This window comes from Chenopodium quinoa, unplaced genomic scaffold (genome assembly GCF_001683475.1).
Source record: "Chenopodium quinoa cultivar QQ74 unplaced genomic scaffold, ASM168347v1, whole genome shotgun sequence".
Taxonomy (NCBI): Eukaryota; Viridiplantae; Streptophyta; class Magnoliopsida; order Caryophyllales; family Amaranthaceae; genus Chenopodium; species Chenopodium quinoa.
Window position 1 is genome coordinate 903568 of NW_018742630.1, and position 72089 is coordinate 975656.

Below are 72089 nucleotides of genomic sequence, written 5' to 3' on the forward strand. Positions count from 1 at the left end.
CTGTTTTCCAAAGATTTGGTTGTTTGAATGACAATGATATGGCCAATATGGGTACTGAAGAAGTCGTGAATTTAGTTCAATTTATTGAACACTTTGTTGCCCCTCGTGACAATTTGACTAAACAACGTTTTAAAATTCGTGCTTTATGTTTTTGTCGTGTTGTCAATTGTTTACTTAGGACAGGTAAAGAATGTGGAGATTATTCCATGGTGTCCATAATGGAGCAAATAGAGGGGTGTCACTCACCGGCCTCTTTAGCTCTAGCGGAAACTGTTCTTTCCTTGAATCGCCTTAGAGGAGACACTAACGAGAACGGTTTCACGAGAAGTCCACTCCTATTACACGTACATTTTTTGTTTTTGTTTTTTTTCGTCGTGTTTTCAGCGCAAGTAATGAAGTTGCGTTGGTCATGCCAGCGCAAACTTCTGGGATGCGCGCGAGTGGCGCGCGCAACTTGCTTTTGTAATGTCGCAATAATTTTTTCTTCTTTTTTTCATATTTGGCTCATTGAGTGTTTGCGAATCATTGATCAACCACAAAATCTCAAGGCTAACGAAGTGAGAACATTCCTCGGACGTCGAATCCGTACCTAAGCCGGAGGTTGTGGCGTAGGAAGAGTGTTCGCTCTTTTCCTCAAGGGAACTCTGATCCCACAAGCATAAGAATGAAGAAGAATGAATGTCGTTTTTCTGTCATGGGGTTCTTAACATACGCTTTGTGATTCCTTGGTGGAACATAAGTAATATGATTGGGAATATTTTTAATTTTCCCTATATTAGGCTTTTAGGCCTTTCTAGCACTACTTACATCTTTCCTTGCAGGGTGATGAGACAATATGGGATGAAACAGATTATTCCCCAGAAGATTGTAATGCCCCTAAGGATGTGATCTTTAAACCCGAACAAATTCCTCGTTGGCTGTAATATTTTTAAAGTCTTCCTAGGTGGGTAATGAAAAATCCCACGGTGAGTATTTTATTATCCTCTTTTTACAAAGCTTGGATGAATGCGGCGGACAAGGGAGAACTAAATAAGGCTCGATCACAAAATCAAGCTGCTTTGTCCCACAATCAACCTAAGCCTTTCATGCATTCGACCATTCCTACTCTAACGGACAAAACAAAGGAGTGAGAAGAAAGTTAGACTTCTCCTCATCACCTAAGGCTCGTTCAAGGGAGCCTAAAAGAAAGGCTCCACCTAAACCCGCGCAAAAGGGTGTGAAGATTAAGGAACCTTCACCAAAACCTCGCAAAAAGGCTTCAACGAATGACAATGGAAAAGGGAAAAGAATTGAAAAATCCCCTATTCCAAGGTTGAAGAAGAACGTTTAGGTCAAGAAGAAGGGCGAAGGGGAAAGCTCTAAGGTTACCGAAAGTACTACAATGGAAACTACTCCTCCGTCCACTATGACAATTGAGGATATAGTAAAACCTTAGAGTGTTACACAATTCTAAATATTTTTAATTCAAATAAAGTGTAATCGTTACTATGTTTTTTTTAATTATTATCTAGTTCAATTATACCTTTTTTTTATATAGAGTTTTGAATAGAATAAAATGAGCTTTGTTTTGGGTGTTTTTGTCCCTCGGGAGAGTTACGGCTCGAAGACTGATTGCGTGCGACCTGTACTTGCAAAACAATGGAGACTTTAGGTGGTGGGAGCTCCGCCTCCGATGTCAAGTTAGTACTTGAACGAAAGTAGGAAAAAGGTGCCGAAATCTAAGTGAGATCTTCTCGGATTCCGAGATAAGGTGTTTTTCTGATGTAAGAGAATGTGGGGTATGCTGTAATAAATTGTAGATGCCCCAAAAATGGGGGGAATCTCCCTATTTATAGGGTCATTGGAAAATGTGCCCCTGATTAGGTCACTCTGACCTGAGCTGTGCCGAATTACGACTTTCTCGGGATTTGGGCCCTTGAAGGCTGCCTTTTTCTCCCAAGCTCTAGGAAGGAAACGTGTCAAATGGAGATTGGTCCTATTCAGACCAACCAGAGTATGACACATGTTAGGACATGATTGGCCCACGTGGCGTGGGTAAAATTACCTAAAACATTTGCCCCTCACAGATGTGACGTGGAGCACCACGTGGCTTCTGTGACACATGTCACTCAGCCATAGGAAATAGTAATAAAGTTTTTTTTACTGTGAAATTTTAACTTTTCACATTCCGGGGAAAATGAAAAAATTGCTCTCGTTTTTACCCCTCTATAAATACGTGATTTACCCTTCTCATTTTTAACATTTCCACAATATTCTAGAGAGAGAAAATCCCTAAATCTTAGAGGGAAATAGTGTGCCTTCTGTCTGAGTTTGAACACTGCTCATTTTTTGCCTGCCCCAGTCGGTGCACAATCGCTTGTGCCCTACGCAAGCAAGGTCAACTTCAGCAGCATCTTAGTCGGTCATCACCGTTTGCCCCCCTTTCAAAGACAAACGTAAGGTACCACCTTACCCCCTTCAGGTCATTTACATTTGTTTCAATTTATTCAATAAATGGACTCATCACCAACACACACGACACGACCTAGGTCAGTAGTAAGCCAGTCTCCTGGTATGGCTGAGTCTAGGACTGGGAGTGCCAGCTTTGGGTGCATGGATCAAATTTGTGAAAGGACTTGTATCCTTTGAAAAAGTGTATTATTCTGATAGTGGGTTTGGAATTATTAGAAAGCTAATATATTTAGTAAGGTCAAGTGATTGGAATTCTTGGGTGGAGGCCGCTTCCGATCAGTAATATTAATGCATAATTAATATTACATCTTAATCTTGACTGAACCTTTCGGATTACACCCAAGCAACTAACGAGCCGAAGCGACAGATTAATTTGGAAGGAATTAATGAGTTGATCGAGTAATTAATATTTAGACGTCGGAAATTTGAGTTTGGAGCGTCAAAACCGAGCGGCAGAGAATCTCAAATGTCGAGCCAAAATTTAGGAATTGCAAGACGGGAAAATGCTTCAAGTAACAAGTAAAAACCCTAGCCACGCAAAAACAAGGGAAGCACGCCAAATAGGAGCACACGTGGCAGCCCACTTGGCGGCCACCAAGTGGCAGCGCACCACGTTGGCAGCGTGCCATGGTGGCAGCGCATGTGGCAAGGGAGTCGTGGACCCGGGTGACGGGTCATGGACACGGGCCAAAAGAAAGTGGCCCAACCGAACCCAACTTAAGGCTCACAGTTGGGTGACACATGGTTAGCTCACAATGCATGTGAGTTGCCTTGGGGACCAAGTGAGGAAGTGGTCCTCACCTAACCATGTAACACTTGTTACTTGTTCCTTAGTTTATTTAACTAAGGGTTGAATTCATCAATCTTTCCATGTGGGATATTTTTGTGAAAAAGTTCCACATTGAAAGAGGAAGTTTTCCTTATAAATAGCCAAGGCATGGATTGGGATTACTTGCTTGAGTAAGAGTTGGAAAAGGGATCACTAGTAGTGAAAACCTTTGAACTCAAGATTTGGAAAAGGTATCACATTTTATGAAAGCCTTTGAACTCAATTACTCGGGTTTATCGGTCGGGTCTTGCTAACCCCAAGACATTGGACCTAGTCAGTGATTGTTGTTGCGAGTGGATCATCGTTGGAGGCTTCGTAATTTCGAAGCTAGCTTTCATGTAAGAGCCCAAGCGGTCGGGCGAAGAACGCTCCATAGGTAATCGTTTTATCTTAATCTTATTGTTAAGTTAATTATGTTTATGGTTTTATTTATTGCGAGTGCGGTCTTGTTTTTGGGTTTGTTTCCTCGGTGAGTCGGACTCACCAAACCCCAAGAGCGGTATCAGAGCCTCGCTTGTTTATTTTTAAAATTGTAATATTTTTCAAGGTGTTTTTATGGCTTTATTTATCTGGTTTTAAGTTGCTAATTAGATTAGTAGCTCGTTTTATCCATTTTAACCTCGTATTAGAACTGACTTCAGCTCCCGTACCTAGATTTTGACCCAAAAATAGTGAATTTTGGGTGGAAAAGGTGTTCTGGAAATGGTTTAAACTTTTTAGGACTCGGTTTTTAGCCAAAAACGACCAGAAATGCAATTTTCGAGGGGATTTTCGTTTTTACGAAAAAATTTAAGTCTTTCTAACCTTGAAAAATAATTGCATATTTATGGTGGTTATGTAATTGGTTCAATACATATTTTATATGCAATTTAAAACCTCTTTATGCATGATTACTTGGTGGTAATTTGTGTTTGAAAGCTTAGTGTTATTCAAAAAATTGCAAATTAATTGCATTAAGTGTGAAATTGTTGTTCTTTGAGGCTTCTAAGTACTAAAGATTCAATCTTTAATTATGTTAAATGATTAAAACTTTGAGTTACTAAATTCCATGAATTTTTGTTGAACTCTGTTGATTTAATCATTTTTTAGTTGATTGAAATCATAAAGTTTGAAACTTGTGATAGAAATTTGTTTATCTTTATATTGTAAGATACAAATTTTCAAGGATTCACAAGTATTAAAGTTGGAATATTTATTGAACTTATGTTCATTTTTCCAACTCCCTTTTATTTTGTCAAAATCTCAAGATTAATTTAAATTAATAATGAGTAATTGCCCTCATATTTTGTTGCACCAAGTTAAACCAATTTTACTAAAAAATGATTCTTGGAATAATTTTTGGTTTTATGCACTTGGATGAATTTATTTAAGTTGGACTTGTTATATTTTCATTTTTCCTCAAAATTAATTGATTCTAAAATTAATTTAGAATTGATTAAATATTTCACTGAAAATCGGGATTTTTCCCGAGGCATGAGCACCAAATCGAGGCCTAAGAGCCCCAAGCATGCTCTCGGCCAGCCGGGTTGCTCACGCAACCCACATGGGGCTTCCGAGGATGCTGGGCGCCTCGAAGTGGTGCGTGTGTGCAGGGGAGCTGCTATGCGGCACCATGGCGCACCATGGCAGCCGCCTTATGGCTGGCCGTGGGTAAGCCGTGCGTGGGGCTTGCATTGAGTGTGTATGTGTGCGTAGCTTGGTACAAAATTTAGGGTGATATGCGTAGACATTGCTTGTAAAGCAATGTGGTGCAATGAGATCGTGCGAGTTGTGAGCACACTAAGTCTTAGTGCTAGGCACTTGGATATTTTGGACTACGTAATTTTTTTCTTAATTTTTTGTTTTAATTATTTTAATTATTTTGTTTTATTTAATTAAAATTTTGGAGGCTAGGCCTCAGGTTTTTTGAGAAACATTTGCAAAAAATTTATTTTGGCAAATAATTGGGTTTTACCGGCTTAATTAATTGGATTACTTGAGTTGGATGTGGAATTTAGTGGGAGCTTTAAATATTAATTGCGCTTATTTACATAATAGGTTAAAACAATTTTGACTAGTTTTAATTAGGCGTGTTAATTGGATTAACCACCTAGATTAGTTACTAGTTATCGCGTGTTTATGCATTGTTACTTGTTTGTTATCGTTGTAAAATACATGGTCCATTCACAAATAGTTAATGGATGAACGGAATGTATATTCTCTCACAGGTTTTATAAAGTGGCAACTAGTGGGGCCCAATTAGGATTGAAAATACGGTATGCGATCCGTGATGTATTTTTGTAAATCTAAATACGGTCTGTGTATCGTTGAGTATTTTTGTACCTTATTATTTAGATTAGTCCTAATCGTAGATACTATTAGTTGCATAATTTTGGTCAAGTCTTGAAGACAGAGGTTCTTGGAAGACAAAGCCATGAAGTTGCAAAAGAAGACCTTTTGAAGACTTGAAGAATTCAAGGGGTCATGATAGTTGCCAATATGCATCAAAATGCTTATGCTTTACATATTTGTGATCATTTATATATGAATTATATGTTAGATGCATGTTTAGGATTTCGAATGTTGTGATGATTAATTAAGTTCACTTAAATCAACCAACATATATAGAAACCCTAGGTCCCTAAATATTGAGTAAAATTGCCATTCCAAACAACACTTATCGACCTATTGAGAGTAGTGATGGGCTACGCGAAAGCGAGGCATCACTACTAATCCCTAGACTCAAAAGGCATATCGGATATGCAAGTTGGTTTGGGTTGTACTCAACGATATGAGTGATGGAGTCCTTGCAGGGTGATGAAACCATATGAGTGACAGAGACCTCGATGCCATTTAAAAATGACTCGAACAATGATGAATCACATCCCTTCCTATAATGTTCTTGAGATTTGCACGAACGACTAATGTTACACTAAACAAAATGTCGAAGCTAAGAAAGGATGTCATATTCAGTTATGGATAGAATTAACTTCTAAATGTCTTTTCAAGTATATGTCTAAAACTCTTAGCTATAGTGCGAGTTCACTGGCTCAGTGGGAGCTAAGTGACTTAGTGGGATCTCACTGGCTTAGCAAGAGTTAGGTGGTTGAGTGGGAGCTTAATGGCTCATTAAAGGCTAAGATAGCTCACGTGGGAGCTAACTGTTTGTTTTACCACGAACTTTTACCCAAAGATAATATACATGTCTCTTTGTAAGCATTCAAGTGAGACCACGGGCATTACCTCCACAACCTAATTGAGAACATAGTGTTTGTTGCTCTAAGTGATGTCTTTCTAGAAAGTAAAACATTTCCAAAACGACAAGTGGGAGGAAAATGAACTCAATGACAATCGAGCTTAGCAACAAACTAGAACTGAGAATCTCGGAAGACCTTAAAAGGGCTTCGTAAGAATACTTGATCAAGAATACTCAAAAGGACTTTACAAGTGCCTTAAAAGAGAATTAATTTCTCACAAAACTTTTGAAAAGTTAGAGTAAGATCAAGATAATCAAAGGGCTTTGGAAGCGCCTTGAAACTCAGTGTTTGATGCAATAACCCCGTATAGGTATAAAATTCACCAAAGGCTTGGATTGAACCCTATAAATTTGTTATTAAGTTAGAAATAAACCTAAGACTTACAAGCACACTATTTACTATTAGATAGTAAGTGAATAATGCCTTGTAAGATAGCTACGACAAATCCAAATTCCGAATAATGGTTAGAGGCCATAAAAAAATCTGAAATAGACTCCATGTTTGAAAATCATGTTTTTAAAACTTGATTAATTTGCATGAAGGGTGAAAGACCCATCGATTGCAAATAAGTTTTCAAGGAAAAAACTAACAAATGTGGAAATGTATATGCATACATAGCTAGATTGGTTGAAAATGATACAATTAAATTCACGGAGTTGATTTTAATAAAAACCTACTCACCAATCGGAATGCTCAAGTCTTTTCGTGATTGTTCTAGCAAAATTGCACATATGAAATATGGCAAAATAGGTACCAAAACCGCCTTCCTAAAATAGGATTTTGGAAGTGACTATAAAATAGTCTAAGGGTTTTGAAAATCTAAATAATGCTAGATTTGGAAGCAAGCTCAAGGAAACCATATGGGATTTAAGGAAGCATTGCATATAGGAATTGGAACATGTTTTCTCATGAAGTTAATAAGAGGGTTGACTTATGGAGAAATATAGAAATTCTTATGAATAAGAAGTTTAGTGGGAGCAAAAGTAAATTATATAAAGGTCCAACAAAAAGTTTTCGAACTCTATTGTGAAATAACTGTCAAATACTAAATGCTTAGATTTGAAAGTATTTTCGACAATGGACCAAACAAAAGACGATACTTAGCACGTATTGGGTATTAAAATATATTGTATAGACTTAAAAAAAATGTTTGAACGTGTAAAGGAATTTAACGTGTTAAACATGAATTGAAGGACTTTGAAAGACTTTCGACCCGTATGTATAAAACTAAGTAAATGTTTGAACTGAGTATAAGCTAGGCTACATACTAAGTCGAACAAGAAAGACTCTAGTAAGAGACTTTCAACCGTATCACATAGCGAACAATTTAGCAAGACTCAGTGAAACTAAATGAGCTAAAATGTCACATGGATGGAATAAGCACTACTACAAAACCCATTGATTTTCGACCCTATGCCTTCGACGCTGTCAATTGGGCGTTAGTGGAAAATAGGAATCCCGTGTTTCATTGACGCTTTTCAGCGTCCTCACTTACTATTGACCCAAATAAGTGTCTTGAATGTTAATCACGTGCTAAGCACATGTTCTCTAGCTTGATAACAGAAAAAAATTGGGGGAAAAGCCGGAAAACATCAAAACTGTTCCTCTTTATTCTCCAAAAATTAAACCCTAGCCTTCATTAAAATTCTCTCGTCAATTCATTGCTCTCCAAATTTGCAAACCCAGCAACAAATTAAACTAGAAGATGCTCTTTGGTTTCATCATATTTGGTATACATTCTAATTGTTTTCGGTATTCTCTCCTTTCTGTTTAGATTTTATTTTTAAGGGTTTTAATTTTTATATTTTTTCTGAATTTTTTTCTTGATTAAGTGAAATGGGCTTTAAATTGTGTAAATTTCTTTACTTTGGTTGCCAATTTCTAGTAATCTTCTTAATAAATTTGTTCGTTGGTTTTTTTTTTTCTAATATATTATTCGAATTTCTGGACAAATAGGAAAAAAAAAATTGATGATTATTTCAATAATCTATCTTAATTTTTTCGACAGTCTAATTCAGGTATATTTTTCTCTCCCTTTAGAGTATTAATCTTTAAATTAGGGGCTTTTTTTGCATCTATTACATGTTCCGATTGATAATTAAGGGTTTCTCTTTGTTTAATTTCATTTTCAAATATGTATTTGTTGATAGGTTTTGTTTCGGGGTTTTCTGATGTCCTGCGGGAGAGTTACAATTCCGAGACTGGAACCGGACGCCTGTACCTGCAAAATAACGGAGACTCCTGAGAGCTCCGCCTCCAACGGTAAAGTTAGTACCTGATTAAGGAGTAATTAATGCGGAAATTAAAGTAATAAGGTCTCTCTAGGTGAGAGTGTTTAATGTTGGTAATCTGCTTTGTTAGCGAGATCAGCCGGTTATTAGTGTGTTCCGTAACGTTTCTGTTCTTTTTTTTTCCTTCTCTTAATGAGGATTAATTAAGTATTTATAGTCTTGAGAAGCGTGCCAATCTCTAGGTTTAGGGTAAACCTAGGGCTGACCGGGCCTCTAAACAGGATTGGGCCTTGTTGGCCGGTTTTCCCATTTGGCATGGGTGGACACGTGGCGTGTCTCAATTGGTCCGTAGAGGACGTATCTGTGATTGACACGTGGCAGGCTCCTATTGGCCTACGTGAAGGACACGTGGCGGAACCTGGTTGGTCCACTTGTCAGACGGTGATTGGTGGATAAAAATCCCCTAATCATTTGCCCCTCACAGGTGGCACGTGACTGGTCACGTGTCACCTGTGACAGGTGCCGCACGGTGACAGGCGACGGCCTGCTACAGGTGTCACCTTGCAAATGGCCGAGAGATTTTCCCGCCCAAATTTTGAATTTGGAAGCGACCCTTCGCCTTCTCACTTTGCCTATATAAGGAAGTGCTGACTTCGGTCATTTTCACATTTGAGAACTTTGCGAGAACATTCGGACCCTGAACTTGCTCTGACATTTCGGACCTTTTCTGCCTACCGCCTGTTCTGACAAGCCGACTGCACCGGATTTCCAGAACTTCATCAACCGTCACTCGTTCAGGTAACTCAGTTCTCATACTCTTAACTTTCTTTTTATTTTTTGAAATGGCACCACGGAAGCACACGACACGACCTAAGTTAGTGATCAGCCGGTCACCGGGGACGGCTGAATCTAGGACTAGGAGTGCCGCCTGCCCTTTTCTGGACCCATCTTTGCCCTTTATACAAAGTCCGACTGTATCTGTGTCTATGCAGAACGTGATGGCCAGAACAAAAAAGACTGCTATGATCTCAAACTCGGACGGCTCCTCCCAAAGGGTGCTCATTAGTGAAACATCTGACCAGGCGCCAGATGTAGAAGTGAAACGAGGCGGCTGCCAAGCCGACAGTTCTGAGGGAGGGGTCAAGGTGGTCCCTTCCCATTTCACCGTTGATATGTCTAATTTTCCTCCTGCTCCTTCTAAGGGAGAGGAGGCGGGCCCCTCTGGGAGAGGGGAGGAGTCGTCCTCCTCGGACTCGTCAGAGGACGAGTCCGAGTCCAGCTCTTCTGGCCACGCTTCTCCAGGCTCAGAAGAAAGAAACAGTCGCCTACAAGAGGCGAGGCTTTCTCATGCAGTTTAGAAGGGGGACAATTGGGCGGAGCCGTCCGCCTCTTACAGAGAGGAAAACACCCCCTACTACTGCACGGTACCCCGGGGCCGGATCGCAGCCATGCAAGACAAAGTGGAGAGCTTTATAGCTAACCACAGAATGGGCCCCGAATTTTTACTGTTCGTGCCGGATCCAGAAGACACTGTCGTCTGGCCGACTGGTACCAGCTATGATGATGGCTTCTTTGGCTGCTATGTGGCGGCCATCAAAGCTGGACTGCGCTTCCCATTACATCCGGCTGTTCAGCGGATTTTAGATGGGTATGATTTGGGGTTATGGCAGTTAGCCCCCAACTCTTGGGTAAACGTACTCGACTATGTGGCCGGGTGCGAAATGTACGGGGTGGAGCCAAGCTTTGAGGCTTTCGCCCACATGAACTATCTCAGCCGGACCCCTAAGTCGGGAGGTACCGGCTGGTATCAATTAACAAGCCATAGGGGCTACCTCATGACGAGAGGTAAGGCGAATAAATGGAAGGATTGGCGGAACACCTTCCTTATTATCGAGGGTTCAGACACGGAGCTGAACAAACGCTTTAACAAGTGGAATAGGGATCCGCCTCTTCTCGCAGGCGGCCGCAGCATGCCGCCTGTTCCCCCAAAGGCTAAAAAAGAGATCCTAGACAAAGGACTCTTCAAAGTAGAGACTAGGGTGAACTCTACTTCAGGGGTACGAGAGCAAGTACCCCTAAACTGCGTCCCGAGCTTCAAGTGGCTCTATGACGAGTACTTTTTGGCCTCAGCAGTCGGTGCTCTAGAGGTAGCCGGCCTGACAAATACTCTGTTTTTTCACGCCTTGTTTACTTGGGATTTTTACTAACTTTGCTGTTTATTTTTTGCAGCTGACGCCATGAGTAAAATAACAGCATCCAAGACTGCGGCGGCCATGTTGCGGGCCTCTCTCATGCAACAGTCTTGTACCGACTCCCCCAACAAGGGGGCACCCTTGGTAGGCTTCGAAACTCTTCCTCTTTTAGGAGTTGTCTTATGCATATACTAACTCTTTTTTTTTTTTTTTTTTTTTATTTTTTCAGTCGGGCACTCCAAGAGCTTCTTCCTCGCAAGAGCCGGACCCCAAGGCCCGGAGGACGACTGTTGCAAGCTCTCCTGGGTCTTCCAGGAAAACAGTGGCGGCTGAGAAGCAGCCGGCCACTTCTTCTAAAACTCCGGCGGGGCCGCCTAGAAGTATGGACAATTACTTGTAAAAACTTTTACACTTGCTTCCTTCTTGACTAAGTCTAACTTGCTTTTTTACGCTTGATGCAGCCGGCCCTCAGGGGCCTGACTTGGTAGAGGTAGCCAAGTCCATGATCAAAGTAGTTCCTCCATCTGATAGGGAGGCGGTCAGGGGTGTCGGCACCCTTGACCTTGATGGGATTGCAGGGGTCCTTGCTGAGGTATACTTTTTGAGTATTTGAATTCCACGACGCCTGTTATCTTTTTTGTTTGGAAACTGACGCCTATTTTTTTTTTTGTACTTAGGCCCTGCTCCGAGTTAACGGCCTTCGCAAGCCGCTTGATCGGAAGAACAAAGAGGTAAAGGCTGCAAAAGCTATGGCCGCCTCTGACTGTGATAAGGCAATGTTTCAAATTGCCCAAAATGAAGTACTGACCATTGATATTCTTTATTATCAGGCGCAGGCTACCGCCGCTGTTCGGGCTCAGTTAGAGGCGGCCCAGAAGAAGAATGACGAGCTGGAGGCGACCATCACAAATCTTAAGGCCGAGCTGAAACCTCTTCGCCAAAAAATGTACTCTTACGAAGCCATGGAGAAATCCTTGGCCAGCGTAAAAGAACGCCTGGTGAGCCAAGAGAAGAGTCTTACCCAAGAGCTCTCGGAAAAGGCCGAGCAAGAGAAGAAAGAGCTCGTCCGGGAGATGATGGAAGACTCCGCTCAAATCCAGCGCATGACTTGGGGCCGCCTCTTCCCCAATGCCGACTTTGCCTCTTGGGAAAGAACGTACCGCCAGTGTTCGGAAACATATAATCAAGAGATCCTGGCGGCTGCTGAAGAAGAGGCGTTGGGAGAAGCGGAGGAGGAGGAGCCGGTTGTGGCGCTTGTGCCACTTGGGGGTAAGGCATCAAAAGAGGATGCAGCTGAAGCCGAGTCCAGCAAGAAGAGTGCTGACCAGGCGGCAGCTGCTAATACTGAACTGCCCCCTTCTTAAGCTTAATGTACTTTTTCCACGGCCTGCGTGCCGTTTGCTTTGTATTTACCCGGCCAGGGGGCCGGGGCTTTGAATATTTTGCTGGTCTTTAATGACCGGCTTATTTTTAATGAATTTTTGTTTTGCTTCAAATTTTTCCAAGTATTCCATATCTAATATCACATTGTTCACTAGACCGACTGTTGTACATGGCCGAACGTTGCAGACAGGTACGGATAGTTAGTACGCCGCCTATGCCCCTGGACGACTGGTTGTCTGTTTCCAGGATAGACGATCAGTCGGCCATTTATTCAATCGGTATTCGAACTATTTTGTCTGGATCCTTTTTAGGCAGGCGTGCCTGTCTTTTTGTAATTTTAACCAAGTAGGAAAGTGGTCTGACCAAGTAAATAGAGTATTACCTAGTCGCCAAGGAATTGAGTGGTAGAGATAACAAGCGGCGGGTACCGGTTGTTTCCCTTTATTGCCAATGTTGTTGGCTTTTAACTCATAATTTGTTAACCTAGCAAGAGTAGTGGTTGAGAGCCCCTGTTTGTTAAAAACAGGCGGACGACTCATACCTTTTAGGCTCCATACTAAGTTTGAGTTACTATTAAGTTAACATAGGAGTTACTTAGTCTTCGTCACAATCTAGATTGAGTAGTAGAGGTATCAGGCGGCGGAGGCCGGCTGATCCTCTTGATTTGCCAATGTTTGTTGGCTATTAACTCAATAGGTTACCTAGTAGGAATATGGGTTTGAGTGCCCCTGTTTGTTAAAAACAGGCGGACGACTCAAACCTTTTAGGTTCTATACCAAATTTGAGGGAGTGACTATGAGTTAACGTTGGAGTTACTCAGTCGCCGTCACTTTTGTTTGAGAAGTAGAGGTACCAGGCGGCGTTGGCCGGCTAGACCCCTTGATTCGCCAATGTTTGTTGGCTATTAACTCAATAGGTACCCCCTACATTTATCCCAAGTAATACAGGCGGTCATCTGACTCAGATGTCAACTGCTACCACTGGTTTGGTTAGTGATAGAGTTATCCTTGTCTCAAAAACGGCTACGTGGTTGCCCTTGGGGACAGTCGTATAGGTGCCGTGTAATTAGTTTATAGAACAATGTTCCACCCAAAAGGGAGCTGCTCTCTGCGACGAATTTCATCCGGAGGGATGCCGTCGGACGCCTGCTATGATGTTGGGACAGGTCGTATTAGTTTTGTAGATTTGATCAGTTGGCTTGGCGCCTGGTCTGATCATTCGGCCTGTGGCCTTGGTAAGTTCTTGGTGAACGTAGGTGCTAAGTAAAAGAAGGGTAGCCGCCTGTTAGGCACAGGGTCGGCCAGGCCCTAATCTTTTTAGCTAAGTATTGTGAGTAAAATACTCAATGGAGAGTAGCCGACTGTAAAGGTACAGACGGCATGCCCCTCTGAAGATAGAGTGAAAAACTCAATGGAGAGTAGCCGACTGTAAAGGTACAGACGGCATGCCCCTCGTAATACAAAATTGAATAGTAAGTGCAAACTTTTATTAAGTAGCTCTTTACTTTACATCATTCAGAAGAAATATTTTTTAAGATTATCTACATTCAAAGTTCGAGGCAACGGTTGTCCGTCTGGTGTTTCCAGACGGTAAGTACCGTCCCTGACTTCCTCATAGATTCGGTAGGGTCCTTCCCAGTTGGGAGTTAGTTTGCCAGACTCATTAGCCCTACCAACTGCTTCCATTTTTCTAAGTACAAAGTCCCCTACTTTGAGTGGACGCCTGTGTATTTTTTTGTTGTATGATCTAGTCATTCTCAGGCGATAGATCTCATGGCGCAAGACAGCATTGCCCCTCTTTTCAGGAAGTGAGTCTAATGCCAGGCGCATGGCTTCCCAGTTTGCCTCTTCGTCATATAGCATTACTCGAAGAGTCGGCTCGTAGTGTTCTATTGGAAGAACAGCTTCCGCACCGTAAGTTAGGAGGAATGGAGTTTCTCCAGTCGCCCCTTTTTCAGTCGTCCTAATGGCCAAGAGAACATGTGGTAGTTCATCCGCCCATAGGCCGCCTGCTCGTTCAATCTTTTTCTTGAGACCGTCTGAGATGATTTTATTAAAGGCTTCTACCTGGCCGTTTGCTTGTGGACGGCCGACAGATGCAAAGTAGTTTGCAATTCCTTGGTCTCCCAACCAGCTTTTGAGAACAGGCGTCTCAAATTGGGGACCATTATCAAAAACCATAGACATGGGAACCCTGAACCGAGTGATGACATTTTTCCAAATGAATGAAATTACATCTTTCGTCTTGATTCCCTTTACAGCCTCCGCCTCTACCCATTTAGTGAAGTAGTCAACGGCAACAAGTATGTACCTTCTGCCGCCTGTAGCAGGCGTATATGGACCCAGAATGTCCATGCCCCACTTAGCAAACGGTAGTGGGCTGTGAATGGTAGTGAGGTCAGTAGCCGGACGGTGAATTAGTTTGCCAAACCTTTGGCACTTGTCACATTTTTTCACCATCTCCATTGCATCTGCTTCCAAAGTAGGCCAAAAGTAGCCCTGCCGCCTTGCCATTTGAGCAAGCATCCTACCACCTATATGAGAAGCACAGTAACCAGAGTGAAGATCATCTAGTATCTCTCGTCCCTTTTCTGGAGTAACACACTTTAAGAAGGGTTGAAGGTACCCCCTCTTGTGAAGTTCTCCCTTAATCATTTCAAAACAGGTGGCTCGTTTTTTCAGTGCTGCCGCCTGTTGAGGATCATCCGGCAGTGTACCGTTTGTCAGATATGCCCTGATTGAATCCATCCAGGTTGAGCTTCTGTCTAGGATTCCAATAGGGTTTTCCTCGATGCTTCTCTTCTCCATTACTTCCCAAAAAACAGTTCGAGGAGTATCAGAGGAGGCGGATGATGCTAATTTTGACAGTGCATCCGCCTGGTTGTTTTCTGATCTCGGCACTTGGATCAGATGGAAATCCTCAAGGGAGCCGACTGCTTGTCGGACCGCTTGTAAATACTTGATCATGGCCAGATGGGTTGCTTCATATTCGCCATTGTACTGACTCACTATCAATTGTGAATCGGAACAGGCGTCTATTTTTCTTGCCCCTGCCGCCTTGCACATGCGGATCCCGGCTAGTAAAGCTTCATATTCTGCCTCATTGTTTGAAGCCTGAAAACTGAAGCGTAGAGCATACTCGAACCTGTCGCCCTCTGGCGACTGACATATGACGCCTGCTCCACAACCATTTGAAGTAGAGCTTCCGTCCACATATACCTTCCATACTTGGTCTGGAACTTGAGAGTCAGGAGGACGAGTCATCTCTACAATAAAGTCAGCAAAGGCTTGCCCCTTCACTGCTTTTCTAGGCTCGAAAGTAACTTCGAGGCTCTGTATTTCTATGGCCCATTTAATCATTCGGCCTGACGACTCCATGATGGTCAGCGGTCGCTTGATAGGTTGGTCTGTATACACGACGGCTGTATGTGCCAAAAAGTAGGGCTTCAATTTTTTAACAGCCATGAAGAGTGCAAGACCAAATTTCTCCACTAAGGGATACCTCAACTCGGCATTTTTCAGTACGTGACTGACAAAGTAGACCGGGAGCTGACAGCCGTCCCTTTCAGCAAGGAGAACAGCGCTTAACGCATGATCAGAGACGGCCATGTACATGTAGAGAACCTCTTTGGGCAAAGGGCTGACCAGCCTCGGCAAGGAATGCAAGTGAACTTTTAATTTCTGGAAGGCGGCCTCAGCATCCGGCCCCCATTCAAACCTTGCCTTTTTCTTAATTGCCTGGAAAAAGTATAGGCATTTGTCGCCTGATCGGCTTAGAAATCTTCCCAAGGCCGCCAGACAACCTGTTAACTTCTGAACCTTTCGGATGGTACGAGGCGAATGCATGTCAATGACCGCCTGCACCTTCTCAGGGTTCGCTTCTATTCCTCTCTGATTGATAAGGAATCCGAGAAATTTCCCAAACTCAACTCCAAATACACATTTCTTGGGATTGAGCATGACATGGTGCCGCCTGAGTGTGGCGAAAGTTTCTCGGAGGTCCGACAGATGATCTTTCTGAAGTTTAGTCTTGACAATCATATCATCAATATATGCCTCGACGTTTCTCCCAATCTGATCAAAGAACACTGTGTTTATCATTCGTTGGAAGGTAGCCGGGGCATTCTTAAGACCAAACGGCATGACCGTGTAACAGTATAACCCCTGATCAGTGACGAAGGCCGTCTTCTCCTGATCTTTCTTCCATAAGGGAATTTGATGGAAACCAGAATAGGCGTCCATGAAACTCATCAAGGCATGGCCGGCTGTTGAGTCGACCAGGTTATCAATTTTAGGCAAAGGGTAACTGTCTTTGGGGCACGCCTTGTTTAAGTCTGTGTAGTCTACACACATTCGCCAGGTGCCATTCGGCTTTTTAACAAGCACCACATTTGCAACCCAGTCTGGGAAGTAACATTGCCGAATGAACCCTGCATCAAGTAATTTTTTAACTTCGGCGGCTGCCGCCTGAATTCTTTCTTCGCCATGGTTCTGCTTCTTTTGCCGTACCGGCTTCTTTTTCGGATCCACGGCGAGTTTATGTACCGCCAGATCAGGACTAATGCCTGGCATTTCATGGACTTCAAATGCAAAGATGTCCTTGTATTCTTTCAATAGGTTGTGAAAGTCGTCACCAAGGTTTCTCAGAGCAGTCGTCCCAACTTTGACTGTTCGGTCAGGACGTGAGTCGTCTAAGGTCAGGTCCGCATGCTCACCAGCCGGCTGAGGGCGGAACTCATCCGGCCGCTCCTCTGCCAATGATTGCTATTTTCTTGCTTTTCTTGCGGATTCTGTCTGGGACGCCTTTCTCTTTTTGCCGCCTGCTTCTTGAACAGGCGCACTCTCCTTGACATTGTCAAGGTCTGTTTTTTCTCCACTTGACCCAGTGGCCATAATAGTGGGCTTGACATCCGAGAGATAGCACTCTCGGGCCATCCTCTGATCTCCCCTTAGGGAGCCGACTGTTCCATTATCCCTCTCAAACTTGAGCAACATAAGAGACGGGATTATAACAGCCTTGGAATTATTCAGGGTTGGTCGACCCAGAATCATGTTGTAGGCCGAGAGTTCCTCTACTACTAGGAACCGGACTACCATGTGTCGTCCTTCCCCTTTTTCGCCCAGGCGAATGGGTAAATCTACTCGTCCCAGTGGGTGGACGACTCCTCCTCCAAACCCTACTAAAGGGTGGAGGCCGGATGTATGCAGTCAGTCTGATATTTCAGTTTCGACAGACATTTGCTGCTGATGAGATCTGAGGAGCTCCCGGTATCTATGAGGATTCGGCCAACTCTCTGGTTGGCCACTTTACATTCAATAACGAGAGGGTCGTCATGCGGCCCCCTTACCCCTCCTAGATCCTCTTCAGTGATGACAATCTCAGGAAATGTATATTTGGACGGCCGTCCTTGGTGAACGGAATTTACATCTAACCGCCTTATATTATCTTTGTTGCCCCTAATAGTGGGGCCGCCTCCTGAGAAGCCGCCTGCAATGGTGTAGACGACTGCATCATCTGTATCGGAGCTGTCGGCCTGTTGATTCTTTTTGGCCGACAACTTTTTTGAGGAAGTGTTCCCCGTAGATTTATTGACATAAGTGTCAAGATCACCTTGCTCAGCCAGGCGGTCTAGGTACCGCATGAGACTGGTGCAGTCATTGGTGTGATGACCAACGTCATCATGATAAGCACAGATTTTATCTTGGTTCCGGTTGTTTGCAGAACCCTTCATGGGGACCGGCTTCTCAATTGAGATCCGTCCCTTTATTTCTTTTAGGATAAACTGGTTATCCTTGTTAAACACATACTTTGGGGAGTATGGTTTGAATTCTTTTTTCTTTTTCTGGGCCGGCTGTTTAGAGGAATCAGCCGCCCAGACCTCTTTTCTTTTCTCATCTTTGTTTGACGACTGTTTCTGTCGTCCTTCTCTTTTGTCGAACCTTTTCCCGTCCGACTGTTTTATCGTACAAAGATCAGTCGCCTGTATATAGGCTTCTGCTTCAATCAAGGCCTCTTGAAGAGTCGCCACTCTTTTTCGAACCAAATCAAATTTGAAGGTAGACCCGTCTTTGAGACCTCTAAAAAAGTCGGTATAAGCTACCTCATCCGGTAACCCTTGAATCTGTATTCTCATCAGGTTGAACCGCCTGATGTAAGAGCGAAGCCCCTCCTTCTCGCCCTGCTGAATTGTTCCCAAATCAAGGGTCGTTTTCTTCGCAGGGATGTTCATGGAGAAGTTGGAGGCAAATAAGTAAGCAAGCGTCCTGAAGCTATTTACACAACCAGTCGGCAGGTTGCCGAACCATTGCTGTGCGATTCCTTTGAGAGTCGCTGGGAAACACTTGCACCAAGTGGGATCATCCAACCCTTGAAGGTACATCAGGTTGGTGAATGCCATCAGATGGTCTTCTGGGTTAGTAGTGCCGTCATAGGCGCCTACTAGTACATTTTTCACTTTGGCCGGCTGAGCGGCTTCAGTAATTTCCTTGGAGAAGGCCGACGGCTGTTCACCAAGTCTAAGCAACCGTAGCTGCCAGTCCATAGGTTGGACGTTTTTTGCTGTAGGTCCACCAAATGGAGGTGGCTGCATAAAATACTGTTGTTGCGGCACAAATGGTAAGTTTGGTACCGCCTGGGCACTATGAAAGCCGGACTGACGGGAGGTGCCGCCTGACTGACTCTCATGGTACGACTGAGTATGCCTCATCGAGGCATTTCGCAAACTGTCTTGAAAGTTTGAAGTAGAAGCCGACTCTGACAATCGGTCACTCTTCTTCTGCTCTAGCAGTAGCCGAGCATCTGTGAATGTTTGCTTTGACCCGTCCGCCTGAATATGACGAACCGGTTTCCTATTTCCTGTAGGATAACGGAATTTTGTGAAATCAAGGGCAGGTGGCTCCCGCTTCCTAGATTTAGGATGAGGAGTCGCCTCTCGCCCTTGAACTGGCTTCCTCTTCAGTGAAGTGGAAGGTTTCTTGGCCGACTGCTCCTTGACTGAAGCAGGCGGCTTCTTGTTGATCAACTCTTGAATCTCTCCCTTGAAGTCCCTCATGAAGGTCATGAGTTCGTTCCTTGTGATGGGAGCAGACCCATCAGTCGGCTGTTGCCGAGCAGGCGGTGCGCCTGCTGGCTCGCTTCCTGTTTGAAGATGCTCCCGTTCCCTCCTTTCGGTATGACGGGTACGTCGGGCCCTTAGGGTCCCGTCTGGAGTTGTATGAGTTTCAACTTCAAATTCACTTTCGGTGTCATGGTTCGACTGAACTTGAGGGTCGTTTAGGGGACGCCTCTCTTCAGGAGTCGGTACAGACTTGGATGCCATCTCTGAAGTACTCTCCCCACAGACGGCGCCAAATGTTTCGGGGTTTTCTGATGTCCTGCGGGAGAGTTACAATTCCGAGACTGGAACCGGACGCCTGTACCTGCAAAATAACGGAGACTCCTGAGAGCTCCGCCTCCAACGGTCAAATTAGTACCTGATTAAGGAGTAATTAATGCGGAAATTAAAGTAATAAGGTCTCTCTAGGTGAGAGTGTTTAATGTTGGTAATCTGCTTTGTTAGCGAGATCAGCCGGTTATTAGTGTGTTCCGTAACGTTTCTGTTTTTTTTTTTCCTTCTCTTAATGAGGATTAATTAAGTATTTATAGTCTTGAGAAGCGTGCCACTCTCTAGGTTTAGGGTAAACCTAGGGCTGACCGGGCCTCTAAACAGGATTGGGCCTTGTTGGCCGGTTTTCCCATTTGGCATGGGTGGACACGTGGCGTGTCTCAATTGGTCCGTAGAGGACGTATCTGTGATTGACACGTGGCAGGCTCCTATTTGCCTACGTGAAGGACACGTGGCGGAACCTGGTTGGTCCACTTGTCAGACGGTGATTGGTGGATAAAAATCCCCTAATCACGTTTCATATTTATTTTCATTCTTTTTAAGAATTTTGGGGATTTCATGACAAGGTATGTACATTTCTTTCTAGTTCATACGTTAATTAATATTTGCATATTTTTTGTTTTTTTTTTTTAAAATAAATGTGTACTTGTTTTTCTTTTAATAGGTCTATGATTTTCTTTTTTATGAGTTTGCAATACTTGAAAATCAATGGATCTTTGAGCAAGTGATATTTCTTATCAAATTATTTGTGGGAATTTTAAATTTCCGGATGATACTTACAGTAGTAAGATTTGCAAAGTATGTCTTAGCTAGTTTATCATTATTATCATCCTTTTGAATCATATAATTAACAAAAAGTTTGACACAAAAATTCCCCACTTAACATGTATTGTTGTAAAAGACTGAACCACTGTGTCAAAAATACTTGGGTTGTAACTAAGCATATATAATTTTTAATAGTTTTAGCAGGGCTATGAATCCATCTATATATTATACTAAAAGACAAGCGCCTCAATGTGAGGATGACAAATGTCACTCTCTCATTGGCTTATCTTAAGTATTAAATATATCTATATAATTACTGTTTACATATTCAAGCATAGTTATTTTTGTTAAACTTCAAACAATAAAAGCAAGTTTCTATACATGCATACGATTTTCATGATTTCCTAACATAAATATTGATTTAATTTTTTTATAATAAATATATACTTTCCAATACTTTCCAATACTACAAATAATTTATAAAGTCTTTCCAATCTTTATTTATAGTCAAGTTAAATAATCTATCTATCTATATTATACTAAAAGACAAGCACCTCGATGTGAGGATGACAAATGTCACTCTCTCATTGGCTTATCTTAAGTATTATATATATCTATATAATTACTGTTTACATATTCAAGCATAGTTATTTTTGTTAAAATTCAAATAATAAAAGCAAGTTTCTATACATGAATAAGATTTTCATGATTTTCTAACATAAATATTGATTTAATTTTTTTTATAATAAATATATACTTTCCAATATTACAAATAATCCAAAAAGTCTTTCCAATCTTTATTTATAGTCAAGTTAAAGAATAATAACTAATTTGAAGCAATATGATTAAAGTGGCATAATAAAGGAAACAAATATTTCGTATTTTGAAAGGCTAATATTTTTTTTATGAAAATTAAATAAATCGATAAGAATTTAGTTTGACGTCAATTATGAAATCAATACAAACATTTAAAAAAAAATCAGATGTACAATAAAATATTGTGCACCTATTATAAAAGCTACCCTGTAATGAATGAAAGTTATTTATGCTTTAATGATAAAAGTTACCCAAAATAGTCTACAAATTATCCTAAATTCAATTCAAGTAATCGCATGAATACAAAATTTTTTGATAAAGATACAAAATAGTGTAAAAATTACTTTTATCGTTTGTTTTGCTCCTTGACAAATACTGAATGCTGAGCCGAGAGGTTGTCTTGGAAAAAAATACATAATCTTGAACATAAATTTAATTTTAATCGGCCTTTCATTTTCTATACAATGTCTTTTACAATGACCTTTTGTTTTTCTTGCATTAAAAATAAAAATAAAAATAAACTGGACCAATAACCAATCAAAACAAGAAGAATAAAAGTTAAATTGAATTAGACATTTCACGGAAAAGGGATAGATATAAAATGTATTATAACCATTACTCGCGTTTTAAATTGTAATATTCGTATTAACAATGCTATTACTTATGAATTTTTTTTAGAAAAACTAACATTTTGATTTAAAAATCGTGCACTGCTCATGTACTATACTAGATATACAACAATCATGTGCAATAATTTATATTGTTTTATACATAATAATATTTTTAACTATAATAGTATGTGTATATAATATAATATTTTTTATAATATAAAAAAGTATATGTATATATAATATAATATTTTATAACACGTGTCCTCCATATAAAGTGTTTGGTTGTTGGTGTAGTGGTGATTGAGACTACACTTGGTAGGGAGGACTTGTGTTCGCTCCCCTGCAACAACAATCGGAAGGGGAGTGGAACCTAATAGCCTAGAACAGATCCTCAAATCTGGATTAGCCCAAAGGGTGAACCGGATAGAACACCCAAAACTCAATACATATATGACGGGAATTAACTTATCCTTTATCTATCTTATACAAAACTCCAAAGTCTAATATTTTTTTTAAAATATAATAATAACATTTATAAATTTTTGTTAATATGAAAAATATAAACCTATCAAAATGTATATATAGTTAAATTGTTTAATAACTTATATCGAATGCGTAGTTTTATTAAAATTATTTGCATGTAATCATTAAATGTGTTGAATGTTGCATGTGTAGCTATGCAATGTCCAAAACTTTAGTTGAGCGACTTTAATTTAGTGATTGTACGGTAAAAAGATATTGACTTCGATCTTGAAACCTAATAGTCTAATAAATTCTAAATAGAAAAATTAAAACAAAAGGAAATGAAAATAGTAAATGGCTTTAAATATTGAAATAAACATAACCTTTTAAATCAATTTAGCGAATTCAAGAGACAATTTTAAGGCTTTTAAAATTAAATGGGGGAAAATATATGTAAAAAGAACATTTTTAGATATATAAATGTCCATGCACTATTATAAGAGTTTTGTTAACCATTTTATAATTAAGGTAGGGATAAATCTTAGTAATATATACTCCGTATATTTTATTTATATAAAATTATCAGTATCCATACCTATATACGAAGTATTTGTGTTGTATACTATATTTAATCAGTTGTTGGTTATATATATGACTGTTATATAATATATAGTTTTTGGCACAATGCTTAACTTAGGAAAATATATGTTCTGGTAGGTCAAATATAAGGTTATTATTGTGTCTATAGATTTAACGAGTGCGACGGGTAAATAAAACATGTATATATTAGATTGATTGTAGCTACTGATGCGGATGGTATGATAAGAAAATTTTAGTTTTTTCTCAACAAGAGATATAAATAAATTAGTCCACTTCTTATATAGCTATGTGGAGTATTATTCTTTTATTTTTCAATTAATAAAATAACATTATAAAAAATTAAAAGAAATTCAAATAACATAAATTCTATTCAAATAACGTTCCTTTAATTTTTTTTTTTGACCATTAGTAACCAAGTCCTTTAATAGTAAATGAATTACCTTTGTTTTTATTTTTATTTTTTCCTACGGGTTTAATAGTTTGATTTATAAACCGTGCATCGCACGGGCACTATGCTAGTGTATTAATATTTGAATGTATTAGTGTTCTTGTTGTTGATTTTGTGGTATATATATATATAGAGGAGGGATCCGGTAAGAACCCATCCTTATATAAGAACCTTAGTTATATAAGAATCAATCTCATCCGTAGGATTAGATTAATTCGGACGGTTCAGATTAAAACACGTATCTTCCCTCTAAACCCTTACCCACCACCCAAAATTTTCTCTCTCCTCTAACTTTCTCTCTCTTCCTCACGTTTCTTTCCTCCTCTCTCTCTTAAAACCCCAAAAATCTCCCTAATATTGCAATTTGAAGGATTTTAATTTAAGGTATGTTTTTCTTTTCGATTTTGTTTAAATTTATATGAAATTAGCATGATGTTGAATGGTTTTGTTTATCTTTTTGATTTTTTTGAGTTTGATTTTCGAAAATTTTGGGCTCGAATTTTCGAACTGTTATTTCTTTTTTTCTTTTCGATTTTTGTTGAAAAATTTTATATAGTTCGATTTTTGTTTTTCTTTTCGAAATTTCGAACTGTTTTTCTTTTTTTTTTGTTCGATTTTATATTTTTTTTTGGTACGATTTTTTTTTGGTCTGATTTTCTTTTTTTTTAGTTCGATTTTGTTTATTTTTTTTGTTCGATTTTCTTTGTTTTTTTGTTCGATTTTCTTTGTTTTTTGTTCGATTTTCTTTTTTTTATTTGTTCGATTTTATATTTTTTTAGGTTCGACTTTTTTTTTGTTCTATTTTTCTTTTCTATTTTTGATTTTTGAAATATATAGTTCGATTTTTTTTTTCGATTTTAGTTCAATTTTTGCTAATATTTTGATTTTTGTTTAATTTTAGTTCGATTTTTGCTAATATTTTGATTTTTGTTCAATTTTAGTTCAATTTTGTTCGATTTTATCTATCTATTTGATTTTGTTTGAGTTATTTATTTTTTAGAAATAAACAATGTCATCAAGGGTTTACTTGCGTTTTCATCCTTATTTCGATCGTCTTGCAATTGTTGGTCTTCAAAATAGGGTTTCAATCAAATCACATAATTATACTGTTCAACCATAAACTCAAAAAATTATTATGGGAAATTGGGAGCTAGATATTATTTTATTTAATTGATTTTTAAGTATTACTGTATATTTTTTAGGATTCGGCGTGGGGGCGGTTGCTCGATATCCGATTTGATTTTTGTAGTTGGTTGTGTGTTTGATGTCAGTATGTCGGTAAAATCTTCGAAGTGAGATTTGCTGGGTTGACAGCATTAGGTTTGGTGTGTTAGATATTGTGCTTTGTTTTGCGCGGTGGTAATTGTTGCTGATGATTGTAATCAGGTTGATTATAGACATTTCTGAAAATTGAAGATGTTTGGACTAAAGATACTTGGTGTGGTAAATTACATATTGTGATGATTAAGGATTTTGTTCTTTAAGTGAATCTTCTTTGGTTTGTGAGAGTAATTGTGTATATTCGTAGTTTAGCAGACCTTGTAATATATTACTTATAGCTATTCCATTTTTCTGATTTTGGTTTGATATTTGTTATATGATAGATTTTGGGTTTAATTGACGTACAAATCATTGCGAAGAATGGATATAGAATTAGGGACTTGATGATAATCTCCATTATTTTTTGAATGATCTTGGGCTTGTCATGTAAAATTTTCTAGTTCTTCCTCTGTAGCTAATTTGCTATTTTCAGTATGTTCTAAACTATTTTCAGCATGTTCTAAACTATTCTTATGTTTAAAATATATTACTAATGTAGGAATGTTACTAATGTTTTTTATTTTATAAAATTTCAGCAAAATGCAAGGCCAAAATGAAGAAAAATCAGAAGAAGAAATTACTATTATACCGGATAAAGAAATTACTTATGGAAGAAAAAGGTAATTAAAGTTTTCCCTTATGTTCTAAAGTATTTTTCCCTTATATTCTAAAGTTTTCCCTTATGTTCTAAAGTGTTTTTATTATGTTCTAAGTTTTCCCTTATGTTCTACTTATGTTCTAAAGTTTTCCATTATGTTTTAAAGTATTTCTATTATGTTCTAAGTTTTCCCTTATGTTCTACTTATGTTCTAAAGTTTTCCATTATGTTTTAAAGTATTTCTATTATGTTCTAACATTTTCTATCCATATGTTCTAAAGTATTTCTATTATGTTCTAAAGTTTTCCCTTATGTTATAAAGTTTTCTATTATGTTCTAAAGTTTTCTTTATGTTCTAAATTTTTCTATTATGTTTTATTATATTTTTCCCTTATTTTCTAAAGTTTTCCCTTATGTTCTAAAGTATTTCTATTATGTTCTAACATTTTCTATCCATATGTTCTAAAGTTTTCCCTTATGTTCTAAAGTTATCCTTATGTTCTAAAGTTTTCTATTATGTTCTATTATATTTCCCCTTATTTTCTAAAGTTTTCTATTATGTTCTAAAGTTTTCCCTTATGTTCTATTATATTTTTCCCTTATTTTCTAAATTTTTCCCTTATGTTTTAAAGATTTTCTATTATGTTCTAAAGTATTTCTATTATTATCTAAAGTTTTCTATTATGTTTTAAAGTTTTCAATTATGTTCTGTTATATTTTTCTATTATTTTAGATTATATTTTTCCCTTATGTTCTAAAGTTTTCCCTTATGTTCTAAAGTATTTCTATTATGTTCTAAGAGTAACTATTATGTTCTAAAGTATTTATATTATTATATAAAGTTTTCTATTATGTTCTAAAGATTATCATATATGTTCTAAATCATTTATATTTGATTTTAAAGGGAAGTTGTTGAAAATGATGCGGAAGTAATTGACAAAGCTGAATTTGAGAAACATGTGCAAAGTCAAAAATGAAAAAAAAGTGCCAAGCTTTCATCAAGGATTCAACCAACTAGAAAAATGAAAAAGAAGGAAGAAGAAGAAGATGATGATGATGATGATGAAAATGATGATGAACATGATATTAATGATGAGATGGATGAACCAAAGTTGGAGGAGAAAGATGATAAAAGAGATTACGTGAATGATGATAGTAAAAAGGTTCTAAATTATATGCTCATGTCATAAATTGCATGTTTATATTCTACATTTATAATTAATATGTAACTTTATTAATTATAAACATATGTTCTAATACATTCATGCTTATGTTCTAAAGTAAATGATTTAATTAATAAGTAAATGATTTTTGTAAGTTAATTCTTACATTTCTAAGTTGATGTTTTAATTATATACTTATGTTCTAAACTTTATTTTTTATAACAATAATTTATATACTAATTCAAATTCTTTTCAATGTTTTAATTTTTTCAGGTGTTTTGAAAAAAAAATCAGAAAAATAAGAAAAGAAAGATTGAAAAAGAAAAGGATGATGAGGATGTCAAAATAATCAAAGTGGAAAAAAAATAAGAGATCGACTTATCAAAGAGTTACCGATAAGGAATTGATGAAACAAGTGTTGGTAGATCTTTCTGATAAGCATAAAGAAGCAATTAAAAAAATTGGATTTGGAGCTTTTTTGAACTTGGATGCACCGCATTATGTGGATTCTTGGTAAGCACTAGCGTTAACTTTTATTTTTTGTTTTTATTATTTAAATATCATCTATTATGTTCTAATTCTTATAAAATTCTAATTACTGTTCTAAAGTTTAATTATCATGTTAATTTTTATTTTTATTTAAATTCTAATCTATATGTATTTTGTATTCTAAACCTTTAATTTAAATCTAGGTTGACACAACAACTTCTTTCGAATTTTGATCGCAAGAGATGTTGCTTGATGCTACCGGGGAGAGAAAAAGAAATACTCTTTGATGAATTTGATGTTCACATACATATGGATTGCCAATGGGAGATATAGCAATTCTTGATACAATAGAAAACAAGAATGAATGTGCAAATTTTATGCAAAAATGAAGAAAAAACTTTAACCTTAAAGTGGTATGAATATTTTTATGTGTACTTGTATTCTAAACTTGTTATTTGGCTTATGTTCTAATTTATTTTAATAATGTTCTAAAGTATTTTTGATTATGTTTTAAGATTTTCTATTATGTTCTATTATATTTTTCCCTTATGTTCTAAAATTTTGCCTTATGTTCTAAACTATTTCTATTATGTTCTAAAGTTTTATATTTTGTTCTAAAGTTTTCTATTATGTTCTATTATATTTTTTCCTTATGTTCTAAAGTTTTCCCTTATGTTCTAAAGTATTTCTATTATGTTCTATGATTTTCTATTATGTTTGAAATTATTTATATTACATGTCAATCATTTAAAGTACTTTTGATTATTAAGTATTTTCTATTATGTTCTAAAGTATTTCTATTATGTTCTAAAGTTTTCTATTATGTTCAATCATATTTTTTCTTTATGTTCTAAAGTATTTTTGATTATGTTCCAAAGTATTTCTGCTTATGTTCTATAGTATTTTTGCTTATGTTCTAAAGTTATTCTGATTATGTTCTAAAGTATTTTTAATTATGTTCTAAAATATTTTTATTATCTTCTAAATTACCTATCCATGTTCTAAATTACTTACAGGGTGCTCCAACAAATGCACAATTGATTAGTAGGATCCAAAAGGTGAAGGAGGTAGATAAAGAACAAAAACAAGTTTCGGATGAATTCATTTGGAATTTTTTGGTTTGTGTGGTTAATAGTTGCATCCGTTCAACTAATAACAAGCAACTATACATTAAGTTTTTGTATAGTTGCAAGGATACAAAGAATATAGTTAAGTAGAATTGGTGCAAATTTGTTAAGGAGCACTTGATGGAAACTACTAAGAATTGGCTAGATGGAGAATCTTTCTTTACGGGTCCTTTAATCTTTCTTATGTCAAGTTCTAATGATGTTCTAAATTATATATCTATGTTCTACTTTACATATCAATGTTCTAAAGTATTTCTAATGATGTTCTTTTAGGTATCCTATTTTGATCGGGTACCAAGGAAGGGGTTAGAGATACCACGTCAAGTTCCATTAATATCATTGTGGAACCAAGAAAGGTTCCATATAAGATTGAAGTTTGAGAAAGACCTTGGATTTGGAAAAGGAAAAGTACTAGAAAGAATGAAATTGAATGTGGTATGATTTTTGTATATGCTTATTTTCTAAAGTTTATACTATATGTTCTAAACTTTGTAATATATGTTCTAAAGTTTATTATCGTTTTATATTTATCTATATAATATATTTATGCATGTATTCTAAAATTTATAATGTATATTTAAAAAGGGATTGGAAAAAAGGCAAGAGAATGACAAAGGCAAGAAGAAAGTAATAAAAAAGCAAGGGAAAGACAAAGGAAAAGAGAAAGTTGTGGAAAACCAACCAATGACATGTGATTCTATCACGTCTCTAAATGATATGATGGTATAATGTTTTAATATTTTTTTTATTAATTTATTTACTTATTTCTATAATATTTTAAATATTCATTATTTTATGTTCTAAATTATTAGGGTTTTTTAAGCAAATTTGGAGATTTGGCAAAAAGTCTTGCATCGAATGTAAAAGAGATGTATAGCATGTTGGAACAAACAAAGGATATCTTCGTTGAGGAAGAAACAACGGGGAAAATGCATCATCTTATAGACAACATTTGGTGCAAGTATACCACAAAGGTATAATAATCATGTTCTAAACTATTTTCAGCCTATGTTCTAAAGTGTAATTTTTATATTTATAATAGTTGAACATATATAAATGGCTTATTGGATTCTAACTTATGTATTCTTATATATAGCCATTGGTAATCAAGAAGAAGAAAAGCAACAGACAAAAAGTCCTTCCATACTTAGTCAAGATCAACATTTCTTCGATGAACCGGCATTCATAGAAGAATTGGATATGTTGATGAACATAGCATGGAAGAAATTTAATGTTGAAAAGTCACCAAAGTCATTGGGACATGGTAATTACATGTTTAATTTCTAAATTATACCTATGTTCTAAATTATGCTCTTAAATCAAGTGTTTATGTTCCAACTCAAATCTTTATGATATAGTTAAGTTCTAAAATTGTGTTTTGTAATTATTATGAAGATTTGCCATCAAATGAAGGAGAAAGAGAAAAGAACAACGATGAGAGAAATATCAATGAAAAGATAGATGATAGTATCTCTTCACCTATACTTGATAATTTCCAATTATTTTCAATTCTTTTAATTAATTGATTTTAAAAAGGACAAGTACTAAAAAAAATGAAATAGAATATTGATACAATTATATTCTATGTTGTGTTTTATAATTATGTTTTCAAGATAAAGAAGAGAAGCAAGACAAAGGACAAGAGGATAATAAAAAAGAAAGACAAGAGGCAAAGGAAGGAGAAAGCCAAAAGGAGAAGGAAGGAGAAAGAGAAGAGGAGCAAGAAGGAGATTTGGCAAAAGGTTATGATCTAAAGTATTTCTATTATATTCTAAACTAAAGTTTTCTATTATGCTCTATTATATTTTTCCCTTATGTTCTAAAGTTTTCCCTTATGTTCTAAAGTTTTCCCTTATGTTCTAAAGTATTTTAAAAAGGAAAAGTAGTAAAAAAAATGAAATAGAATATTTGTATATGCTTATTTTCTAAAGTTTACGCTATATGTTCTAAAGTTTAAGCTATATGTTCTAAAGTTTGCACTTTATGTTCTAAAGTTTATGTTAATGTTCCAACTCAAATTCTTATGATACAATTATAATCTAATATTGTGTTTTATAATTATGTTTTCTAGAACAAGAAGGGAAACACAAGACCAAGAACGAGAGGATAATAAAGAAGAAAGACAAGAGTCGAAGGAAGGAGAAAGCCAAAAGGAGAAGGAAGGAGAAAGAGAAGAGGAGCAAGAAGGAGATTTGGCAAAAGGTTATGATCTAAAGTATTTCTATTATATTCTAAACTAAAGTTTTCTATTATACTCTATTATATTTTCCCCTTATGTTCTAAAGTTTTCCCTTATGTTCTAAAGTATTTTAAAAAGGAAAAGTAGTAAAAAAAAATGAAATAGAATATTTGTATATGCTTATGTTCTAAAGTTTACGCTATATGTTCTAAAGTTTAAGCTATATGTTCTAAAGTTTATGTTAATGTTCCAACTCAAATTCTTATGATACAATTATAATCTAATATTATGCTTTATAATTATGTTTTCTAGAACAAGAAGAGAAGAAAGACCAAGAACGAGAGGATAATAAAGAAGAAAGACAAGAGTCGAAGGAAGGAGAAAGACAAGAGGAGAAAGAAGGAGAAAGACAAGAGGAGCAAGAAGGAGATTTGGCAAAAGGTTATGATCTAAAGTATTTCTATTATGTTCTAAACTAAAGTTTTCTATTATGCTCTATTATATTTTTCCCTTATGTTCTTAAGTTTTTCCTCATGTTCTAAAGTATTCCTATTATTTTCAAAAGTTTTCTATTATGATTTATTATATTTTTTCTTTATGTTCTAAATTTTTCCCTTATGTTCTAAAGTATTCCAATTATGACATAAAGTTCTCTATTATGTTCTAAAGATTATAATATATGTTTGAAATTATTTATAGAACATGTCAATCTTTTAAAGTACTTTTGATTATAAAGTATTTTTTATTATGTTCTAAATTATTTCTATTATGTTCTAAAGTTTTCTATTATGTTCAATTATATTTTTCCCTTATGTTCTAAAGTTTTCCTTTATATTTTCAAGAACAAAGCAAGAACAAAGACAAAAGGATAATCAAGAAAAAAGGCAAGAGGCGAAGGAAGGAGAAAGACAAGAGGAGCAAGAATGAGAAAGACAAGAGGAGAAGGAAGGAGAAAAAGAGGAAAAAAAGAAAGTTGAAGCAAAGAAAGGGTAATCAATGTAACTTAATAATAGGAATATTTAAGACATTGGTTTTGGTTTAGAACATATGTTGGACGATTTGGTAAAACTTTAATATAGGATTAATGGTTTGTGTTTTCTAGTTATATATATTGGTTTTGATTTGGGTTTGTTATTAGTATTTCAAATATGTTCTAAAGTATTTCTAATTATGTTCTAAATTACTTGCCCATGTTCTAAAAGTAATTTTGATTTTGTTTAGACAAAAGAATAAGCTTAAAATTTTCTTGCGTACAACAAAAAAGAAAACGAAAAGGAATGACGACACACCAAAGACACCAATTCCTCCAAAAAATATGCATAAAGATATTTCACCTCCAAGCTTCAATTTGTTGATGCCCTCACCAATAGTTGGTAAGTTTGACGTATTTTAACTTTATTTTTCTTATATGTATATTGGAAATTTATAATATTTATTATGTCAAAAGTTCTTTTAATGTTCTAAATTTTTTGAATCTAGATCATCCACCTACATTGAATGAAGAAGAAGAGGACAACAAAACCAAAAAAGAAAAGAAGAAGCATGTTGAAGAAAAGAACAACAAAGAAAATAAGCAACGATAATTAGATTTAGGCTATGGCGGTTGTTTGATTGTTATTTGATTTTAGTGGTTGATTGTTTATTTTTTTTTAATTCAATTGAATAGGAAGCAAGAAGAAGAAGAAGAAGAAACAAGGAAAAAAAGAGGAAAGGATAAGCTTCCAATGTACTTGTGTTCGCCTTTTATGGTTAATCATGAAAAACTCTTCAACAATGTAGATCATAAAATGATAGCTGAGTATGCTTTTGCTCAAGGAGATAACGTGTAAGATTTCATCCATCTATATTTATATGCTTATAATAAAAGTATGTGATTATGTCATAAAATATATATACTTATGTTCTAAACATTGTATTTATCTTCTAAGGTAGAAACTTATGTTATAAAATACATGTTTGAAATTCCCATCTTCGTTTTGTAATCAAATTCAATTTTGATGGTTATATTTTTCCTAAGTAAATGTTCTAAATGTTACAAGTTTATGTTCTAAAGTACTATGCTTATGTTCTAAAGTTGTATGTTTATGTTCAAAATTACGTGCTTATGTTCTAAACTATTATGCTAATGTTCAAAATTATGTTTTGATTAATATAGTTGATGTTCTAAAATATTTCTGGTCATGTTCTAAAATTTAGTTCTAAAGCACTATGCTTATGTTTAAAATTATGTGCTTATGTTTTAGTATTTTGCTTATGTTCAAAATGCTGTTTTGATTTGATGTAGTTTTGGGTTCTCATTTTAGGGAACTTTTGTATGCTGACAAAGCGGCAATGGTGATTAGGAGAGATGAGATGGATAGTCTTTCAGGATGTAGTCACATGTTCAACAACATTGGAGATGCTTATGCTTTCATATTAAATTGTGAAAACAAAAGGCGTGATGTAGACAAGAAGAGTAGATTTTTTTTTCTCTACTGAATGCTATGTATGTTCTAATTATCTTACCATATATAATATAAAAGACATATATGATTAGTTTTTTTTGTTTAATTTGGTAAAGAAGGTTTTGGTGTTAACAATTTGGTAAAAAAGGTTTTTTTTTTTTTTTTTTTTTTTTAATTTGGTAAAGTATTCCAAAAGATATTCTAAAGTAGTTCTGATTTAGTTCTAAATCACATGTCAATATTATAAAGTATTTCTAATTATGTTCTAAATTACATGTCTTTGTTTTAATTATATGTCAATGTTCTAATTACTTGAGTTTTATTTTATTTTTTCCAGCTCATTCTTTGCACTGAAAAATACATCAAAAATACTGAAAGTTGGGAAGATAGAAAAAAAGCTTTGTTTCAACAAATGAGAAATGAAATGACAAATGCCGAAGTAACAACATTTAACAACTTTCAATTGGTAAGTTTTTTTTTTCTTTATATAGTGTTCTATTTATTTTGATTGAGTTCTAAATTACATGTCAATGTTCTAAAGTATTTCTAATTATGTTCTAATTTATTATTATAATGTTTTAAAGTATATGATTATGTTCTAAACACATGTTTGTTTATGTTCTAAAGTCTCTGATTATGTTCTAAACGTAGGTTTTCTTTCTGGCTGTTTTACCGGATCACTATTATTTGTTGTACTTTAACTTTATGGAAGGTACTCTCGATGTCATTGATAACATGATTCTTTCACCAAATGTTTCAGTTAAAGACAAATATGGGTATGATTTTACAAAAATGGTAAGGCGTAAAGTTTTAACTTAGTTAATTATAATTTTTTTATTATGCAATAAAGAAATTTAGGAACATTGATATCATATGGAACATTAACCTTATTTGGAACATTAACATAATTTTAAGTTATTTTTATTATGTTCTAAAGTTTTCCCTTATGTTCTAAAGTTTTCTATTATGTTCTATTATATTTTTCCCTTATGATCTAAAGTTTTCCCTTATGTTCTAAAGTATTTTTATTATGTTCTAAAGTATTTCTATTATGTTCCATTATTTTTTTCCTTTATGTTCTATTATTTTTTTCCTTTATGTTCAAAAGTTTTCCCATATGTTCTAAAGTATTTCTATTATATTCTAAAGTTTTCTCTTATGTTTTAAAGTTTTCTATTATGTTCTATTATATTTTTTCCTTATGTTCTAAAGTTTTCCCTTATGTTCTAAAGTATTTCTATTATGTTCTAAAGTTTTCTCATATGTTCTAAAGTTTTCCATTATGTCATAAAGTATTTCTATTATGTTCGAAAGTTTTCCCTTATGTTCTAAAGTATTTATATTATGCTCTATGATTTTCTATTATGTTTGAAATTATTTATATTACATGTCAATCTTTTAAAGTACTTTAAATTATATATATATGTTATAATTTACATATCAATGTTCTAAATTATTTCTAATGATGTCCTAAATTTTATATCAATGTTTTAAAATAATTGTAATTGAGTTCTAAATTACATGTCAATGTTCTAAAGTATTTCTAATGATGTTCTAAATTCCATGAATAATTTCTAATTCTAATTATGTTCTAATTATATTATTAATTTTTTAGTTGGAAGCATTTGGTGAATTTTATGAAGATAAGAAGAGTGCAATTATTTTCACTTATGAAACAAGAAATGTTGAGATGAGATGGAAAAGCAACCAAAATAAACATGATTGTGGAGTATTTCTGATGAAGCACATGGAAACCTATGAAGGCCAATGTCAAAAACAATGGAATTCAGGACTAGAGAAGGATAATGTAAGTACAAAACATATATGATTAGGTTCTAATTACGTGTCAATGTTTTAAAGTAATTCTTATTATGTTCTAAATTACATGTATATGTTCTAAAGTTATTTTTTTTTTGCAGTTTGAGCAAATGAAAAGGTTACTGGTGGAGTATTGTGGAAAGATTATAACATCGGAAGTAAATGAAGAACGGAAAAGAATGTTGAAGATGGCTAGAAAGTGGTCAAAGATCAACAAATTTTGATATTTGATTGTGTAAATCTCAAGTATATATAATAGTACTTTTTTGTACAAATATATGATTATGGACATGACTTTTTTGAATATGTGTATATTTTGAAACATTAATATCATTTGGAACATTAATCTAATTTCAAGTTATTTTGATTGTGTTCTAATGTATATAAAGTAATTCTTAATATGTTCTAAGTTGCATGTGTATGTTCTAAAGTAATTCTTATTATGTTCTAATTTACATAAACTATTTCTAATGAATGTTTCGGAGTTTTCTGATGTCCTGGGGGAGAGTTACAATTCCGAGACTGGAACCGGACGCCTGTACCTGCAAAATAACGGAGACTCCTGTGAGCTCCGCCTCCAACGGTCAAGTTAGTACCTGATTAAGGAGTAATTAATGCTGAAATTAAAGTGATTTGGTCTCTCTAGGGGAGAGTGTTTAATGTAGGTAATCTGCTTTGTTAGCGAGATCAGCCGGTTATTACTGTGCGTAATTAATGTGTTTTTTCCGTAATGTTTCCGTTCTATATTTTTTGTAATCCCCTTAATGAGGATTAAGGGAGGTATTTATAACCTTGGGAAACGTGCCCATCCTAGGTTTAGGTAAACCTAGGGCCGATTGGGCTTCCCTCGGAAGTTGGGCCTGGGTGGCCGGTTCCTCCATTAGGCATGGAGTATGCCACATGTCTTGACATAACAGGTCCAAGGTGGACGAATAAGCGCGTGCCACGTGGGAAGCCCTGACTGTTCCAACTGGGGGACACTTGGCAGGACCTGATTGGTCCACGTGGCGCATTCCGATTGGTGGGAGCAAAATCCCCTAATCATTTGCCCCTCACAGGTGGCACGTGATTGGTCACGTGTTACCTGTGACAGGTGTCGCACTGTAACAGGCGACGACCTGCTACAGGTGTCAGTCGGCGAAAGGACGAGAGATTTTCCCGCCCAAATTTTGAGTTCTGAATGTGACCCTTCGCCTTCTCACTTCGCCTATATAAGGGAAAGTTGTCTTGAGTCATTTTCACACTTTGAGAACTTTTTGAGAACATTCGGACCCCTGAACTTGCTCTGACATTTTGGACCTTTTCTGCCTACCGCCTGTTCTGACAAGCCGACTGCACCGGATTTCCAGAACTTCATCAACCGTCACTCGTTCAGGTAACTCAGTTCTCTTACTCTTAATTTTCTTTTTATTTTCTGAAATGACACCACGGAAGCACACGACACGACCTAGGTTAGTGATCAGCCGGTCACCGGGGACGGCTGAATCTAGGACTAGGAGTGCCGCCTGCCCTTTTCCGGACCCATCTTTGCCCTTTATACAAAGTCCGACTGTATCTGTGTCTATGCAGAGCAGGATGGCCAGAACGAAAAAGACAGCTAGGATCTCAAATTCAGACGGCTCCTCCCACAGGGTGCCGCTTAGTGAAACATCTGACCAGGCGCCAGATGTGGAAGTGAAACAAGGCGGCCTGGATGCCGGCAATTCTGTGGGGGGAGTCATAGTGACCCCTTCCCATTTAACAGTTAACAAATCTGCTCCTTTTCAAAGACAGGAGGCTGGCCCCTCCGGGAGAGGGGAGGAGTCGTCCTCTTCAGACTCGTCGGAGGACGATTCCGAGTCAAGTTCTTCTGGCCATGCTTCTTTGGGTACAGATGAGAAAAACAGCCGCCTGCAAGAGGCGAGACTTTCTCACGCAGTTGAGAAGGGGGACAATTGGGCGGAACCATCCGCCTCTTACCGAGAGCTAAATACCCCCTACTACTGCACGGTACCTCGGGGCCGAATCACAGCCATGCAAGAGAAAGTGGAGAGCTTTATTGCAAACCACACCATGGGCCCCGACTTTCTAGTGTTTGTGCCGGATCCAGAAGACACAGTCGTCTGGCCGGCTGGTTCTAGTTATGAAAGCGCCTGCTTTGGCTGCTACGAGGCGGCCATCAAGGCAGGGCTTCGCTTCCCATTACATCCGGCTGTTCAGCGGATTTTGGATGGGTATGAGTTGGGGTTATGGCAGTTAGCCCCAAACTCCTGGGTCAACGTACTCGGCTATGTGGCCGGGTGCAAACTGCACGGGGTGGAGCCGAGCTTCGAGGCTTTCGCCCATATGAACTATCTCAGCCGGACCCCTAAGACAGGCGGTACCGGCTGGTATCAATTGACAAGCCACAGGGGCTACCTCATGACAAGAGGTAAAGCAAACAAGTGGAAGGACTGGCGGAGCACCTTCCTCATCATTGAGAGTTCTGACATTGAGCAGAACAAGCGCTTCAATAGGTGGAACATGAATCTGCCCCTTCTTGCAGACGGCCGTAGCATGCCGCCTGTTCCCCCAAGGCTAAGAAAGAGATCCTTGATAAAGGACTCTTTAAAGTAGAGTCGAGGGTCGACTCTACTTCAGGGGTACGAGAGCAAGTACCCCTGCACTGCGTCCCGAGCTTCAAGTGGCTCTATGACGAGTACTTTTTGGCCGCCTGCGGCCTCAGCAGTCGGTGCTCAAGAGGTAGTCGGCTTGTCGAATACTCTGTTGTTCCATACATTTGTTGTTTATCTTTTATTAACTTTGCTGTTTGTTTTTGCAGCTGACGCCATGAGCAAAATCACCGCCTCCAAGACTGCGGCGGCCATGTTGCGGGCCTCTATTATGCAACAAGCTTCAACCGACTCCCCCAAGAAGGGGGCACCCTTGGTGAGCTCCGAACCTTTTACCCTCTTTTTGGAGTGTTTATGCATATACTGACTTTTTTCTTCTTTTTTAGACGGGTGCTCCAAGAGCTTCATCTTCCCAACAGCCGGACCCCAAGGCCCGGAAGACGACTGTTGGGAGTTCTCCTGGTTCTGCCAGGAAACAGGTGGCGGCTGAGAAACAGCCGGCCACTTCTTCTAAAACTCCAACTGGGCCGCCTAGAGGTATGAAGTTGTCCTTGTAAATTTTAGACTTGCTCCCTTTGTTACTAAGTCTAATCCGTTTGTTTATGCTTGATGCAGCCGGCCCCCAGGAGCCTGACTTGGTAGAGATGGCCAAGTCTATGATCAGGGCAGCTCCTCCAGCTGAAAGGGAGGCGGTCAGGGGTGTCGGCACCCTTGACCTTGACGGGATTGCAGGGGTCCTTGCTGAGGTATACTTAGCATATTTTTGAGTATTTGAGTTTCTGGACGCCTGTTTTCTTTTTTGTTTGGAAACTGACGCCTGTTTTTTTGTACTTAGGCCCTGCTCCGAGTTAACGGCCTTCGCAAGCCGCTTGATCGGAAGAACAAAGAGGTAAAGGCTGCAAAAGCTATGGCCGCCTCTGACTGTGATAAGGCAATATTTCAAATTGCCCAAAATGAAGTACTGACCATTGATATTCTTTATTATCAGGCGTAGGCTACCGCCGCTGTTCGGGCTCAGTTAGAGGCGGCCCAGAAGAAGAATGACGAGCTGGAGGCGACCATCACAAATCTCAAGGCCGAGCTGAAACCACTTCGCCTGAAAATGTACTCTTACGAAGCCATGGAGAAATCCTTGGCCAGCGTAAAGGAACGCCTGGTGACCCAGGAGAAGAGTCTTACCCAAGAGCTCTCGGAAAAGGCCGAGCAAGAGAAGAAAGAGCTGGTCCGGGAGATGATGGAAGACTCCGCTCAAATCCAGCGCATGACCTGGGGCCGCCTCTTCCCCAGTGCCGACTTTGCCTCTTGGGAAAGAACGTACCGCCAGTGTTCGGATACATATAATCAAGAGATCCTGGCGGCTGCTGAAGAAGAGGCGTTGGGGGAAGCGTTGGAGGAGGAGGAGCCGGTAGTGGCGCTTGTTCCGCTTGGGGGTAAGGCATCAAAAAAGGATGCAGCTGAAGCCGAGTCCAGCAAGAAGAGTGCTGACCAGGCGGCAGCTGCTAATACTGAACTGCCCCCATCTTAAGCTTTATGTATTCTTTCCACGGCCTGCGTGCCGTTTGCTTTGTATTTACCCGGCCAGGGGGCCGGGGCTTTGAATATTTTGCTGGTCTTTAATGACCGGCTTATTTTTAATGAATTTTTGCTTTGCTTCAAATTTGTCTAAGTATTCCATATCTAATATCCAATTGTTCACTAGACCGACTGTTTTACATGGCCGAACGTTGCAGACAGGTACGGATAGTTAGTACGTCGCCTATGCCCCTGGACAACTGGTTGTCTGTTTCCAGGATAGACGATCAGTCGGCCATTTATCCAATCAGTATTCGAACTATTTTGTCTGGATCCTTTTTAGGCAGGCGGTCCTGTCATTTGTAAATTTAACCAAGTAGGAAAGTGGTCTGACCAAGTAAATAGAGTATTACCTAGTCGCCAAGGAACTGAGTAGTAGAGATAACAAGCGGCGGGTACCGGTTTTTTCCCTTTAATGCCAATGTTTGTTGGCTTTTAACTCATAATTTGTTAACCTAGCAAGAGTAGTGGTTGAGAGCCCCTGTTTGTTAAAAACAGGCGGACGACTCATACCTTTTAGGCTCCATACTAAGTTGAGTGAATATTAAGTTAACATAGGAGTTACTTAGTCTTCGTCACAATCTAGATTGAGTAGTAGAGGTACCAGGCGGCGGATGCCGGCTGATCCCCTTGATTTGCCAATGTTTGTGGGCTATTAACTCAATAGGTTACCTAGTAGGAATAGGGGTTTGAGTGCCCCTGTTAGCCAAAAAACAGGTGGTCTACTCAAACCTTTTAGGTTCCATACCAAATTTGAGGGAGTGATTATGAGTTAACGTTGGAGTTACTCAGTCGCCGTCACTTTTGCTTGAGAAGTAGAGGTACCAGGCGGCGTAGGCCGGCTAGACCCCTTGATTCGCCAATGTTTGTTGGCTATTAACTCAATAGGTACCCCCTGCATTTATCCCAAGTAATACAGGCGGTCATCTGACTCAGATGTCAACTGCTACCACTGGTTTGGTTAGTGATAGAGTTATCCTTGTCTCAAAAACGGCTACGTGGTTGCCCTTGGGGACACTCGTATAGGTGCCGTGTAATTAGTTTATAGAACAATGTTCCACCCAAAAGGGAGCTGCTCTCTGCGACGAATTTCATCCGGAGGGATGCCGTCGGACGCCTGCTATGATGTTGGGACAGGTCGTATTAGTTTTGTAGATTTGATCAATTGGCTTGGCGCCTGGTCTGATCATTCGGCCTGTGGCCTTGGTAAGTTCTTGGTGAACGTAGGTGCTAAGTAAAAGGAGGGTAGCCGCCTGTTAGGCACAGGGTCGGCCAGGCCCTAATCTTTTTAGCTAAGTATTAGGGGGGTGGCTATGTGTTTGGAACCAGTCGGCCATCTTCTTATGGAGAGTAGCCGACTATATGCCCAGACGGCATGCCCCTATTGTGAGTAAAATACTCAATGGAGAGTAGCCGACTGTAAAGTTACAGACGGCATGCCCCTCTGAAGATAGAGTGAAAAACTCAATGGAGAGTAGCCGACTGTAAAGGTACAGACGGCATGCCCCTCTGAAGATAGAGTGAAAAACTCAATGGAGAGTAGCCGACTGTAAAGGTACAGACGGCATGCCCCTCTGAAGAGAGTAAAAATACTCAATGGAGAGTAGCCGACTGTAAAGGTACAGACGGCATGCCCCTCTTAAGTAAGAATAAAAATTAAACATGGAGAGTAGCCGACTATTTGTTAGTAGGCGTGCCCCTCTTAGTACAAAATTGAATAGTAAGTGCAAACTTGTATTAAGTAGCTCTTGACTATTTACATCATTCAAAAGAAATATTTCTTAAGATTATCTACATTCCAAGTTCGAGGCAACGGTTGTCCGTCTGGTGTTTCCAGACGGTAGGTACCGTCCCTGACTTCCTCATAGATTTGGTAGGGTCCTTCCCAGTTGGGAGTTAGTTTGCCAGACTCATTAGCCCTACCAACTGCTTCCATTTTTCTAAGTACAAAGTCCCCTACTTTGAGTGGACGCCTGTGTACTTTTTTGTTGTATGATCTAGTCATTCTTAGGCGATAGATCTCATGGCGCAAGACAGCATTGCCCCTCTTTTCAGGAAGTGAGTCTAATGCCAGGCGCATGGCTTCCCAGTTTGCCCCTTCGTCATATAACATTACTCGAAGAGTCGGCTCGTAGTGTTCTATTGGAAGAACAGCTTCCGCACCGTAAGTTAGGAGGAATGGAGTTTCTCCAGTTGCCCCTTTTTCAGTCGTCCTAATGGCCCAGAGAACATGTGGTAGTTCATCCGCCCATAGGCCGCCTGCTCGTTCAATCTTTTACTTGAGACCGTTTGAGATGATTTTATTAAAGGCTTCTACATGGCCGTTTGCTTGTGGACGGCCGACAGATGCAAAGTAGTTTGCAATTCCTTGGTCACCCAACCAGCTTTTGAGAACAGTCGTCTCAAATTGGGGACCATTATCAAAAACCATAGACATGGGAACCCCGAACCGAGTGATGACATTTCTCCAAATGAATGAAATTACATCTTTCGTCTTGATTCCCTTTACAGCCTCCGCCTCTACCCATTTAGTGAAGTAGTCGACGGCAACAAGTATGTACCTCCTTCCGCCTGTAGCAGGCGTATATTGACCCAGAATGTCCATGCCCCACTTAGCAAACGGTAGTGGGCTGTGAATGGTAGTGAGGTCAGTAGCCGGACGGTGAATTAGTTTGCCAAACCTTTGGCACTTGTCACATTTTTTCACCATCTCCATTGCATCTGCTTCCAAAGTAGGCCAAAAGTAGCCCTGCCACCTTGCCCTTTGAGCAAGCGTCCTACCGCCTATATGAGAAGCACAGTAACCAGAGTGAAGATCATCTAGTATCTCTCGTCCCTTTTCTGGAGTAACACACTTTAAGAAGGGTTGAAGGTACCCCCTCTTGTGAAGTTCTCCCTTTATCATTTCAAAACAGGTGGCTCGTTTTTTCAGTGCTGCCGCCTGTTGAGGATCATCCGGCAGTGTACCGTTTGTCAGATATGCCCTGATTGAATCCATCCAGGTTGAGCTTCTGTCTAGGATTCCAATAGGGTTTTCCTCGATGCTTCTCTTCTCCATTACTTCCCAAAAAACAGTTCGAGGAGTATCAGAGGAGGCGGATGATGCTAATTTTGACAGTGCATCCGCCTGGTTGTTTTCTGATCTCGGCACTTGGATCAGATGGAAATCCTCAAGGGAGCCGACTGCTTGTCGGACCGCCTGTAAATACTTGATCATGGCCGGATGGGTTGCTTCGTATTCGCCATTGTACTGACTCACTATCAATTGTGAATCGGAACAGGCGTCTATTTTTCTTGCCCCTGCCGCGTTGCACATGCGGATCCCGGCTAGTAAAGCTTCATATTCTGCCTCATTGTTTGAAGCCTGAAAACTGAAGCGTAGAGCATACTCGTACCTGTCGCCCTCTGGCGACTGACATATGACGCCTGCTCCACAACCATTTGAAGTAGAGCTTCCGTCCACATATACCTTCCATACTTGGTCTGGAACTTGAGAGTCAGGAGGACGAGTCATCTCTACAATAAAGTCAGCAAAGGCTTGCCCCTTCACTGCTTTTCTAGGCTCGAAAGTAACTTCGAGGCTCTGTATTTCTATGGCCCATTTAATCATTCGGCCTGACGACTCCATGATGGTCAGCGGTCGCTTGATAGGTTGGTCTGTATACACGACGGCTGTATGTGCCAAAAAGTAGGGCTTCAATTTTTTAACAGCCATGAAGAGTGCAAGACCAAATTTCTCCACTAAGGGATACCTCAACTCGGCATTTTTCAGTACGTGACTGACAAAGTAGACCGGGAGCTGACAGCCGTCCCTTTCAGCAAGGAGAACAGCGCTTAACGCATGATCAGAGACGGCCATGTACATGTAGAGAACCTCTTTGGGCAAAGGGCTGACCAGCCTCGGCAAGGAATGCAAGTGAACTTTTAATTTCTGGAAGGCGGCCTCAGCATCCGGCCCCCATTCAAACCTTGCCTTTTTCTTAATTGCCTGGAAAAAGTATAGGCATTTGTCGCCTGATCGGCTTAGAAATCTTCCCAAGGCCGCCAGACAACCTGTTAACTTCTGAACCTCTCGGATGGTACGAGGCGACTGCATGTCAATGACCGCCTGCACCTTCTCAGGGTTCGCCTCTATTCCTCTCTGATTGATAAGGAATCCGAGAAATTTCCCAGACTCAACTCCAAATACACATTTCTTGGGATTGAGCATGACATGGTGCCGCCTGAGTGTGGCAAAAGTTTCTCGGAGGTCTGACAGATGATCTTTCTGAAGTTTAGTCTTGACAATCATATCATCAATGTATGCCTCGACGTTTCTCCCAATCTGATCAAAGAACACAGTGTTTATCATTCGTTGGAAGGTAGCCGGGGCATTCTTAAGACCAAACGGCATGACCGTGTAACAGTATAACCCCTGATCAGTGACGAAGGCCGTCTTCTCCTGATCTTTCTTCCATAAAGGAATTTGATGGAAACCAGAGTAGGCGTCCATAAAGCTCATCAAGGCATGGCCGGCTGTTGAGTCGACCAGGTTATCAATTTTAGGCAAAGGGTAACTGTCTTTGGGGCACGCCTTGTTTAAGTCTGTGTAGTCTACACACATTCGCCAGGTGCCATTCGGCTTTTTAACAAGCACCACATTTGCAACCCAGTCTGGGAAGTAACATTGCCGAATGAACCCTGCATCAAGTAATTTTTTAACTTCGGCGGCTGCCGCCTGACTTCTTTCTTCGCCATGGTTCCGCTTCTTTTGCCGTACCGGCTTCTTTTTCGGATCCACGGCCAGTTTATGTACCGCCAGATCAGGACTAATGCCTGGCATTTCATGGACTTCGAATGCAAAGATGTCCTTGTATTCTTTCAATAGGTTGTGAAAGTTGTCACCAAGGTTTCTCAGAGCAGTCATCCCAACTTTGACTGTTCGGTCAGGACGTGAGTCGTCTAAGATCAGGTCCGCATGCTCACCAGCCGGCTGAGGGCGGAACTCATCCGGCCGCTCCTCTGCCAATGATTGCTATTTTCTTGCTTTTCTTGCGGCCCCTGCCTGGGATGCCTTTCTCTTTTTGCCGCCTGCTTCTTGAACAGGCGCACTCTCCTTGTCAAGGTCTGTTTTTTCACCGCTTGACCCAGTAGCCATAACAGTGGGCTTGACATCCGAGAGATAGCACTCTCGGGCCATCCTCTGATCTCCCCTTAGGGAGCCGACTGTTCCATTATCCCTCTCAAACTTGAGCAACATAAGAGATGGGATTATAACAGCCTTGGAATTATTCAGGGTAGGTCGACCCAGAATCATGTTGTAGGCCGAGAGTTCCTCTACTACCAGGAACCGGACTACCATGTGTCGTCCTTTCCCTTTTTCGCCCAGGCGGATGGGTAAATCTACTCGTCCCAGTGGGTGGACGACTCCTCCTCCAAACCCTACTAAAGGGTGGGAGGCCGGATGTATGCAATCAGTCTGATATTTTAGTTTCGACAGACATTTGCTACTGATGAGATCTGAGGAGCTTCCGGTATCTATGAGGATTCGGCCAACTCTCTGGTTGGCCACTTTACATTCAATAACGAGAGGGTCGTCATGCGGCCCCCTTACCCCTCCTAGATCTTCTTCAGTGATGACAATCTCAGGAAATGAATATTTGGACGACCGTTCTTGGTGAACGGAATTTACATCTAACCGCCTGATATTGTCTTTGTTACCCCTAATAGTGGGGCCCCCTCCTGAGAAGCCGCCTGCAATGGTGTAGACGACTGCATCATCTGTATCAGAGCTGTCGGCCTGCTGATGCTTTTTGGCCGACTGCTTTTTTGAGGAAGTGTTCCCCGTAGATTTCTTGACATAAGTGTCAAGCTCACCTTGCTCAGCCAGGCGGTCTAGGTACCGCATGAGACTGATGCAGTCATTGATGTGATGACCAACATCATCATGATAAGCACATAATTTATCTTGGTTCCGGTTGTTTGCAGAACCCTTCATTGAGATCCGTCCCTTGATTTCTTTTAGGATAAACTGGTTATCCTTGTTAAACGCATACTTTGGGGAGTATGGTTTGAATTCTTTTTTCTTTTTCTGGGCCGGCTGTTTAGAGGAATCAGCCGCCCAGACCTCTTTTCTTTTCTCATCTTTGTTAGACGACTGTTTCTGTCGTCCTTCTCTTTTGTCGAACCTTTTCCCGTCCGACTGTTTTATCGTACAAAGATCAGTCGCCTGTATATAGGCTTCTGCTTCAATCAAGGCTTCTTGAAGAGTCGCCACCCTTTTTCGAACCAAATCAAATTTGAAGGTAGACCCGTCTTTGAGACCTCTGAAAAAGTCAGTATAAGCTACCTCATCCGGTAACCCTTGAATCTGTATTCTCATCAGGTTAAACCGCCTGATGTAAGAACGAAGCCCCTCCTTCTCGCCCTGCTGAATTGTTCCCAAATCAAGGGTCGTTTTCTTCGCAGGGATGTTCATGGCGAAGTTGGAGGCAAATAAGTAAGCAAGCGTCCTGAAGCTTTTTACACAACCAGTCGGCAAGTTGCCGAACCATTGCTGTGCGATTCCTTTGAGAGTCGCTGGGAAACACTTGCACCAAGTGGGATCATCCAACCCTTGAAGGTACATCAGGTTGGTGAATGCCATCAGATGGTCTTCTGGGTTAGTAGTGCCGTCATAGGCGCCTACTAGTACATTTTTCACTTTGGCCGGCTGAGCGGCTTCAGTAATTTCCTTGGAGAAGGCCGACGGCTGTTCACCAAGTCTAAGCAATCGTAGCTGCCAGTCCATAGGTTGGACGTTTTTTGCTGCAGGTCCACCAAACGGAGGTGGCTGCAAAAAATACTGTTGTTGCGGCACAAATGGTAAGTTTGGTACCGCCTAATCGCTATGAAAGCCGGACTGACGGGAGGTGCCGCCTGACTGACTCTCATGATACGACTGAGTATGCCTCATCGAGGCATTTCGCAAACTGTCTTGAAAGTTTGAAGTAGAGGCCGACTCTGACAATCGGTCACTCTTCTTCTGCTCTAGCAGTAGCCGAGCATCTGTGAATGTTTGCTTCGACCCGTCCGCCTGAATATGACGAACAGGTTTCCTATTTCCTGTAGGATAACGGAATTTTGTGAAATCAAGGGCAGGTGGCTCCCGCTTCCTAGATTTAGGATGAGGAGTCGCCTCTCGCCCTTGAGCTGACTTCCTCTTCAGTGAAGTGGAGGGTTTCTTGGCCGACTGCTCCTTGACTGGAGCAGGCGGCTTCTTGTTGATCAACTCTTGAATCTCTCCCTTGAAGTCCCTCATGAAGGTCATGAGTTCGTTCCTTGTGATGGGAGCAGACCCATCAGTCGGCTGTTGCCGAACAGGCGGTGCGCCTGCTGGCTCGCTTCCTGTTTGAAGATGCTCCCGTTCCCTCCTTTCGGTATGACGGGTACGTCGGGCCCTTAGGGTCCCATCTGAAGCTGTATGAGCTTCAACTTCAAATTCACTTTCGGTATCATGGTCCGACTGAACTTGAGGGTCGTCTAGGGGACTCCTCTCTTCAGGAATCGGTACAGACTTGGATGCCATCTCAGAAGTACTCTCCCCATAGACGGCGCCAAATGTTTCGGGGTTTTCTGATGTCCTGCGGGAGAGTTACAATTCCGAGACTGGAACCGGACGCCTGTACCTGCAAAATAACGGAGACTCCTGTGAGCTCCGCCTCCAACGGTCAAGTTAGTACCTGATTAAGGAGTAATTAATGCTGAAATTAAAGTGATTTGGTCTCTCTAGGGGAGAGTGTTTAATGTAGGTAATCTGCTTTGTTAGCGAGATCAGCCGGTTATTACTGTGCGTAATTAATGTGTTTTTTCCGTAATGTTTCCGTTCTATCTTTTTTGTAATCCCCTTAATGAGGATTAAGGGAGGTATTTATAACCTTGGGAAACGTGCCCATCCTAGGTTTAGGTAAACCTAGGGCCGATTGGGCTTCCCTCGGAAGTTGGGCCTGGGTGGCCGGTTCCTCCATTAGGCATGGAGTATGCCACATGTCTTGACATAACAGGTCCAAGGTGGACGAATAAGCGCGTGCCACGTGGGAAGCCCTGACTGTTCCAACTGGGGGACACTTGGCAGGACCTGATTGGTCCACGTGGCGCATTCCGATTGGTGGGAGCAAAATCCCCTAATCAAATGATATTCTAAATTATATATCTATGTTTTAAAGTAATTTTGATTGATTTCTAAATTACATGTCAATGTTCTAAAGTATTTCTAATTATGTTCTAATTTATTATTATAATGTTCTAAAGTATTTAAGTTGTTACATGCAAAATTTGCGCAAAATAAATGGTTCACATTACTTGAAAAATATTCTGGTATCTCATACTCATCCAACCCCAATCTCATATTATAACATTGCCAAAAATTATGTTAATAAAAGAATATGAGTTATAATATAATCATGTTATATTATAATTGTAAACATAAGAATATAGAGAATAATTGGACAAAAAATAATATGCCATTATGTTCTCAAAATAATAATAAAATTTATATAAAAAAAATTTACACAAAATTTTTTCCATGTGCTATTTCCTAAAAATAAAATATCCCATGCGGTTGTATGAATAGCATAGTCAACCTGAAAAAAAAAATTAATAATTAGAACATAAATACATTATAAATTTTAGAACATATTTGATGCATTTTAAAACATATACAAAATGTTTAAATTAAAAATTCAAAGTTTTAAGTTTAAAACTCAAATTATTTATATAATATGTTTTAAAGTATTTTTATTATGTTCTAAAGTTTTCCCTTATGTTCTAAAGTTTTCTATTATGTTTTATTATATTTTTCCCTTATATTATAAAGTTTTCTATTATGTTCTAATGTTTCTATTGTGTTCTAAAAATTTCTATTTTGTTCTATTATATTTTTTCCTTATGTTCAAAAGTTTTCCCATATGTTCTAAAATATTTCTATTATGTTCTAAAGTTTTCCCATATGTTCTAAAGTTTTCTATTATGTTCTAAATTATTTCTGTTATGTTCTAACATTTTCTATCCATATGTTCTAAAGTATTTCTATTATGTTCTAAAGTTTTCCCTTATGTTCTAAAGTTTTATATTATGTTCTATTATATTTTTTCCTTATGTTATAATAAAATCATGTTATATTATAATTGTAAACATAAGAATATAGAGAATATTTGGACAAAAAATAATATGTCATTATGTTCTCAAAATAATAAAAAAATATAAAAAAAAATTTACACAAATTTTTTTTCATGTGCTATTTCCTAAAAATAAAATGTCCCATGCGGTTGTACGAATAGCATAGTCAACCTGAAAAAAAAATAATAATTAGAACATAAACACATTATAAATTTAGAACATATTTGATGCATTTTAAAACATATACAAAATGTTTAAATTTAAATTCAAACATATTTGATGCATTTTTTTCTTATGTTCTAATTAGTAATAATTTTAATTTATTACTAATTAGAACATAAGAAAAAAATATTTACTTACAATATCACTTGACTTTCCCTGGACAATTACGACTATCATGGTGACCAAGCTCTCCACATGCTCTACATAATCTTTTTTTTTTCTTTTGACTTTGTTTAACAGCTTTTTCTCTGTCACTCTTCATTCTCTTGTTACTATTTGGAACATGGGTATCATTTGGAACATTAACTTGATTTGGAACATGAACCCCTGTACCTTTGTTTTTTGAAATTTTTGGAGCTTTGATCAAAACTTCAGAAGGTAAACTAGCTCCAATAAGCATTTCAATGTCTTTAATTTTGCTACAAAAATTGTTGCTTCTATTTGTTGCTTTCTTCTGTTCCAAATCTATTCTCATGGCTCGAAGTTTTTTGACAAGATCACTTAGATCATCTTCATTGTTTTGCACTAAACTCACACAAGCATGAATTTCACACCACAAAAAAAATAATAGCATCTTTTTATCTACTGCATTAAGACATTCCTCTAAAACATTACCCTCTAAATAAAAAATGGGCTTCTTATAAGCCATTGTACACCATCTATTTAGAACGTAAGTCTTGGGAATTTTTTCTAACATCCTTGCTTTCCAAACCCAAATCATATGCCTACAAGGCACACCATCACGTTCAAATTTTTTACAAAAACACTTGGTATCTAAGGTAGTTGGATCAAAAACAACATCAAAAGCCCTCCTCCTAGATCCTTCCCTTAATTTGAAAATGTAAATCTCATTGTCCTTTTTCATCTCCTCAGCACCACAATTAAAACATCCAATTTCAAGCTCATATTGAAAATCATAAAAAATTGTTGTTGTAAACAACTCGGAAACATCTTTTTCTAAAGGAATTGGACTCTTACACTCTGGACGCTTGTTCTTTGAATCATTATCCATTTTATTTTGAGTGTGCCTTTGAGCATCCAATGCACATTCAAACCTATAAAAAATAAAAATTAACTTTAGAACATAGAAAATAACTTTAGAACATAAAGTGAATTACATTATAACATATTAAAATAATACACATGATCTAAATACTATTAAAACATTAAACTAAAACTTTAAAACATGTAAGACAAAATTTATAAAATAAAAGAGAGTTGAAAAAAATGGTAAAACTATAAAATAAAAAAATAAAAAAATAAAAAAACTTTAAAGCATTAAAGAGAGTTGAAAAAAAGTTATTCTTATTATGTTCTAAAGTTTCCCATATGTTTTAAAGTATTTCTACTATATTCTAAAGTTTTCCCTTATGTTGTAAAGTTTTCTATTATGTTCTATTATATTTTCCCCTTATGTTCTAATGTTTTCTATTATGTTCTAAAGTTTCTATTATGTTTTAAAAATTTCTAAAAATAAATTTTTTTCCATGTGCTATTTCCTAAAACTATAAAATAAAAGAGATTTGAAAAATATGGTAAAACAATAAAAAAAAAAAAAAAAAGGTTTAAAGCGTTAAAGAAAAACTTTTGAACATAAAGGTTAAAATTAGAACATATTTAGACATTTACATATTACCTCATGTAAAACTCAATCAAAGTGAGATGGGGATTTGTGAACATAGTGAAAAAATTATTTTCACTTTCGGATCTAGATGTGGTCCTCATGATGCCACCTAAAAATAAATCTCTGAAATACGCTGGAATCCACATATCACGTATGTTGAACATGTGTGCCAACCACTCATGATCGTTCAAATTGAATTCTGAAATAACTTTGTTCCACTTTTCTTCAAATTCTGCTGGCTCAATCTCTAAATGCCAAACACATGCACAAAGTTTTTTCAAAAAATCAGTTTCTTGGGTAATTGCCCGACCTACTTTTTCAGGCACCTTTTTCATAATATGCCACATACAAAACCTATGTTCTGTATTTTGAAAAACATTACGAACAACAACTTTCATTGCAGGGTCTTGATCGGTAATCAAACACACAGGCTCGTTATTTCCCATTGATTTAAGAAAAGTTTTGAAAGCCCATTCGAAAGATGATATATCTTCATGAGCTACAAAAGAAGCCGCAAAAGTAACACATTTCTTATGATGATCAACTCCAGTAAATGGACCAAAGATCATATTATATCTGTAACATACACAAATTATATATATAGAAAATATTAGAACATAAGGATTAACTTTAGAACATAAAGGTAAATTGTGTAGCATAAAGGTATACTTTAGAACATTAAGGATAAACTTTAGAACATAAAGGTAAATTGTGAAGCATAAAGGTATACTTTAGAACATTAAGGATAAACTTTAGAGCATAGAAATTTAATTTAATTATTAAACTTGCCAATATTTTAGAACATAAGGCATCTATGTTTAGTATATCAGCAATATATGTTTAGAACATTAGCAATATATGTTTAGAACATAAGACATACATAATTTAGAACATAAGAAATATATGTTTAGAACATCAAAACATGATAGATATTAATTTAGGAACATAAAAAAATCTACATTTAGAACATCACCTGTTTGTTTGGAACGTTGTATCAAAAGAAACCATATCACCAAAAAGTGCATAATTTTTTCGACAAATAGGATCAGCCCATAAAGCTCTACAAAGTCTACCTTCTTCATCAACATCATAGTAAAAAAAAAGGCACTCCAAAGCAATTTCTTATTTTGAAAGTTATCCACAAACATTTGAGCATCTGATCTAGCAATATAAGCCTTCAAATCTCTATAAAAGTTTTTGAAATCTTGTTTAGATGTACCAACATTATCATGTGATCCAGCTAATTCTTTCATCATTGTATAAGACCTCACAGGACCAACATTTACCTGTGTACAAAAACAAAGAGAAAAAAAAATTACTATGATTAAAGATCAACTTTAGGACAAAGAAAACAATATTTGGCACATAAAAATAAATCACCTTTGAATTATCAACAATCAACTTCTTATGCATAATATGCATTTTTCTATTATCCTTTTGAAATTTTGCACAACTTGGAGTATATAAACAATGATTATGTTCTTCTTTGAATTGACTAACAACATACTTTCCAGCATCATATCTCATACATATGTGAGTATTGCATCCTACACGAGTGACTTAACGTTTCCTAGTAATACAAACTTTTCCTTCTTCATCAACGGTTTGTTGAGCAATAGGTTTTTTTGTTGCCTTGAAACCTTCCTTATTACAAACTCCATATTGAAAAGCAATTATATCTTTGTTATTCTTCTTCCTTGTAGTAGTAGATTTCCTAGAAGTAAACCCAGCGGCATTTGCATAGGCTTTATAAAAACTAAGACCCTCTTCGGGATCTTTGAATATCATCCCCAAACGAGGTTTTAACTCTTCGGGAACACTTGGAATCCATTCCTTAGTGGTACCACCAGGGCTAAATGATCCAACAACTTCAGGAGTACGATAAATAACACCAACTGCATTAGAACATAAAAAGAAAAAAAAATTAAGAACTTACAATAAAAGTCATTAAATATGAAGAAAATATTGGAACATTAAGAATAAACTTTAGAACATAAAGAGAAAGAGAAACATACATAGAAAACTTTTGAACATAATGAAAAAAGTTTAGAACATTAAGAATAAACTTTAGACCATAGTAAATTACTTTATAACATACATAATAAAATTTAGAATAAAGTGAAAAAATTTAGAAAATAAAGAATTACTTTAGAACATAACTAGAAATTTTTTTGAATATTAAACAAATTTTGAACATAATCAACAAATTTACAAAATTACTTTAAAACATGTAAGTAAAGTTTAGAACATTTACCATAAAGTTTAGAACATGTAACTAAATTAAAATAGAATAAAGTGGAAAAGTTTAGAACATAATGAATTACTCTTGAACATTACCATAAATAATTTAGAAAATTAAAACAACTTTTAAACATAATCCACAAATTCACAAAATTACTTTAAAACATACAACTAAGTAAAATTTAAAACATGTAAGTAAATTGAAATTAAAGTATTAAAACTATGAAAATTACCTGAATGAGAAACAACAGAAGAAGGAGAATTATCTTGAAAATCATCTAAATCCATGAATATGCCAAAACATAATTATCATAAATACAAATTGTAGTAAAAAAATAATCTGAAATTACTTATAGAAGAAAAAGGTAATTAAAGTTTATGTATTATTTTTCCCTTATGTTCTAAAGTTTTCCCTTATGTTCTAAAGTATTTCTTTTATGTTCTAAGATTTTCTATTATGTTCTAAAGTATTTCTATTATGCTATAAAGTTTGCTATTATGTTCAAAAGTTTTCTATTATGTTATATTATATTTTTCCCTTATATTCTAAAGTATTTCTATTATGTTCTAAGATTTTCTATTATGTTATAAAGTATTCTACTATGTTCTAAAGTTTTCTATTATGTTCTATTAGATTTTTCCCTTATGTTCTAAAGTTTTCTATTATGTTCTAATGTTTCTATTATGTTCTAAAAATTTCTATTACGTACTTTAGAATATATGGGAAAACTTTTGAACATAAGGGAAAAATATAATAGAACATAATATTATATTTTTCCCTTATGTTCAAAAGTTTTCCCATATGTTCTAAATTATTTCTATTATGTTCTAAAGTTTTTTATTATGTTTTATTATATTTTTTACTTATGTTCTAAAGTATTTCTATTATGTTCTAACATTTTCTATCCATATGTTCTAAAGTATTTCTATTATGTTCTAACACTTTCTATCCATATGTTTTAAAGTATTTATATTATGTTCTAAAGTTTTCCCTTATGTTCTAAAGTTTTCTATTATAGTAAAAAAAACAATTTGAAATTAAAATCCAATAATAGAAAAACTCAAGCAAGAAAAAAAAATCTTGAAAAAAAAAATTGAAAATGAAAACTAGAAACTTAAAAAAAAGCGAAAAAATTAGGGAAAAAACAGAGAAAAAAATTGAAAAATAAAAAATTGAAATCGAAAAAAAACGAAAAATAAAAATAAAAAACTTGAAAATGAAAATCGAAAAAAAAATGGAAAATCGACAAAAAAATGGAAAATATAAAAAACAAAATGGAAAATCGAAAAAAAAATTGAAAATAAGAAATCGAAAAAATGGAAAATCGACAAAAAAAAAAACTGGAAAATAAAAAAAAACTTGAAAATAAAAAATAAAAAAAAAATGGAAAATCGACAAAAAAAAAAAAAACTGGAAAATAGAAAAAAAAAGAAAATCGAAAAAAAATCGTAAAAAAATTTGAAAATAAGAAATCGTAAAAAAGTGGAAAATCGACAAAAAAATCTGGAAAATAAAAAAAAAACTGGAAAATAGAAAAAAAATGGAAATTCGAAAAAAAAATCGTAAAAAAATTGAAAATAAGAAATCGAAAAAAATGGAAAATCGACAAAAAAAAAACTAGAAAATAAAAAAAAAAACTGGAAAATCGAAAAAAAGAATCGAAAAAACAACTTGAAAATAAAAAATCGAAAAAAAAATGGAAATTCGAAAAATATACTCTTAAACATCGAAAAAAAACCAAAAAATCAAACTTTAAATCGCAAAAAAAAAATCAACATAATCGAACCAAAAATCAACTTAAAATGGCAAAAAAAAATGCAAAAAAAATAAAATTAAATAAACTTACCAAGTTCCTTGAGGTAGAGGAGAGAGAAGTGAGAAAATACTGAGGAGAGAGAAAATGCTAAGGAGAGAGATTTAGGGTTTTTTTTGTTTAAAGTGTGAAAAAAAGTTATAAAAATTACAAAAATGCCATTACTAAAGGGGTATTTTAGATGGTTAGATCAAAATCATTGAATGGTTGAGATGAGTTCTTATATAAGATTGGATTCTTATATAGAAGAGGGTTCTTATATGAGCCTTCCTATATATATATATATATATATATATATATATATATATATATAGAAGAGGGTTCTTAGTGTTGTAGTGTATAAATTATTAGAATATTTATTTGGTGTGTTTGGTTTGGAGGGAGGGGGTACAGTAGAGTTTTGAGTGAAGGTATTGTATTGAGACTTAGCTTTGGGACTTTGGGAGTGGGTACATGGGAAAGTTATAGTAAATGCGTTCAATTTTTTGATGGGTAAGAAAATACTCAAATTTTACTTTGACAGTATGTGATAGTAGTATCTACACTTATAAGTATTTTTTTTTTTTGAAGATACACTTATAAATATTGACAAGCTAATATTTATAATGGATGTGTGGTTCCGTAGCAATCACAAAAAATTGACCATATTCTTTTTTCATCTAGATTCATTTACAATTTGGGTGAAGTAAGGAATGAATTTGGCTATATGTTGTAGCAAGACTAATATATACTCATCTCTAATTTATTTCAAATATTATAAACCTTTTTTTAATTGAGTTGTTAATGGATCAAGAAGCTATGAATATTCCTGGTGGAGAATTGCAGAGACTTGCATTAGATTTTTTCTTAGGCATGGTAATTAAACCTTTTTACTGACGCATGTGGATCACATTTAAGTATTTTTTATTCCCTTTTGAAGAGAGTTAGCTCTCTGGATATCACATGGATGGTCCCATCTAATATCAGCCTAGCTAGGATTAACAAGTTATCCACTTAGGACTGGGAGCATAAATCTATAAGAATAACTGAACTTTTTATTACTCAATTGATTAATTTTGTTCTAACCCAGGTTTGCTCATCTACTCTAGTAATATTAGTGTTGTTATCTAAATGTGCCTCACTGTTGGTGCTAGTCTATGGTATGATTTCGGAGGAATAACTTAGCATTTGTAGTATTTGGCAGAGGATTTTATGTGTCGGTTCCTTGGTTTTTGGTAGACTGTGGCTTTTTGGGCTCTTTGTATAGCGTAGGGTTATAAATAGAAAAAAAAATTGTAATTCCTGTTTTTACAACAGTATGCTTATAAGATATTATGATCGTCTCTATTCGGGATGAGTAAGTGATTTTACTCTAATTAGTGTGATAAACAAACCTTATGCACGTTTTCTTTTGTTGAATATGTATTTTTTTTCTATAGTGTTTGGGCTAATTTGTTATGTTTTCTTATTATTACAGTCAATCACCACGTTTCTGAGCTGTGTTTCATTTTGCTAATTTGTGATGTTGCTTACCGGATACAAGCTGTACTTAATCTCTAACTCAACTAGGTGGGATTTGAGTAAAAGAAGATAGATTCAATGGACAAGGTATGAATTTGTCTTTACGTACAATTTTTATGCTAAAACATAAATCATGTTGATATACTATAAGCTTATATATGGTACTGAAGAGCAGAATATCCTTGTGTGCATTTGATCTCTATATGCTAAAACCTACTTATTATGGTGCATATTGGCACATTTTTTAACAATTTATTTCATTCTCCATGGATTCCAGAAAGTTCAATTAGTTTGTTAAGTCTATCCATATGTCTTGGAAAGTTTTCTAACTTGGTATATTTTTTGTATAGTTTCCAATGCATTAGTGTTTTGGAGCAGGGGTGCTGTGACGGTGCTGAGATCAAGGTATCTAGATTTTTTCTTTCTTCCTTTTATTGACATAATGAATGTCTGTTTTATAATTATCTAACTTAATATTGTACAAATTATGCATACTATTAATTGAATTGGTATGAATCCATAAAACTAACAACTTTTTGAATTTGCTGATGTATTAGTTTAGAGCTTTATTTCTTTTCATGTGCCAATTTAGAGTAGCAAACAAATATCGTTTTTTATTTTGCTCTTCCGTATGTCACTATAGAGACATATATGATTGTATTTTAGGTACTTGCAAACTGAAACTCATGTCTTATGTGATGCCTGTTGAGCAGCTGGAAGCAAATTAGAATACGAGCTGAGTAATATTCACGTGAATTACATGCCGTTAATGATTAACTTAGTTGTGTTATGTTGACCAATAGCTGTGGTCGAAAGGTCAATGTTACTGTTTAGACTATAAATTTTAGTTTGGTGACTAGATAAACTGTATTTTAGATCTTTTGATAAAGATAAATTCTTGTTGAATGATTTATATAGCCTCTTATGATCACTTTGGTAACGTTGACCTGTTTCTAATTAGTGATGTCCCTATGCAGTTTGTCCCTTGCGTATGGACAACAAGGTAATTGTAATTTAATGATAACTTGTATTTGACTTTGATGTCTCTTTAGATTTTTATAATGGATTTTCTGTTAAGTTGTGTGATTTTCTGTATTTTTTTTACAAGTTTATCAAAATTAACAATTATTGCAAGCTTGTCATCTTTAGACTTGAAAACGTAAGAGGTATTTTTTTTTATCCTTCTATATTTGTTCTGTTCCTTTTTGAAGAATGAACAATATTACTTTGGGTTTCTAATCACACCTACCACAAAATATTTCCCTTAGAAGTAACTAAACTTAAGGGGAATAATTTTATTTTATTATATTTTACTCTATCCCTTGTTATGTTAGAGTTCCCACCATCTTGGTCTAGTATTAAGGTGGAATTTGAATACTATACCATTTTACATTGTTGGGTATATATATATATATATATATATATATATATATATATATATATATATATATATATATATATATATATATATATACCAAACAAATGGGGTCTTATTGTGGCGATGTGGTTTTGGGCAGGAGGTGCACCCAATTCTTGTTGGGGAATACTATTACATGAAATCTGTGATTTTGTTCTATGTAATATCTGGACAGGAGGTGCACCCAACTCTTGTTTGGGAATGTCATAAATTTTGGGTGTTACTGACAACCGTATGTCTTCTTTAGAAACGATTATCAACAAGTATTATAGTGAGCCTGATCATACCTTAGACCATGCCTTTTCGATTATACATTTGAAGCAAGTCTTTTAGTGAGCCAATCTATTGTTGCTGCAGGATGTTGACCATGCTGTCGTCGCTTTACCTTGTTGTCGCTACTGCTACTGTTGCTGTATGTCTCCCCAAGCCACAGTAAAACAATAATTCCTGCCCAAGAGTCCAGAAACATCAGAGGGTGTGCCATGACTTCAAGGCAAAAAATGAGTTATTGGTCATAGTCTTAAACTTTGCTTTACGGCTCCTTTGCAAGTTGATTAAGGAGCAACTAAATTGGAGATTGATTGAAGATTTTTTGTGAAGAAATATAAATCAAAAACTAAATAGTTCCCATAAAAAAAAATTAGTTGTAATATTATAACTAATTGCTTAGAAACATTGTTGTGCTAGCTAGTTTTTCTCTTGTATGAATATTTGAGTTTTAGGGAAGATACTAATTAATTTATATACAATAAAATGAGATTTAAAAAAAATTACTTTATGGTTTTGGAATTTTTTGTAGCACAATGATATTTATAAATGTCTTCAACTACCTTCCCTAATATTATATAAGAAATTATCGAAGCATTTCGTAAAACATTTTTTAATGACATGGTCGCTAAATAGCGCCGCTAACTTTGAAAATATATACAAGTCGATAAAATATATGGGAGTTAAGGAAAGTAAAAAGCGTCGACAACTTTATAATCATAGACATGAAAAAGCATCGCGAACTTTAAGAAGTTGCGCGAAAAATCCAAATTTGGACGCTTAGTATAAAAATTTAGTCGCAAATAAGCGTCGAGATTTTCGGTGCTTTTTCAGTGTCCTACAAATTTCTCGACTCACGTTTTTATACGCTTCATAAAAGCGTCGAGAAAAAAAAAAATTCGACGCTTTTTTGCGTTGGAAAAAGGCCTTAAAAGCGTCGAAAATACACGGAAATTCTAGTAGTGAAGATTGAGAATTACTCTGCAACTTAATCCATCATGTACGTGATATGGAATCGTCACACGACTTACTTGCTTAGAGCATGTGAAGTATGTATGTAGTACCAATCAACCTGAATATATGAAATAGATTGTTAGATTATGGCCAAGGACATTTAAAGTACTTGGATAAGTAACAGGATGAGTTCTTGACTTGTGGAAACAAATACAATTTGACAATTGATGTTGCAAGCACAAGCCTTAACAAGGATTAGATCCTAAACAAGGAAGCCGTTTATAAGCATGAGCTAACAATGAGTCGTGGCTTGAAAATGGCAACATGGATGTGCTTCCATGTGTAATGTGCGGGAATTTAAAGTAAATTTCCATGATAACAAGTGATTAGGGTATCCTAAATCACTGTGAGTCGTTTGATGTGAAACCCAAGCAAAGCATCATCTGGAAGTCTATTAAAATATATGTTGAGAATGTTGTTACCTTAAAGGCGATAATAAAGAAGATGTTCTGTGGAAAGTTCTTTGTTGAACGTTAATGATTGTAGGTTGTCAAGTTGAAGATCTCAATCATAAAAATGAGTGGGAGCCATCACTTGGACAATAAATCCTAAATCACATATAGTCCGTGACACTCTCAAATTTTATCATCTTATTATGAAAGTAATCAGTAATGAAGATGCTAAGATTAGTAAAGTAGTTATAACTAAACCCATGCAATAAGTGAACGACAACATTCACAATTGCATGAAAAAAATCAAGCATATTAGATATGGGTGTAATTTCTATAGATGTTTTATAAAGAGTGATACTCTTAAAACATTCGGAAAAACCATTTATCATAAGATGAACCATTCAGGTTTTGGAGTAATTTAAAATTTCATGCAATTTTTATCACTCCGTTTGCTATTTAATTGTTGTTTAGAATTAAATAATAAGTCCATTCGATTCTTGGAATATTCAAAATAGGGTATCAAGACCAATCTTGGTAAGGAAACACCTATTAAGTGAACATTGAATATTATAATCGAAAATTATCCCTAATCAAGGTCATTTCAACGATGGACGATTAATGAACATTTAATATTAGTGTGTAGTTTGATTTATAGCATCGTTTCTTGTGCAACAACATGATCGTCATGAATCATTTGCACAGGTATTCGTTTAGAACCATACTAGATCGACCTATGAGAATACTTTAAGAGATTAAAAATCGTCATAAGTATACTTCTCATTATTGCTATAGGAACCTTTTTCCTCGACCATGAGTATTGTGAGCTTTCTTGTTTGAGCACTAGTCCGCTTTGATGATTGTCAAACGTCTGCTGTAATAGGGGATTATAACGGCATCACTCGGGCGGCTAGGTCCTCTTAGTAAGAGAAGCTACATTACAAGACTGGAAATGTTCCCCTACTAAAATAGGGAAGATTTCTTTATTGTTTACAAGGCCTCTCGTAGAGCGAGACTGTAAAAATGCATGGTCGTGCTCGGATGGATTTTAGAAATCATTTGTTTATTGATAGTCGGACTCGGAATCGAGAAACACTTCTGGACGTAATAAGGATGACAAATAAATCTTACCTTATAGCTCATGAAGAGGCATTCAGCGACATAGGAAAAGGGCTAAACACTACTAGCACACTTGTCCGGAAGGACAAGTGGGAGATTTAAAGGAATAGTGTCCTTCGAACAACTGTATTATTCTGATAGTGGGTTCAGACTTATTAGAAAGCTAATATATTCAGTAAAGTCAAGTGATCAAAATGCCTGAGTGGAGGCCGCTTCCGATCAGTAATATTAATGCATAATTAATATTACAACTTAATCTTGACTGAACCCTTCGGGACACACCCAAGCAACTAATGAGCCGAAGCGACGAATTAATTTGGAAGGAATTAACGAGTCGACCGAGGAAGTTATATTTAAACGTCGAAAATTCGAGCTTGGAGAGTCGAAACCGAGCGTCGGAGAATCTCAAATGTCGAGCCAAAATTTAGGAATTGGCAAGACGGGAAAATGCTTCAAGTAAAGTAAAAACCCTAGCCACGTAAAAATAAGGGAAGTGCGCCAAAAAGGAGCTGCCACGCGGGCATCACACATATCAGCAAGCCATGTGCAGCACACGTGGTAGCCACGTTGGCAGCGTGCCATGTGGTAGTGCGCCATGTGGCAGTGTGCCACGTTGGCAGCACGCGATGGTGGCAGCGCATGTGGCAAGGGGGCCGTGGACCCGGTTGACGGGTCATGGACACGGGCCAAAAGAAAGTGGCCGAACCAAACCCAACTTGGGGCTCAAGGTTGGGTGACACATGGTTAGCTCACAATGCATGTGAGTTGCCTTGGGGTCCACGTGAGGAAGTGGTCCTCACCTAACCATGTAACACTTGTTACTTGTTCCTTGGTTTATTTAACTAAGGGTTGAATTCATCAATCTTTCCATGTGGGATATTTTGTGAAAAACTCCCACATTGAAAGATGAGTGGAATTCAAAAGGAAGTTTTCCTTATGAATAGACAAGGTATGGCTTGGGATTACTTGCTTGAGTAAGAGTTGGAAAAGGGATCACTTGTAGCGAAAAACTTTGAACTCAAGAGTTGGAAAAGGTATCACATTTTGAGAAAGCCTTTGAACTCGATTACTCGGGTTTATCGATCGGGTCTTGCTAACCCCAAGACATTAGACGTTGTAGGGAATATTTCAAGCGTTAATCCCCTTGCTTGAACCCCACTGTGATCATACACTAAAGTACGGTGGCGTCCAAAGGGAAAGAAGATAGAGCAAAAGAGTTGCCAACAAGTTTTAGGAACTTGTAAACCGTTCACGAGGTGAAGGTTACACCCCTTAACGATCCTAAAGATCGTTAACTCCATAAGGTCTTGAACCAAATAGCGTTCGGGGATGAAGGTACAAATCCAACCTAAAAGAGATTGAACCTGCCCTAATAATAGGCCTCTACTTTATTCTGATCGTATTCATGTGTGCTTTTTGATTAACATGCAATCAATAGGATTAACCCTAAACCTGTTTATCTATGTTGGTTGAATATTAATGCACAAATAAATCTATTATTGGCGATCACTTGAATTATAATAAAATTAACCCTAAACAAGATTATTAATTATCTTATTAAGTGTGATTACAAGTACAAATTCCCTTTAAACATGCATAAAAGGCGTGATCAAGCAATAACAATAAATATATCATCAAACAACATAATAAATCATCATATTCATTATAACAATTATAATCATAATTAACATAATCATGTTAAAGCATAATAATAGCAAGATCCTAGGCATGATACTAACAAGATTAATAACAAACCCTAGCATGTCACTAAACAATAAAAATCAAAGCTTTAACCCTAACATGATACTAACATGAATATTAGGAAAAAAAATAGAAGGCATCATAACAATCATACTTAGTATTAAAGTTACCCTAGACATGATACTAGGAATTAAAATAACAACCTAAGCATGAACTCTATATCATAACATCAATAAAACAATTAAAGTACTTACTTTGATGACTTGTACCTCTTTCTAATAACAAAATACACACGTTAGTAACTTCAAGGAAAATAATAATCAAACAACAATCAAATTAAATAATTGAAAGAGAGATTTGGGACCAAACCCTCAGAAATTAAACCTTTCACGTCTAGGGCGAAGGCAACTTCGAATATGGCTAGGCGTTTCTAAGTCTAATGAATGCGGAATTTTGTATTTGTGAAAAATCTAGTTTAGAAAAGAGAGAGAGACAGTAATCAAGAGAATCTTGATGAGAGTTGGTAGATTGTGGATGAAAATTGATGATTGTGGATAGATGAAAACGGAGTTTTTACGATGTTATTTATAAAGAAAATCAGCCAAAAAGATAAATATAAAAACAGAGTTCTGGCATAGATAAAATTGAATTAGTGCCAACGCTGGCTATTGGCGCCAGACGCCAAATTAGCGCCAGGCGCCAATGCTAGCGCCAGGCGCCAAGCGTAGCGCCAGACGCTACAGCTGGCGTTTGGCGCTGATTCAGAAACTCACGCGTTTTCTTAAAATCAGATAGAAATTGCCGTACAGGAGGATAAAATTGTATTTTTCCTCAAAAATGCTCTTTGATTTTAATTAAAACTCTGAAAAGTCAACAAAAGTCAATTTATCAATGCTAATTAAATTAGGAATGAAAAGAACCTTATAGAAGAATCTAGAAGACTAAAACCATTCTTAATTGCATTAGGAATGATAAATCTATATTAGGCCCTCCTCTAGATCATTGGGCCGCATATAAGGCTCAAACTGGGCCTAGTTCAGTAAATTGGCCATAATTTCCTCAATATTCATCGGAATCGGGCTTATAATATATCGTTCGAAAGCTCTTTTCAAACCCAATCCAACTACACTACTATTATACCCATATCATGGACCAACCAAACTGGATTGACTGTTTTCTTAAAATAAGTTTTCAAAAACAGAGAGAAGAGAATTCGACGTGCAAGGTACTCAACACCGGGTTTGGTTTTAGGGAGACACAAATGGGTGTCTACAGAAGCCCCCACTTTGACTGAGTTTGGAGAAACGCAAGTTTCGAAAACAAAATTCAAAGTATCGATAGGGACGGAGAATGATTTAGAACGTTCTGCGATCCTAAACCACTCTTGTAACGCCGATACCTGCAAACTAGCGTTAGTTAAACAGATAAAAGAGTTAAGAAATGTGTATCTTGCACCGTCGAGCACACGTCTCTGAAAGTAACCGATTTGCTGCCGCTTTACTGTTGTTTTGATGACCTCCTGCCAAGAGAATGCCATCCCGTTTGAAAACCGCTACACTTGTAACTGCTTCCAATATTGAAGATTGCTTCGCTTGAAACGATCCTCCTCCGCTTTGATAATATTCCACTGCAAAGGGAATACTATCGAAGATTGCTTCACTTGAAACAATCTTCTTTCGCTTTCTGACCATCTTCCACGTCTAAGGGAACATGATCGAAGACAACTTCGCCTAAAATCACCTTCAGTTGCTTTTTGACAACTTTCCACAATCTATGGAACGCCATCTTGCTGTTTCGATGTTCACTCGTCTTTGAACAAAGAGCTTCTTTTTTAGGATATGTTCACGCGCCTCTGAACAAAGAGCTTCTTTTTTTGGGATATGTCTACGCGTCTCTGAACAATAGAGCTTCTTTATTATATTCTTTTTTAATATGAACTTCTGAATGATGTGTCCACGCGTCTCTGAACAAAAGAGCTTTTGAATGATATGCCCACGCGTCTCTGGAGCAAAAGAGCTTGATGATATGTCCACGCGTCTCTGAACAAAAGAGCTTCTAAATGATATGCCCACGCGTCTCTGGAGCAAAAGAGCTTGATGATAACATGTCCACGCGTCTCTGAACAATAGAGCTTGAATAATATGTCCACGCGCCTCTGAACAATAGAGCTTGAAATGCTTCTTGAATGTTTGTTGCGATAATATTCTGAAGAAAAATTTTCGAAGACCAACGCTTGCCGATCTCTAAAGCTCACTTGAACTTTGCTTCCGCTATGCCAATACGCCGGCGGTTTTTTGCTTGTGAACCATTATGTCCGTGATAAGCCAACGCTTAGGCGCTTTAAGCTAAGTGAGACGATATTTCATCAGGTCGATCACTTATTGTGATTGTAATCAAACCGACTACTTAATCATGTCAAATTGCTTATAGGGGCTAACTGGCGTACCAAGGAACCCGAAATTACTGTATGAGGTTGAAATCACCTTTCAGAGAGGCTTCGAGCTCTGTCACTGCTAAAATATCTCTGGCGCCAAGAATTGACTCTGTCGTCAGACGCTGGATCTAGCGCCAGGCGCTAAAAGCTATTGCCAGACGCTAGATGTTTTCGTCTGGCGCTGGAGTAGGGTCTTCCCTATTCTGCTGCACCTGTATTTATTTTTTACTATAGAATTTTGCCTATTTCTTTAATTATCTTAGGGTTGACCTAAGGTTTAGTGTCGCTTGACTCATTGACTTGACACTACTCAAGGCATAAACTTGACTCACTGTGATTGACTCGAGGTTGACTCTACACAAAGTGTTTTTGACACATGTGTTAGACTCAAATCAAAGTGATATGACACGACATGACTCAATGTGTACATGACTCGTGTGTGCATTGTAATGTGATCGTGCGACTCGAAAATGCAAAAAAATAAAAATTTTCCGTCATTTTTGTGGAGGGTACCGACTTTCTCCCGAAAAAGAAAGACGCGAAAAAAGAATCGAAGTTTTCGAATGCATGTGGAATGAGCTTAGCCAAATGTTGTTTGATACTATCTCTCAAGGTGCAAGGATTAATCCATCCTAGGCTATCTCAATTGTTGACTCAATGATGAAAGCATTTCGGTAACTTAGGCACGGAGGCTAAGCACTTCATACTTCGTGATGCAATGACAATTATGATTAATGAGTGATGTTGATATGACAAGGCATGTTTCAGTGTTGTGTTAAGATTTCATGATAAAAGGTTCCTAAGGGAAGTATATTTGGTCATGTATCTATGATGTGTGTGATAGTGACACTGAAGTTAAGCCGCAAGGGCTAAGTGTGTGGAAATATGTTATTTTTAAAAGAGTCAAATGGTGGTGACTCTTAGGCTAGGTAAGCTAATGATGTAGGGATCAAGCCCCCAAGTCAAGCTCTAAGTAAATAGGGATGAGCATAGGAGATACCTTGATATGATCATGGTGTAAGTGTGAATGAATGCATTTTTATTACGGCTGCACCTCGATGTGAGGTTGCCTACGTATCCGTTAGGAATCAGGCCGAACGTAGCTCTAGCCGAACCTCGGTGATGTGTCTATTTTATATAGTATTTTAACCCCATCCCTTGGTCGTAATTAGTAGTGTTTTTGGCTCTTTAGAGCCACTTTTGTTACTAATTGGTGTTTTCTAGTGTTTTCGTAGACTTGGTTGACTTTTGCAGGGATTTATGCTTTTGGAGTATTTTCCCGAGATATTTTGGAGCAATCACGAACATTAGAGAAGCACGACCAGATTTTATAGCCCAGGGTCGGTTAGAGCCATCGAACCGGTGATTAAGGGCTCGGTATAGGTGATACCGGGGCATTTGGACCGAGTATTCAAGACCGAAAGAGGAAACCCAGATTGGCCCAAAGATTTGGAGCCCAATCGAAGTCCAAATAGTGGCCCAAGTGAGCCGCCCGGCCAAAGAGGCTGGCGCCCGGAGGCGCGCCCGGCCGGGCGGGAGAAGCTAAGGTTGGCGCCCGGTGACGCGCCTGGCCAGGCGCGAGATTAGTGCATCGAGGAAAAAGGCGCGCCCGATCGGGCGCGTGTATTTATTAGGAGATGATTAATGTCGTTTTAGTTTGTTTTAGTTTAGGATTTGTACGGAGTATAAATACTCCTCCGTAATACGATTTTAACACTCACTCTCTCTCCCTCTCTCTTTCCTTTTACTCCTTCTTTACTCTCTTAATTGTTTTCCTAGACTCTTTCTCTTAAACCTTGGTTCTTAATCTACTCTTAATTCCAGATTTATTTTGGTAACGATTTCTCTTCTCTTAATCTTAGTTGTTTATTTTATTCCTTTAATCATGTCTTACTTTATTGCTTTGATTAGTTTAGTTTCTATTATGTGTGAGTAGTTTTCTTTCTAGGGTTTATGGGGATCCATGAATAATATGAAGGGGTAATTTATTGTTGTTAATTATCAATGTTAGATTAAGTTCCTATTGATTGGTTTAATGCTCTGTGACTAGATTTGCGCAGATCTTTTATGCATGAGTTTTACAATATTGATTCGAGATTGGACAGATGAGAATTAATGTTTAGGTCTAGTTTCAATAGGCAGATTAATTTATAAATGGTTAAGTCGAGATTCGAGAGATGAGATTTAATACCGGTAGATTAATTCTGTGATTGTAATACGTAGCGAAAGCCCTTTATGATCTGGTTAATTGATGCATTGATGATTGAATATCATTGGTTTTTGATATTGCATGATAATTTCTTATTGAATTGTTTTAACGCTTTACAATTATGGCTTGTAAAAGTATAGCAATATTGAATTGATGAATCGAGCAGATGTTAATTTGAGATTAAAGGCTATTTTAATAAGAACTTAGATCTAGTGAATTGCGAGATCCTGTTAGATCTTTGTTGATTAATAATTTGCGAGAGCCTGTTAATCATGTTATTTATGCAATGTCAATGATTGATTATTATGTTTTACCCTAAAGTATTATTTATTGGTGAACCTATTCCCTAGATCCTTTTATATATTGTTTTCTCCCTATTCTCAATCTTAGTAGTTTAGTTTCTTATTCAAATATAAATATTGGTTACTTCTTAATCTAGATTATTTTAGTTAATTAGGAATAGAAAGACTTGTTTCCCTGTGGAGTTCGACCCTACTTCTCTATCTACTTTAGTTAGAGGACTTAGGAATTATTTTTGATTAGGGGATACGACTTTACCCTATAAAAATTTGGCGCCGTTGCCGGGGAAACGATTTTATTTTTATTTCTGATGATTTTTGTAGTCTAGGTTATTTTCTTTTTTTGTCTCAGAGAACATTAGTTCTCTGAGGCAAATCTCATATTTGCTTCTAGTTTTTTGTTTATGCCCAGGTGTTCCAGATCAGGGTACATCCCATTCGATCCTGAGATCGAACGTTCCTTCCATAGACAGAAAAATCTCTATAAGCAAATCCTGGCGGATTCTGGTGATAATAACAATAATCACCGATACCCTCCAACTGGTTATAGCGATTTAGAGGTATCATCAAATCCAGAATCAGAGATGACGGCTCCAAAGAAGCTTAGTGATTATTCACAACCAAAGCTTATAGATTTTCCACATCTCACCCCTACTCCGGCTCTTGATGGGGTTCAATTTGAAATTAAGCCTCAATTTATAACGATGATAGAGAGGAAGCAATTCAGTGGAGCCAAGGGTGAAGACCCAAATCTTCACATTGCCGACTATTGTCAATATTGTAACACCATCAGGGAAGCCGGGGTCACTCAAGACCAAATCAGGGAGATTCTCTTTCCCTTCTCTTTAACTGGAAAAGCTAAATTGTGGTTTAATGGCTTAAATAGAACTGCACTTGGTATAACTGACTGGGAAACTCTTGTTTTGAATTTTTATAACAAGTATTATCCTGAAGAGAGAACATCCGTACTACGGAGTGCAATTCAGAACTTTGCCCAAGAAGCCGATGAATCTTTATATGAGGCTTGGGAGAGGTTCAAGGACTTACAAAGAGAATGCCCTCACCATAATTTAGCACAATGGCAGTTAATCCAAGCCTTTTATAATGGCATTGGAAATTCCTCTAGAATAATTTTAGATTTTGCAACTAGTGGGAGATTTATGAATCTTACTGTTGATGATGCAGGTCAGGTTATTGAAGATATGGCGATACACAATTCCCAATATGGGAACCCTAGAGGATTTGCTAACAAGGGGAAGCACAGTGTTGACTTTGTATCCTTTTTGCAAGCTCAGCTGACCTCTATATGCCAAAAATTAGATAATCTGAGCACTGCTAATGTAGCTAATGTTTCTGCGATTAATAATAATTCTAATGAGGCTTTCTGTGAAAATTGTGGTATTATAGGTCATTGGGAACAAGATTGCAAGAGTTCCGTGGAGCAAGTTAATGCCTTTCAAGCTTATAGGCAGAATAACCCATACTCCAACACGTACAATCCTGGGTATTGGAATCATCCGTACCTTTCCTACCGGAGCACTAATGTTCAAAATCCACCACCACAAGAACCACAGGCGTCGCAACAACAGCAGCAGAAATATTATCATCCCAATGCTGGCCAGAAGAACCAACCACAACAACCATCCTCATCTTCAGACCCTTCTCTGGTGGAAATTAGAGTAATGTTATTTAATATGCAGAAGCACATGGAGAGTAGAGATGCGCCGCTCGGTCAGGCGAGGCTTGCCCGATCGGGCGGACAATTTTGTCCGTATACGACGCTTCTTGCGCTCGGTCGGGCGAAAATACTTAATTTTGAATACTAGCTCTCGCGCCCGATCGGGCGAACTTCGCCCGGTCGGGCCCGAGGCTAAATTGTCGAATTTTTATTTTCTTCTTTTCTCTAAAATTTGGCTAACTCTTTTCCTTCAAACCTGTACGAAGACTCATAAAACTCGTTAAATTCCCTCATCTCTCCTCTCATAAGTAAAAGGAAAGAAAAACTAGTCTAAAAATCATTAAAAATACGGGTTGCCTCCCGTAAAGCGCTGGTTTATCTAGGTACCGCACGACCTTCTTACCAAGTACAAAAACTAGGACCCTTGGCCTAACGCTTGATCGGGTGGTTTCTCACCCGGTCTAGCGGTGTTTCGGCTGCGACGCGGCTTCCTGACATACCCTGTGGGACGCCAATTCACCTTATCGGGTGGATTATCCTTGATTTGGGTAAGGGGTTCTTCGATGTTACGCACCAAAGATCCTTCTTTGATCGAGGATTGCCTCAAATTGTCATTGCATTCAACACTGGCAACTCGATCTGGCGGAACACTTACCGTATGCTCAAAACGCACAACTTGCTTGATCGATTCCACCTTTTCATCCTCGAAACAAAGACCAACTGTGTAAAGTGCTCTTTCTATTGCATCGACTTCCTTCTGCCATTTGTCTATCTCATCTGAAAGGGATGCAACACAAGATACAGCCTCAAAGGGATCTTTTTCAAGAGCTTGGGGCTTGTTAGAATAATTCTCAACCACATTAACACTGAAACATTTCTCCTCAGTCATGGAGCTTTTAGGGGCATTATTCAGATTAAAAACAATTTTATCATCCCCTACTGATAGTATTAACTTGCCACTTCTCACATCTATGATTGCTCCTGCAGTGTTAAGGAATGGTCTACCCAAAATAATTGGGGTTTGCACATCCTCAGCCATATCAAGAACAACAAAATCAACAGGTATATAAAATTTACCTACTCTAACGGGGACATCCTCTAAAGCACCTAAGGGGTATTTAAAAGAACGGTCGACCATTTGTAGAGTTATATTAGTAGCTTTTAATTTACCCATATTCAACTTAGAACACACAGATAATGGCATGACACTAACGCTAGCACCCAAATCACACAATGCATTATCAATCAAGAGATTGCCTATATGACAAGGGATAGAAAAACTACCCGGATCTTTTAATTTAGGTGGAGACTTATTTTGAAGTACGGCACTACACTCTGCAGTGAGAGCTACTGTCTCTACCTCACTAATACACCTTTTCCTTGTCAATATTTCTTTCATAAATTTTGCATACAAAGGAATTTGTGTGATTAATTCAGTGAAGGGAACTGTTACCTTCAAATCTTTTACCATCTCCAGGAACTTACCAAACTACTTATCCAAGTTTTTCTTCAATTGACGATTGGGGAATAGAAGTTTGATAATTGGCTTTGGAGCATTATTGCTCTTACCTGGAGTAGCCACCTTCTCTGGAGTCGTACCCTGCAATGTAGAATTAGATATGTTAGTATTATCTTTTAGCCCTGCAGGGCTATTAACTACATTGTTTGGTTTAACGGAATCAAGATTAGCATTATTTAATAAAACAGGTTCATCAACTCTGGGCATAGGGGGCCCTTCATAGTTTGAGCCACTCCTTAGAGTAATTGCAAATGCTTGATCCGTAGGCCTGGTCGGCTGTGTCGGTAGAGCTCCATGTTCTTGTAGAGTAGCAGAGAGTTGCGCAATTTGATTATCTACAATTTTATTATGTGCTAGAATTTCGGGCAAAAAATTAGAGGTTAGATCGCCCGATCAGGCGAAGGGGGCCCGACTGGGCGCGAGAGTTGAAGAAAATCGGGCTATCAGATCGCCCGACCGAGCGAATGGCGCCCGACAGGGCGCGAGAGCACAACGCAATTTTCAAGTTAGATCGCCCGGCTGGGCGACCCACCGCCCGACCGGGCGCGAGTGGCGTCCCCGTCTTCTTCTTCTTTCTTTTCTTCTTTCTTCCTTCATTTCTTTTTTCTTCCATTACTTTCTCTCTTTAAATCTCAAATTCTCTCTACCTTCTCTCTAACATTTCTCCTCCATTTCTCATCCAAATTCAAAACTTTTTACATATTTGTAATCCCCTCTTCATCCTCTACATTTTCATATAAAAAGTTTCAGTTTTTATTCAAATAAATTTTCAACCCATTTTCTACCATGGCTTCAAAGAGGGCTAGGTCCATTTTCAGTAGGAGCTCCAGTTCGAGGGAGGAATACGACCCGGATTTGCAACTTCCGTACTGGCCGACGATCCGAATTTCTAGTCGAGAGCAAAAGGAGAGGCTAGAACATTTAATCGGTCGTGAGGTAATTCCTTCTCGGTGGTTACACCGCCCTACTCTGGAATCCTTTGGTTTGTTTGATTTTGTAAAACGATTTTTAAATGACATTGGCATGAGAAAATTTGTTGATATGCACTATCCTACATTCCGAGAACTTACTTGTGAATTCTTTTCTTCTTTACATGTTGTTAGTAGTAGAAATGGGCCAAATTTATTTTTTAGGTTGAACAATAGAAATATTAGTTTAACTTTTGTAGAATTTTTTAAATTATTTGAATTATATTCTAAGTTACCTCACCAATGGCATACAAACTATAAAATGGGTGACATTTATAATGCTTTGACTGGTTTGCCTACTCCCGACCCCAACATGCTAGTACCAAACCTATTCACCACCCTGTCCCAAAAATCTGGCAAAGATTTGCGGGTTTGTGTTTTTTAGGTAGGGTCGAGCCCCATAATGCCCAAACTAACAAACTAGTTGTCATAGGACACTATGTGTATGGGTACGGGAAATTGAACATAGCTAGGTTTATTGTTCACCATTTGAGTAGGCATACCACGACCAGCACCACATCAAAAACCCCCATCCGTTTAGAGGGCCTTATCACTTGGATAGCAGTGAAAAAGGTCGATTTTGTAGTGGATGGACCCCACCAACTGACCAATTGTGGATCAGATACCTATATGACTGCTAGGTATTTTGAGGAGTTGGGGTGGGTTCGACCGGATAGCGAGCAGACACCCTTTTGGTGTATTAGGACTGGGAGCGAGTAACCTTTTCCCATCTTTCCCCTACCCAGTCCTGATTTGACCGCCTTTCCCCCAGGGCAACCATCTTACACTTATGATGCTTTAGTTGCCAACGCTTCAGCCCGAGGTGACATTCTCTCCACCTCGCATGTCTCACTCCGTCCCTCATGTTGACTCTGACCTAGTTTGGGACCTTTAGAGTATAGGTCAGGCCTTAAAACGTATAGAGCATTCCCATACTGACCTTAGGAGGATGGTTGGCTCCATAGACCAGAGGTTAGGGTACCTAGAGAGGAACCAAGGTAGAGATCTCTACCCTATGTACAATGATTATGCTAGTCGGGGCAACATTCCCGGCGACGCTATTCACCCTGACTAGTTTCAGCCTCCACCCCAGGGATACGATAGGGATCCCACTGCCCGTGGTATTTACACTGACTATTCTTCCTTCTACGGGTACGGCCAGGACATTGCTTTCGGGGGACCGGCGGGGGGGAGTTTTCATGCTGATTATTTTGGTGGTAGCTCTTCTGGTGCAGGTGGTGCAGGTGGCAGTGGAGGTGCGGGTTTCGGCTCAATGGATGAGGATGATCAGGACTAGCTATGCTGGGCTAGTTCCCGAGCCAATGAGGAAATTGTCTGATTCTGGCTTGGGGGAGATTTTGGATTTGGTATTTTTCTTTTCCTTTTTTTTTTATTTTTTATTTTTGGTGTGTTTTCTTAGGTTAGATTTCTTGCTTTCTAGGTTAGTTTTATTACTTTCTTATATATATAAAAATAAAAAAAAATTTGAAAAATAAAAAAATCCAAAAATACGTTCCAATGAATTGTAAATCATGCTTCCCTGTGCCCCTTACTTGAGAAAATTGTTTTGATTCTTGGTATTTGATGATAGGCATTGTGGATTAGTTGATCATGATTTGATGTTTGATTTCCTTGAAACCTTAACATGCGTCAATTTTGTCCAACTACTTGTGAATATAGTGCTTGACTAGTTGATTTGGTTAGGAATGTGTGATAGTTCCATTGTTCCCGGCATGTCAATGAATTTGAGTATTGGTTTGCAACTATAAGTAATGTTTATATGATTCATTATTATGCACATTTGAGGAGGACGAAGGCATTTGTTCTTGT

General features: G+C 37.4%; 1 protein-coding gene and 2 long non-coding RNA genes across 3 annotated transcripts; 2 read left to right on the forward strand and 1 right to left on the reverse strand.

Moving 5' to 3' along the window:
- The first annotated feature begins 25225 nt into the window (after positions 1–25225).
- Positions 25226–26356, forward strand: LOC110721727. Its single transcript, XR_002511461.1, has 2 exons — positions 25226–25348; positions 26231–26356. It is a non-coding gene; the product is annotated as an uncharacterized LOC110721727 (long non-coding RNA).
- Positions 26357–26787: 431 nt separating this feature from the next.
- On the forward strand, positions 26788–29073 carry LOC110721728. The gene is made up of 3 exons (XR_002511462.1): positions 26788–27391; positions 28379–28540; positions 28691–29073. It is a non-coding gene; the product is annotated as an uncharacterized LOC110721728 (long non-coding RNA).
- A 19135-nt stretch (positions 29074–48208) lies between these two features.
- LOC110721747 (protein FAR1-RELATED SEQUENCE 2-like) lies at positions 48209–52219 on the reverse strand. The gene is made up of 5 exons (XM_021900936.1): positions 52165–52219; positions 51275–51585; positions 50837–50976; positions 49703–50266; positions 48209–49121 (listed from the first exon to the last, which is right to left on the reverse strand). The coding sequence occupies exons 1-5, from the start codon at positions 52217–52219 to the stop codon at positions 48209–48211; spliced, it is 1983 nt and encodes a 660-aa protein (XP_021756628.1).
- Between the last annotated feature and the right edge of the window lie 19870 nt (positions 52220–72089).

Excerpts from the sequence above, each read along its gene's own strand:
- LOC110721747 (XM_021900936.1), bottom strand. The coding sequence starts at position 52,219 with ATGGATTTAGATGATTTTCAAGATAATTCTCCTTCTTCTGTTGTTTCT. Across the intron at positions 51,586-52,164 it reads TTCTGTTGTTTCTCATTCAG|TTGGTGTTATTTATCGTACT; the intron begins GTAATTTTCATA and ends GTTCTAATGCAG. Across the intron at positions 49,122-49,702 it reads TTGATTGAGTTTTACATGAG|GTTTGAATGTGCATTGGATG; the intron begins GTAATATGTAAA and ends TATTTTTTATAG.